The 72,089-nt window shown below is 34.9% G+C and overlaps 1 protein-coding gene and 1 non-coding gene across 2 annotated transcripts; both read right to left on the minus strand.

Moving 5' to 3' along the window:
• Positions 1–23,699: 23,699 nt before the first annotated feature.
• Positions 23,700–23,804, minus strand: LOC127117110 (small nucleolar RNA R71). Its single transcript, XR_007801870.1, has one exon. It is a non-coding gene; the product is annotated as a small nucleolar RNA R71 (small nucleolar RNA).
• Positions 23,805–30,948: 7,144 nt separating this feature from the next.
• Positions 30,949–32,099, minus strand: LOC127078087 (uncharacterized). Its single transcript, XM_051018761.1, has one exon. It carries the CDS (start codon positions 31,936–31,938, stop codon positions 31,294–31,296), a length of 645 nt encoding a protein of 214 aa, XP_050874718.1. The 5' UTR covers positions 31,939–32,099; the 3' UTR covers positions 30,949–31,293.
• Positions 32,100–72,089: the final 39,990 nt, after the last annotated feature.

The raw sequence follows: 72,089 nt of genomic DNA on the forward strand, positions 1-72,089 counted from the left end.
TAAAATTATGAGTGAATGCAGAGGTCTTCGCCTAGCGCCAGACCCATCGCCTAGCCAAATTTATGCAATAAAGTACGCTAGACGCACTGTGTGGGGCGCCTAGCGAGCCTTCTGCTATAACAATTAAAGGAGACAGGCAATTATCATCAAAATATCCAAAACATGTTGGAAGCTTGGGTGTGTTCATGTACTTTGCATAAAATGAACAACACACCCTAGTATATTGTGAATGGACATAGTTAGAAAACCTAATACATAAACAAACAACATAAACTAATATAAAATTATAGCAAGTAATGAAATTAAAATGATAAAATAGTAAAAACTTCACAATGATGTAGCAGATGTAGCACAGTCTAGTCATCACTCTCACTAGCCGAATTTTCATCATCCTCTTCTTGGTCACCTTCCTCTTCTTCTTCATCATCTTCCGTTTTCCCACTTATCTATTTCTCAACTTCCACTTGCATCATTACTTCCCCACTCAGAATAGAATGGCCTTTTAACAGGCCATTGTAGGTAGGTGATGAAATCCTCTTGAGTAGGTACTGACTCAAATGGAGCTTATGGTTATTACATCCTCAATCGCAACATGTTCAATGAATCATTAATAGATAACATATATATATATATATATATATATATATATATATATATATATATATATATATATATATATATATATATATATATATATATATATATATATATATATATATATATATATGATATGCCTTAGTAACATCCCAACAATATGAAAAGCAAGCTCTCATAGCAAGATCCATGCTATCAAAATTTGCAGCTCCATATTGGTGCTCAGTAGGTGCAAATGGGGGTTCTGGTGGTGGTAGAGGCATTCTCTCTATATACAATATTGTGTAATAAAGGTATTATCATGTTTTGACATTTTTCGAATATGATGGTTATTAGGGATGTCTACACCAAAGTGTTTGCAAAATCCCATGACCAGTCTAAGGAAGCCAATGACATGTCTTTTTGTTGAATCTACAATCTCCCAAATTTTGCTGGAGATTACCCATCTTATGTCCACTTGCTTGCCTTTTATTATATACTGAATCAGTTATGCAGTTTTCAATGTTGCATAGGAGGTATGGCTAAGAAGGGTAACATTGTGAAGAAGGAAAGTCATCCAGATTTGAGCTTCTAGAGTATGCCATATAATCCCAACTGATATATTTTCCAACTTCAAATATGTTAGCAGTTATCTCATCATAATCCCAATTTCTTTTTACTAGATTCAGTGCAAATGGATCCAACCTTCTAGAGTATGCCATATAATTTTCTTATAAATAAACATGTATGACATCTTTGTAAAATGGGACTCGTCGGCCTCACACCCAAGAAACCCTTGCCAGTGGCGCTTCCTTAGTAGGTTTGGAATTTTCATAAATATCATTTACTGTGTAAAGGTTTACCACTTCATTAGTTGTTTCCAGAACACCCCAACCCCGTGTGTTTATTTCTTGCACCATATTAAAGTATTCTTCTGGATCCTCCAACTCAAAAAAAAATTCTTGTATCAAATTTTGGCTTTCCAACTCAGTATAGAATTTCTCATGGATATAGCTTCTAAGTTTGTGTTCATCATACGGTATGGCAGATGAACCGATGTCTGAGTTTTGTCGTTTTCTTCCGATTGTTGATCTTTCTGAATCCATTTGAAACATTCATCTAATAACATATATGGAATGTACTATGTTAGATAATATGACAAAATTCATAAATTTACAAATTCTATTTATACGTTGTAACACTGAGACAGGCGAACATTTAGATGTATTGATCTCTTACCTCAATTTCATGCATATGCAATGGATATTTCTATATAATCAATAATCACATTCCATTCCTAGAGATTTCTAACATACATATACCCTTATTATTCATCCTAGAGTATCCAATTCAATTGTTCAGACAAGTAATCTTACTCTATATCATGTCAACATCATGAAATAATAAATTTGCCACAATTTATTCATAAATTAGAAAGAATACATTGTTTTTACAACAATGTTCATAATGTAGAAGAGTTAAAGCATAATAGAATAAAGGGACATACCTGAGCAATCTTTGAACTCGATTAAAAATGAAAAAATGTGATGTTTTTCTCCTTGGATGCTTTTCTCTACTGTGTGCTAAGGTTTCTCATGTGTGGGAGAGTTGGTAATAGTGCTAGAAAATGATTGGATTCGTGTTTTTAAGTATTATTATGGTTTTCTATTTTTTGTAACGGGTCTCTCGCTAAGCGAGTTGGTCCGCACTAGCCGAGAGCACATGTTTTGTCTTTTGGGCGCGCTAGGCGAGAAGTGGCATGGCCGTTTTACACCTAGCGAACCCACTTTTTATTGGCTCTGACATTTTACTTTCATCGTTGTGTTTTTAAAAGAAACAATTAAATTAAAGACTACTTAAAAAACTATAAAATGTGGTTGGGTTTCCTCCCAACAAGCGCTTGTTTAACTTCAATAGCTTGATAGTGATTAGTGTTAAGTAATACCAAATACCTTATAACATACCTCACGATCTTTGGTTCTGACCTTTATTTCACCTTTATCAATGTCCACGAGCATCCTCGCGATTTTCATGAATGGTCTTCCTAAGATGAGAGGCATCTTCGGATCTGATTTAATTTCCAATATCATGAAATCCACGGGAAATGAGAACTTATTAATTTGTACTTGTACATCTTTAATCATTCACATTGGTGTCTTGCATGTTTTGTATGCCATTTGCAATGTTGATGAACTGAGCTCTATTTGTAGATACTTGATCCTTTTTACCACTGATATTGGTATTACATTCAAACTTGTACCTAAATCAATAAGTACATTTCCAACCTTCATATTACATACGGAAACAAATAATACAACTAAACTAGGGTCAACTTCTTTCCTAGATAGATCTTGGTGATTAACTTTACAGGCTTCATCTTGCAAATCACCTTCTTCTGGTCCTCCTGCTCATTCTTTTCTGGTTTTGACAACAAATATTGCATCCATAAGAACATAACTAAAATTATATTTGCAATTATACCGAATTTATTACTCTAGAGATCTGATAACTACTTGGCTAGTTGGCCCACATTTCTTTCGAGGTTTTTAATGGAGGCTTCAATATTTTTGTGAGTAGCCATAGACACCTGCATAAATTGATTGACTGTATCCTCCAACTTTTTGGTCTTGTCATGTTTTGGAAGTGCTTATAAGTAATGATGAAAAGTTTTTCTATTGGATGGGCTAGCTTAAAATCTTCATCCTTAATTAAAATTGTTGCTCCATGGGAAGTTGTTGTTCTCATATTGCCCAGACCTTTGGTTTTGTACATAGTTTACTTCTTCATCAGTAGGGGAAAATTTGTTAGGATATTCTCGCCTGCAAAGTTTGCAAAATGAAATTGTTGTGGTACTTCATGCATTTCTTTAAGTTATTGTGGCAACTTTGTCATTTGTTTTGTCAGTTGGTCCACTGTATGGGTACTTCATTCATTTCTTTAAGTTGTTCTAGCACCACTGGTGTTTAGTTCTATGACACCATTCTTTCTTTAGGAAGGGTTTATGTTGTGATGTCCTTGATGATCAATAATTGTCATTCGCTCAATGATTTCTATTGGATTTTCCGCACTCTTGGCACGATGGTTGTCTTAGGTTCCATGAATTTTTTGTAAGGAAAGAATTTCTTTAAGAACTTTTCCTCCAATAAGTTCCAATTTATTATCGCCGATGCAGGTTAATCTAAATACCACTTTTTTGCTTTGCCAATTAGAGAGTGTGGAAAGAATCTTAGGAATACCACTTATTCCTCATCTTATGGAGCTTCTAGCATACCAAAGATTTCATAAAATATTGTGAGGTGTGTGTACGAGTCTTCATTATCTAAAACTCTAAAAGCGTTAACATACATAATTTGTAATAATCCTATTTTCATTCCACTTTGTTAGACATTTCTTTGCATTCTAGCTAGGTGAGCTAGACGTATATGACTATTATTACATGGTGTGCCACCATTGTTATTGTCGGTTGTGATAAATTCAGCCATGGTTCTTTGTTTTGAGACAAAAAACTCTTATAGATCTAGCCTCTTGGATTTGGTTTCTTTTTCCTATTCTTATTGTTATTTTTGTGTATGATTCTTTCGATTTCGAGATTAGAAAACGATTATTCTGTGGGAACCTTACCTCGCATAAACTAGTAATAACATAACTAACTCTAGATGTTAATAGGTTAGTGACTATAAACAAAATATAAAAATTCTATCAAATATACACATATATATCGCAATGTCTTTAAAAACTAGCATTACTCCTTAGCAACAACACCACTTTATTGCAAGCAGAAAAGTAAGTTTTATAATTATAGAATCCATGAAGACATATAGTTTCAAACACCGTTCAACAATTTTTAAGATGTTAAGCGAAGAATGGTTTACTAGTTGTTTTGATGCATGAAAGTAAATGACACAAAATAAATGATAAAAAGTAGGGATATATTTCATCATTACATATTTATCATACATAACCATAGGTCAGTAATATGCTCCTCTACTCAACTATTAATATTACTACATGTTGCTCTTATCTCCAATCGGTTTCAACACTGTTAGATTATTGCATTATCTAATAACCGATATGTTGGTTTATTAACCAACATAAAGCATTATGCTCCAACAGTTATAAAGCATCAAGGCTCCATATCAATCCTACTATAATGTGTGTGAATATTAAACTTAATCCAATGTTTAAGCATTAGCATCCTATAGATGATAGTATTGGGTTTATTAATGACAATGACCTTTCGAATTTTGAGTCACGCCAAGAAAACAAATTTCATGTAGCAAATTGGAAACATACATTAAGATTAAAGATTCATCCATATTAAAGCTTGAGTAAACTTACATAAAACATCATGACATATTTACCACATGAATATAATGACTACATCTAACCCCTAACAAAGAGATTTCTAGCTACACTTACTCATTGTAGTTGTATCAATAATCCTGCATAAACGAGCTTGGAAGTTTATATGCCTTGTCACTTGAGCCACACTTTTGCATTCAATCTCCCTCTTTTATTCACATGTTGTAGAACAAGGTTTACCTACTCCAATTCTATACTACCTCACTCTACTTAAATGATCTTTAAAATGAACTGAATACCTCTATAGATGTAAATCATGGCCTTCGTTAGGTGCACCACCCCTTCGACTAGAAAGCCAACTCTCTTCTAGGTTAAGTAACACTAGGTGGTCCAAGCCGTCATGCTTTGTTGGGAGAACCACCCATCCCCATCTAGTGAGCCTTCTTTCTTCTAGGTTAACCAATGTTAGATGTCTGAGAGGTGGCCCTAGCCTTGGGAGGGCTCATTTCCCCTTCGACTAGCGACGAAAACCTTTGTTCACCATGAAATATTTTAGACTAGAAGTGCCATCGAGCTTCTTAAGATTGCTCAGTGCACCTATGATCATGGCTTAGTAAGCCTTACTTTGCAAGGAATTGCTCTGGCTTGGTCTTTGAGTCCTGAATTATGGTTTTCCAGTCTTTTTTACCTACTTTTAGTTACTACTTGGTAAGAAAGTTCAAATTGGGGGTTCATATTGATTGCTTATAAAATAAGTTTATGAGTGCTTACGCATTTTACATAAATTTGGCACTTATCACTCCTTCGCCTTCTTGTCATAGAAAGGTGTTTTTCGGCCACCTTACTCGCCATACTTGTGATCCTTGCACGTATCATGTGTGTTTTGTAACAAGTTCTTCAGTGTCTCTTATTTTGGTGGCAGAACAAAGCCATTTGAAGTTGAGTCTGTGTGTTGGTGGCGGAACAAAGTTATTCGTAACAAGTTCCTTCATACGATCACGTGTTAACCTTTTCTTAAAGTGAGTTTTCTCCTTCCTTCAAATTCTTATTTTGTGCTCAGAGATTAAAAAGGGTCTTTTTCATTCTTGTGTTGAAAACTTTAAATTCCCTTTTTCATAGCTCAGAACTTATCCCTTTTTTAGACTACCAAGATGTTAAGTTATTCTTGGCTTTGTTTGTGAATTGAAATTTTATAAACCTTCGCTTTTTTGTTTTAAATCCTAACCTCCATATGCTTAAATCTGAAAATGATTATGGTACTATTAAATTTAATGCACAAATTTGTTTAAGTTCATCCTTGCACTACTTCTTACCTCAGTTGGGAGAGGGGTTTTACCTCAGCAAGGGTGTTGAGGTAACATATGGTGCTATGGAAAGTGTGTCACTTTCCTCTCGGGCCACTAATCGAGGCAAAAAAACTAGAAAGTGCGTCACTTTTCCCCTAGATTGGGAGGTTAACCAAGGGGAAATCCCTCATTTTTTATATTGCATGGATTGTGAACTAAGGTGAAATTCGTCAATTTTCCCCTCTGTTGGGACTGTTAACCAAGGGGATAAGGATTAGGGGACAACTTTTCACATCGGTTGAGACTGTTAACCGATGTGAAATCCCCTGTTTTTTAAAAATATAGTTCTTTTTAATTTTACATATTTTTGGTTATAACTTGTATTTTTGTAAAACAGAACCTAAATGACACATTTTATACTATATACAAAGTGGCTACAATGTTAAGATAAAAATTATACATATTTACATTAAAACCAAAATGACACATATTATATACCATAACAAAAATTATACATATTTATATCAGGTGTGCCAATCAAACATATCCAAAGTGACTCAGAAACTATACAAATTCATTTTTTTAAACAATATCAAACATATCAAATGGTTCAACCAACAAGGCAACAACCAACCTACCAAATCACTGTGACTCAGAAAACTCAAGGAACCAACTTTCCCAATATTAACGAACGTCATATAAGTTTTCTTTTATGAATGGTGTCTGTTCGAATCATGTTTCCCAAACTGAATTCATTTTGCAAAATGACTCTCATGATTTGAATCACATGTATACATGATTTGAATCACACATATACATTATTTGAATCATGTTTTTTGAAACATAAAAGTTTATAAGTAATCTTCAAGAATTGAATCAAACAAAACCATGATTCAAATCATGTTTCCCAGAGAAATTTTTTTGAGAAATTTTTTTATCGTGATTTGAATCAGATTACTGTATGATTCCAATCATGTTGAAAAAAATACCTTATTTGAATCATACGTTCTTTTAATTCGAGTCAACTACGTTGGCTTTGGTCAAAGGACTTTTTTATGCATGTAAAACTCATTTTAAAAAGAGGTTTATTGTGAGGGACTAAGTTGCAATATAATAGACATAAAACACAAGCAATAAAACACCCTAATTGCCCGAGGTTACTCTAGGAGAATTTCCATTGATGATTAAGAGGTGTGTGAATTTTGTTTCAAGATATGTAACGGTCGAGAATAAAAGTAGGCATTGAACTATTCGACTCTTGAGTATGTTTTGGGTATTATTTGTAATGAACACATTTTGACCTAACTCGTACACTATGCATGAAATGATAAATATTTATGGACCTTTATATTGAAGATAGGAATTCCAGTAGTGGTACTCGCAACACTAAGGAAACTTTCTAACCATTACGTGTATTGCTTTAATATTATATTGTGCATGTATTTTTGTTGATTAGTGTGCTGACATGAAGCTTAAATAATTTGTGGCTTAGTGTGTTTGCAAGTTAAGATGCACATTTACATATAATGAAAATATCTATGAAACATATGAGTGAGAATATGTTTATTTCTCTTGTATATTTTTGGAATGATATGTATTGCCTTTTGATTTTACATATGTTGTTTGGTATGTAACTTTAATATCCTCGGGAAAAACATCAAGGAACTCACACACAACAGGCATATTATCGATCCCAACTCCACTTTCTAGTCTCAAGGAAGTTAACATCATGAAAACCTGGTCATTTTGCTTCAGGGACATCTCTACTTGATTAGCGAATATAAACCTCAAATTCTTTCCTTCCTCAAACTCAGGAAACAACATGGTCTCGCTTGTGCCTGCCATTTCTTCTTGACCAACATGCTATGATACCAACTATGTAACACCCCAAACCCCAAACACATGATTTATAAATAATGCAAAATTATAAAATACGAAAGGATGCTACATTTCTCAGCATAACATTCTCAAATCATGATAGCAGCGAAAAATAACTTTCAACATAAATCCAATTGTGTCATGAATAGAAAATCACTTTACTTAACCATAAAACAGTTAATTCAATAACTCGTAGAAAAACATAATAAGGTATTCCCAACCTAATGTTACACTATTAGTGTTGCACGCAAAAACTAAACAAACGTGGAATGATAAATAATGAAGAAAGGAAATTATGCCATCCTGCAACACAAGCATCAGCTAATGTTCCTCGGTCTCTACTTAGGGATATGCATAATAGTCATATAATACAACACAGAAAATAGAAAGGGGTGAGAATACATTCACATATATAAACGGTGTATTAAACAACGAGGATAATACAATTAGCATAGTTAAACAATCATACAATTTGTTCACAATATTAATCAATCACAAATACAATTATGTATGCAATGTATTCATATCCTCCCATGCATGTGGTACCAATAATTCGGATATTCAAAGGTGTGTTATTGAAAGATCCAACTCGTCACTTGGATCGAAGTCTTACTCGTCACTGGACCGAAGTCCTACTCGTCACTGGATTGAATTCCTACTTTTTACTGGGTCGAAGTCCTTCCTATCTCAGATATACATGATGCATGAATGCTACGGAAATATATGCAATACTCGTCTACACCTCCAACTTTAATACTCGTCATTGATTCCTCTCGAACCTAAAACAAAACATCAATACTCATCACCATTCTAATAAACATAAAAGGACTCATAAGGTAGTGGGTACCAAAATCTGAATTTGTGTTTGCTGATATGCTTCTGTTAGTTCATCTTTCCTAATGTCTGGACAACAAATGAATACATCATCTTCAAGAGGAAAGCCTAGTTTCTTATCTGAACTCTGAAAGAGGAAGGATAGTTGAAGTCTGGAGAAATGAAGAATAAAAGTACTATGGTCACTAGTACTACTCCAAGGCAGAATAAAAGACTAATGCTAATCAAAAGCAGCTACATCAAAGTCTTAAACATACTCTGATTATATGTAGCCTCTGAAAACTAAGAAAAAGAATAAGGATTATTTATAACTTTTATAAAAATTCATGTGTCTGAAAATTGCTATGCTAGCTGTGAAGCTATTTAGGCAGAATCTGTAGACTTGTAATACTTTACTCCTTGGATTCTCTGTGTCCTCTCTTCCTTGTCATGTCTTACTTTTTCTTTGTACTTGTTTATCTTAATTGTTTGTTTTCCATAAGATTTTATGTGTTTTATTTTTTCAAAATCTAGTTGTCGTAAATATTTTTACTCTCTTGTTAAGCCTTTTCATTTCTATTTAAACTGATCTTTCTCAATCTAAATTTCTTATTCTTGTTTTATAACATATCCCCTCAAACCTGGTTGACACAATTGCGCAACCTTGATCTGTGTTTTTTAAAAAAACCTTCCTCCTGAATCCCTGTCCAACCTGAGATGACTTCCAGATCCAACCTTAGCCTGAGAAACTATCTGGATGACATCAATGAAAGGGTGGTCAACTTTGAAAAAATGAGTACCTCAGGATATGATCTTCAAAGTTGTGTTTCTAAACAAGGTTGGGATGGCTATTCCAAAATATTCTTTGGTCATACTTTTTCTTGCTAGGAACATTAAAACTGGCTGACCTCCCTGATTCTAGCCAAGGAAGGTCGTAAATATATGGTTGGAGTGTCTATAATGGGTACAGGTTCATGGTCACCATTGTTGGTGGTCCAAGGTTTCTTCACAGGGTTGCTTTTTTTTTCTTTCTATTATTCATCGTTTCCCCCTTCTCCATTGTTTTGGTCTTTGCTTCCCTTTTATAGTATAACTTTATCTTAATTGGTCTAATGACCATTAAACACCTTTGTAACGTCAAAACTCTTAATAATCGTAATTATTATTTAATTTATGTAAGATGTCGTAACCGACAGAGTGACTTATTGGATCCAGTAACAACCATAATCAGAAATAAGAATCCCCTACTGGCTATTTGGACCCCACTCGATCTAAAGACATAGTCTGAGATATAGTGATGGCATGCACCCGACCTTTCTTTTCGGCTAGGACCATAATATGCACCTCAGCTCTTATTGTTTTAAGAATTCTTGACATTTATGATTTCCTACCTCGGCCAGCCATATAAAATCTGGGATGTACACTAACATTTCATAACTTTTATATGATCCTTAGACTGCCCTTTTAATTGTCTTAAGGAACCCGGTCGCCCGACATCAGGGGTCAGTCTATGTGTGTCGGTCTAAGGTTCATACATGACCATCTCGACAAAGAATGGATATCTCATACAGGTATAGAAATTTCGGTTTCATACCTCGGCCGCCCAAATAATTTTTAGGATGTACAGAAGCCCCCCGGGTATGAATCCTGAAAGGGTGAAATGTCCGGACAAAAGAAGCCTGGAATATTATTCACCATTTGAAGATAAGGTGCAACTCGGCCTACTATTACCTGCTTATACTTTCTAAATCGGTACAACGATGTGAATGATCGTGGAAAATCTTGTATAACACGGGACATATCTTTTTTCCAGATTTTCTCTTTTTCTCCCGCAATAGGTTTGGATCCTATTGAGGTCCTCAGATTTATAAAAGTATTGTATTTTGATTTACTTCTACTGATCTTTGATAATTATCTTACCTTTAAGCCCAAAGCGTATTTTTGTTTTACTAAGGAGAAGGGTAAACCCTAAATGTGTCTTTGAAAGATCTATTATTTTAATGATGTCGCAGAACACTACGTCTTTAATAAAGAAACTGGAGATTCCTAGTAGACTTTTGATATGGTGTCGTCTTAGAACCCGGCGGGTTCTGGTCATAGAGAAGCCGAAGAGCCCTAGTGAGGTATCGACTTATGATCGTTGTAGATCCTGGTAAGTTCTTTATGGAGAAATCGGAGAACCCTAAGGATCCTCTACCATCTTAGTCGTCATAGAACTCGACGAGTCCCAAACATGGAGAAGCCGGAGGGCCCCATTGGGGTCTCAGTCTATTGAAGCTCTGTTTTAATCACTCCAATACTTGGTTTTGTTCTTAGATTTGTGTTACCCCATGTAGGTTTTGAGCATTGTGGTAATTCGGGCTCTATTACCGGATTCCATCACAATACTCTGATTAAATAAGATTCGGTCAATCCTAGACCATTGAAGTCAGGTTGACACACCATGACCGGGATATATGTAGGATAATGATTCTTAGTGAATCAATGATTCGTTCTTGAGCGTAAATCGAGCTCTTTGTTTTAGTTGTCACCGTGTTAATCCTTTTGGATATGTAGCCACGATACATTTTTATCTCCTTGATAACACCTTATTTGTTCTAATGGAAATCAGATAAAATGGTCGACTCCGAGTGAGTTAGCTTGAGTTTGTATCGTATAGGTTTGAAGCCCCAACGTCTAACCTAAATGATTTGAGGGGTCTTGTTTATATCAAACACAAACCAGCTAACTCCGAGTACATCATGTCAGATATTTGGTCAGTAGTAAGTTAACCAAATCGCTTTAAAGTCAGAGGTATGTTAACTTTGCATGACCAACGTTCAGAGCTCCATCGAGGGTTGGCGTTAAATGGAGGCCAGAGACTTTTATTTTGCATGACCCGACCGAAGCCGATTATGCCAGAGATTTCAAGTGCGCTTGGACTTTAGTTAGGCCAGAGGTTTCATTAAACATTACCCGACCGAAGCTGATTATGCCAGAGGCTTCAAGTGCGCTTGGACTTTAGTTAGACCAGAGATTTCATTAAACGTTACCCAGCTGAAGTCGATTATGCCAGAGGCTTCAAGTGCGCTTGAACTTTAATTTATGTTGGAGGATTGCATTGTTCTTGACTCCTGCTTTTGCTGGAATGTATGTTTTCGCCCGGTCATTGTACCCTTCATGGGTTTTAGTAGCTTTATACGTTACAGACAATGTTTATTGGTCGTTATAGGATCAAATGGACCTGCGCAAGTTTGAGAAACAATCTTGTGCGATTTAAATGAAGCTTGTATCCTCCCTCTTCGGCTGTAGCTTTCCCTTCTTGCATATTTAAGTATAAATTTGAAAGAGGAGATTCCTCTTACCCACGCAGGGGAAAGGAGCAACGCCCATTTGTTTAATGTAAGTCCTAAATTAGTTTATAAATGGGAAATAAATTATCTCACATAATCCAACAACAAAGATAATTAACTTACAACATACACTTGTATTTATACAACCTTATAATTTTATCGGCGATTTTGCTTGATAGTTTCATGATTTTTGTTAGCGTACACTTTGATACCCCCGATGTGTCATGGCACCATTCACCTTTTTGCGAGAGATATGTTATATTTTAATCTCTTTACATAATAATTCAACTATTCTTTGTGATTTTGCCAAATTATTCATAAACCTGCATAAGGATCCTGAAAGCTAATGCAATAACACAATTTACTATATAGATATTGTTCCTTATTTAGGAGAACTCAAAAAATAGCAGCATAAAATTAAGAAATTTGCAAACTCAAACATCTCAGTCAGAATAATGCGCTCATCTGTGTAAACTTGAGCCTGTGAGACAAAAAACTCCATCCATCTTGAGCAAACTGCTGCTGGACTAAACACAAAGCATTGGCTACCCTCCACAGAAAAAACCGATTCCATTAGTTGCAAAAACTACCGGACCGATATGCTGCCAACACTCAACAAAACAACCTGACTGCTGCAACCTGATTCCACTATGGACCTGGCACGGCACCCCGCTTCAAAACTAAATCTGGTCAGTCCCGCTGATAGGACAATAGAATAAGTCTTCACTTGCTGCTCAACTAAGCTCAGTCATCCTTTGCAGCGGCTCCTATGATGAGTTTAAACCTCACCTGGACTCCACTCCCGATCACCTTTTGACAGCAGCAAAACAAAGTTCAACAGGAACAGCCTTGGTTCTAAATAAATTATTGTTCATTGCTACCCAAATGCGAGCAAACATCACGACTCTGGCTCCGCTAACTGCATTTCTTCCGCTGTCAATAAAAACTTCGAATTGATATAGATGATCCACAATATCCTTTGGCAGTACCGAAAGCAAGCCAAACCTTATGACAAAATGAGACCAAATTCCTGCAAAACTGAAATAGCAGAAAAATAACTCTGGTATGCAGAATGTATAGAAGACCCGCTGCTGGTCAGCTCACAACTTCGATGATATTCCAAGACTTGCTTGATGCAAAATAAAGGGCCTCTCAAACTGCACTTTCTGGACAAACCAGACCTGCACCTGCTCCTGGTTCAGATCGAAACTCTTCCGATCTCCATAATAGCAGACTCTAAAGATCTTGCTGATATGCTTCCTTTTAGATGTGCCTACACCGATATCATAGTCGGAAAGTCTTTATCAACTTCATCAAGATTGCTATCCCAATTTGAAACAAAGCCTTAAAGCGTGGAAACTTTAAACCGGTCATAAGGATACATAGGAACACGCGTGTTACTACAACTGGAATTTGTATAACAATACTTGTTCTTACTAATAATGCTTCCACTGTCATCTAACCAAGTCGAAGCATCACACAACTCTTGACAAAGCAATCATGGAACTGAAGTCTCGAAGGTAAGTAGTTATACGAGGTTCTTTTGCAGCAGCATTAGCAATGATGGACTTAATAATATTCTGAGTTTATGGACAGGAATATTCTTAAAACGGAAATGAAGCTCCACGAAGTGACATACAACAGGCGTTCTTCCCTCAGAATGGATATATAACCCCAATCAATCTTGGTCGGCCATAGGTATTGTTATGAAATGAATCACAACAATGGTTTTATCTGTTGAATAGCTGACATAACAGTTAATCAGTCACCATCACTACACAATAATGGACACAACATGAGTTCAGTTCCTAATGTCATGTTCTTAAAGTAAACACAAAGAGTTAGAAGAATCAATTGAAAACAAAGATGAGGAACTTATCTGGACAAAGCTATGTAACCGACAATTGAGTTGTAACAAACCTAGCAGTAACCAAACAGTTTCTGAAAGTGTTCCTGTTTACATGCAACATTCACACTATCGTAGTTGGCTTAGAACAACAACGCAATCAAAAGCTGCATGGTTTTGCAACAAATGAATTAACAGAAACCATAACTAGAATTATAATTGAATTATTATTGATTGATTCTAATTCTACAGCTCATAATAACTTAATTTTGACTTCACGATTATAAAGACATATGTCGTATGCGTATCAATTTCCCAAATGATTCATTCTTCTATTAACATTATGACAATTTGCTTATCATTAACAGCAATTATACTAGGCTTAAACCGGTATTTGGAAAAGCTACTATTATAAGCAATTATTATAACATACAGCTAAGTATAGCTAACTTATCTGTGAATGACGATGCTGATGACTTCTCCTGTCAGTGTCACCATAAAACAAAACCAACTGAAGCGATCTTCAGGGCTTCTGTGGATCCCTCATTCTAGACTTTAGACGACGCTTCCGTTTATACATAAGGGGTCGACATGCCGCTGCCACAATAATCCAACTCTGTGGTTGTCGATCGAATTAACAGAATTGAAGGTACAAAGAGAAAATACATTAACGATATTATGTGTTTGGGCCATATTGGTGTCTGGCCTTGATGCGAGTATACGACGACTCTAAGATCATTGTTACGGGATTTGTGGTTATTGCGTTTTAAACCACGAAGGTGAAATTGGAAGTTGAGTGTGGACGAATAGGACACCTAGAACAGTCACTGTCACCGCTAGCCACAGTCGTTCTAGAGATTCTAAACAATTTTATGAGTGGTCCGGAAGAATTTTATCTGAGTCAAACGGTGGGTCAAATATTCTTCTTAAAAATATTAAAATTTGAAATGTCAATAATGAGTAAGACTATGTTTGAATAATTTAAAATTAATGGAGTGAAGCGGAATATAACGGAATGGAATGAATCGGAGTGCAATGGAATGGAGCATAAACTTCATTTCACTGTTTGGATATTTTACGACGGAACAGAACTAATATTTCATTGCAAAGTTTGGAAATTGGTCGGAGCGGGAAACTATTATAATTTTTTATTCTATTTATATCCTTAAACACTTAACACTTAAAATAATACATATAATGATTAAAAAAATTCATTCCACTACAATATTGATAGATCCAACATTCACACAATAAAATAATATATATAATAATAAAAATATCAACTTAACATTTAAATATATATATATATATATATATATATATATATATATATATATATATATATATATATATATATATATATATATATATATATATATATATATAATCATAAATTTTAAATATATAAACTTAATAAACAAAATACTTAACTAGTGCATAAGTTTTTCACACCATACTTAATAAACAAAATCAAGTTTTGCTAAAATCAATAATTTGTATTATTAAGAATATTTATAGCAAATCAATAATTTATATTACTAATAATTATTTTCTATACAACACAAATCCTATTTTTTATAACACTAAGAATCCAATTTTTATTGTAGGTATGTTACTGTATGCTACAGAAATGTTATAGCACTGCAAAATCAATTTTTATAGCACTACAGATATAATTTTAAAAGGTACTAACTAGCATTATAAATCATGAAAAAAAAGCAACCCATGAAATATGACATACCTTGTTAGGATATAAGAAGAAGCAGATCTGGAAAGGAGAAGAGTTTCAGTGAATAAATAGAAAAATGTCACGTGAAATGAAGAATGAAGAATAAGAACGGTTAATAAAATTGAAATTTTTGAGGACAAAATTGTAAATGTGTTATTCATTGATTCCATTCCATTGGATACACTCCAATTTGGGAGAATGAAAAATAGGTTAAAAAAGTGGTATTGGATGGAAGTGGTTCCATCACACTCCATTCCATTTCATACATTATTTTGTAAAACCAAACAATGGAATATAACTTCACTCCACTCCATTCCATTTCATTTCATCCCTTTCCATCAATCCAAACAGACCCTAAAAGTTCATGGTCATCATTGTTGGTGGTCCAAGCTTTCTTCACAGGGTTTCTCTTGTTTATGTTATTCATTGTTTTACCCTTCTCCATTGTTTTGGTTTTTGCTTCCCTTTTATAGTATAACTTTAGTTTGATTGGTCTAATGACCATTAAACACTTTTGTAACGTCCAAACTCTTAATAATTGTAACTATTCTTTAATTTATGTAGGGTGTCGTAACAGATAAAGTGACTTATTGGATCTTGTAACAACCATAATCAAAGCCCTTACCGGCTATTCGGACCACACTCGATCTAAGGACATAGCCCAGGATGTAGTGATGGCATGTGCCTGACCTTTCTTTCCGATCAAGCCCGGAATATGCACCTCGGCTCCTATTGTTTTAAGAATGCTTGACATTTTTGATTTCCTGCCTCGGCCAGCCATTTAAAATCTGGGATGTACAATATCATTTCTTAATCTTCATATGATCCTTATACCGCCCCTTTAACTGTCTTAAGGAACCCGACTGCCCGACATCAGGGGTCGGTCTATTTGTGTCGATCTGAGGTTCAAAGATGACCATATCATTAAAGAATGGATATCTTGGTTAGATATAGAAATTACGACTTCATACCTCGGTCGCCCAAATAATTTATGGGATGTACAATACTTACTCAAGGTTGATCAAAGGATTATGGAGTAAAGCTTTTGATGATAAGCTTGTCACCTCCTCCTGAACTTTTCTGATGTATCTTTCATCATCACCTCAGCCACTTTTGCTTATGCAACTGACTGTGAAGTTGATGAAGTCACTTCAGATGCTCATGTTTCGAAACAAGTTATGTGTTCTCTTAAAGATATGTTTGATCTATCAAACATATCTAATCTTTGTTCTCAAGAGGAGGTAGTTCGGAATCAACTTCTGATGTCAAACTACTCGAGAACTTAGATTCAACGGAATCGAATGAAAAAGAAATATCAAGTAAAGAGTGTTGTCTTTTGTTTTCTTTTCTGAATTCTGAACTTCTTAAATCAGTTTGCAATAAAGGAATTAACTAGTGATTAAAGAAGGGTATGCTAATTAAAAATGGAAAAGGACTTCATCGAACTAAAGGAATGATTACAAAAAGATGTTTATAACATCATCGAACTAAAATGAAAAAGATGTTTATAGCATTATCCTAAGTCTACAATCGTAGATAAAGTTTCTCCAATCTAAATCTAATTCCTCTTCATCATCTGAATTAAAATGAAACACTTCTTGGAATCTTCTCTTGGACTTCTTCTTCTAAATCTTCCTTTGTGGCTTCAGTGCCCAAGAAAGAAAGATTGAAAGAATATCTTCAGAGGGTGTGACATTCTGATCTGAAGTTGCATCAGAGACAAGAAAAGCCCCTGAAACAATGGAAGCAGAAGATTGTTTAGAAGTTGTGTTCATATTAAAATATATGTATGATTGAGTGAATAAGGATTTGTGTTCTGGCCTGAACATGTGCGTTTATTACAAAATTTCTAGAGATCAAACACCTTGTGAGTTTAAGTTTCTGATCTGTGAAAATCTAAAGGTCAAACACTAATTAAGCATGCTATATTAAATCGTAATTACTCCTTGAAAACTGAAACGGTAGTGATCTACCATAAGAAGTAGAGAATTTCTTCCAGTATCTTCAAAATAATTTTTATCAGTTTTAGAAAAAGTGTCTCTTCTGAAAAATATGTTAATTTTGTTTCTGTCTTATCTTTCAGATTCTTAAACTTGTTTTAAATCGTCTTCTGTCTCTGGAAAGATTTTAATATTTTTATTTTGGTATCAAATTCGTCTTTAATTGTTTTTGGTATCAACTTCTTTTAAAATTTTGTGTTTTTAAGCTATTTTATTTTTTCTCAGTTTTATTGTTCTTCTCTTTCTTTCGTAAATCTTTTTGATAATGACAAAGGGGGAGAAAATGCATAGAGTATTTAAGAAGAGAATAAAGCATCAGAAATTGAACAAAACAGTTTCTGCCAAAACAACTTCTGATTTATAAGCTCTATGTTATTTTTATTTTTTTGTGATTTATTCTATCGAACTTAAATGACTAATTTTAATCTAACAAATACAAGGTTTTAAGGAAAATCTTACAAACCTTACCTTAATGAACTGTCAAGACTAAAGGAAGAGCTTACAAACCTCAACCTAAGGTCTGTCAAACTCAGATGGAGCTTACAAACCACATACTCTTATGTTAGACTTTCTGAATTAAAATTATAGCATTAAATTAACATATATAAGGAGTTAAGAAGAGCTTACAAACCTCGTCTTAATGGACTATCAAACTTAAGGGAGCTTACAAACCTCACCATAATGGTCTGTCTAACTAAGGGGGAGCTTACAAACCTCAACCTCTTATGTTAGACTGTGTTAATTAAATCATTAACCATTATTCTTAAATACATTTGTTTGTCATGATCAAAAGAGGGGGGATTGTTAGAATAGGATTTGTTCAAGCTCTTAAAAGGTTTTTATGATAACAAAGTATTTAAAGAACAATAGGATTTACTAATGGTTATTCTAGTGTGCAGGATCAAAAGACATTAAACTTGATATAAATCAAGTTAATCACTAAGAAGAACCATTAAATGAAGCAAAGTTGTTATGAATCTGAAGGATCAAAACCAAGCTTCCAGACTCTGATGATTCTACTTAATTCGTTCATATGCTGAACCTAAGCATAAGTGTACTACAAAGATCAGCATAGCTATGAAGATTGGAATCGTTTGAAGCAAGCAGTCAATGTCACAAGGAATGAGAGAGAGACTATGTTTATTCAAAAAACACAAATATAAGAAACAAACACTAAATATAAAAATAACCACAAGGGTTAAGTGTGTGAGAGAAGAGCAAAAATGATCAAGGAAGATCATCAGAACATAAAGGCAAAGCAAGAGAAAATTTGTGCAAGGAGAGAAGAAGAATGACCAACTCATTCTTCCACACTTAAAAGCAAACAACTCACATTCTTCTCAAGAATTTAAACCTTTGTGTACCTATTTATCCAAGAAGCACTCAAATGAGCAGAAGGTTAATGCCAGACTCTTTTGGTTAAGAGATTTTGAAGACTCTATTCGTTGTGCTCAAAGTAAAGTCCTAACTTGATTAATTAGGAAAATAATTCTCTTTCTATGTGATTGAGAAAAACTCTTTAACATGAGCTTAAGGTAGGAAAGTCCTGAATAAGTTTTTCAGGAATTGAAGTCTCATGCTTGAGGGCAGAGAAGGAAGTCTCAAGCTGGGTGCTTGAGCATTGAAGTCTCATGCTTGTGGGAAGAGCATGAAGTCTCAGGCAGGGTGACTGAGAAGAAAATTATTAATGTGAGCTTAAGGCAAGGAAGTCCTGAACATGGTGTTTAGGCAAGGAAATTGTTTAAACTTCTCAAGATTTTGCCTAAACACCATGTTAAGGACTTCCTTACCTTAAGCTCACGTTAATAATTTTCTTCTCAGTCACCCTGACCGAGACTTCATGCTCTTCCCGCAAGCATGAGACTTAAATGCTCAAGCACCCAGCTTGAGACTTCCTGCTCTGCTCTCAAGCATGAGACTTCAATTCCTAAAAAACTTGTTCATGACTTTCCTACCTTAAGCTCATGTTAAGGAGTTTTGCTCAATCACATAGAAAGAGAATTATTTTCCTAATTAATCAGGTTAGGACTTTATTTTGAGCACAGCGAATAGAGACTTCAAAATCTCTTAACCAAAAAAGTCTGGCATTAACCTTCTGTTCATTTGAGTGCTTCTTGGATAAACCATCTCAAGATTCAAATTTCTCATCAATTGAGGAAAAGGAAGGAAAAAAATGAAAGAGGATAAGGATTCCCCTTTATCCTTCATGCTTAAACATTCATTTCATGAACAATTCCCTCTACCTCGAATTCACAGAAAAAGGTTGAAGCTTTGGCTATGGAGACTCCTCTCCTACTCTTACTCTGCCAGGGTTTTCCTCTCAACTATGTTGACACCTTGTTTCACCAAAAAATTTCCTTTTCTATTCTCTCTCTATACTTAAATAGAACCCTATTTTTATTTTATTAATTCCCTCAACTCTTACTAAATTTTATTTGCTTCCCTTAATTTTAAGTAATTTCTATTTTCCTCCAAATCACAATTTCCCACTTTCTACACTATTTTAAACAAATAAAAATATATATACTTTCTATTAAAACCCAAAAACCTCAATAATACTAATTAAATTAAATTAAATCATTCTAAAACTCAAATAAAATATTAAAATCAAAATCGGAGTGTTACGTCCACGACTTCCTTCTCAGGGTCCATCGGCTCCCTAAGAATTTGGATGCCCGAAAATAACAACTCTACCTAGTTGACAATGTTTTTGAAGGCTTCAAAAGTATATTAGATGCTGATATCAACAGTATTAAAATTCATTCCTCACTTATGTCAAGTTTTCCTCACAGGCCTTTACCTTATCCTCATTCAGGGTTTTCCTTCTCTTGAAGATATTCTTGAGGGAAGACATGTTATTTGCAAAATATATTAAAAGGTGGTCATCATAATATTATGAGAATGAAAAAATAAAACATAAAAATAGTTGATCTCCTCACCAAAGAGATTTTTCCTCTTAAGATAGGTGGTTGCCTCTAGAACTGAAAGTGTATTATTAAATTTCCTCTTCTGCTAAGTAGGTAGTATGTCTGAAGGGTCGAATCCCTCTATGTAGCCCAGTATCTCCTAGAAGGATAATAATTCTTACTTCAACGACTTTTCCTCCAGGGTCAGAGAGTTAGCTGAGTAAGCATAATTCATCAATCCCCGATTGAAATGGTTTTAGACCTAGCATCTCCAGATTCGATCCTTGCATTTCACTAGCTTTAAGCCTAAGGGGCCAGTCAAGGAAGTGTCACCCTCTGGGACTTTCCAGAATATGGAGTGAGCCTATGGGGTCATAGAGGTCGCCGATAAATAATGAAGTGAAAACAACCCCTGACATTGATCACTAGTTGTAGAGGTCCACGTCACATTGAAAATGTTGAAAAATAGATTCAAAGAATTCTCATTTTCCAAATACTCCCATTAATACTAGAACTTCTAAGACTGGGTAATTTATAGATGCTTCAGCACCCCTCCTCAAAATCATTAAAAGGAACCCTGAAATTCAACTTGGAGAAAAAGCATTCATAGAATGGAATCGAATACCCGTCGAAAGAGTTGTAGCTCCTCTTATAAGTATCAATGCGAGAGTTCGACCAGTCAAAAGGTGGATCCACATTTATGTATATGCCTTTCAAACAGTCAGCACTGTTGAAAAAGCATATTGTCCCCACTGATTCCGCCTCTATCTAATGGTATTGAGCAACATCAATAGGCACCACCAGACCATGACACTCTTATCACATCATGTGTTCCCAACTTCCATGAAAAGGATAATGTTGATCATGAACCCTAATAAATGGTCTTTGCATTGCTCTTTCTAGTAGTTTTCCTTTAGCATTTTACCGCATTTTGTGTGATTTCCTTTCATTTGTCATGTTTTATGCTTTGGTTTATGTTTTATTTTTAATTTCAAGATCTAATGAGCATCCAATCAAAGAGGGATCAAAAGCAAGAGAAACAAAGCGAAAATGACATTTTGGAGAAATCTCCGGTTGGAGGAAGTCAAAGTATATTTTTCAGCATGTTACCCATCATGATAGACATGTGGTATTTTGATCATATCTAGAGCGTCGTAACTCAGAATGACATGGAACTGACGACAAATGAAAGCTAACATTAAGGGCTACAAAGGATACTTTGAAGCCAAGAATCATGGGGCTGCAACGGGTGCCGTAGCACGTGCTACGAGCCATAGTAGATGATCCAAATCCCGCTTCTCAATTCTTCATGTTAACGCAGTGGCAGTGGCCTGCTACGGGTGCTCGTAGCAGGCAAGTGTATTTTAGGACTTTTATTTCCTTTCCTGGATCGACTTGATGCTAATTTTGTCACTCCCCACCTTCCAATTTAGCATTATCCAGTTTTTAAAGGATCTTGAAGTAGATGTTTTATTCTGTTTTTAGAATAAGCTATAAAACTAAGATTTAGTACTTAGTTGTGGGGATCCAGGATTATTTTTCAGTTTCAATTGTACGTTCTATTTGTTTCCTTTTGTACAAGTCACTATTTTCATAGAACTAGATAACTTTATATTGAAGCATTCATTTTCCTTTAATCAGGTTCTTTTCAGTATTGCTTTTTCTTTTTGTTGATTACTTGATTATGCTGTCTATCATGAAAAATGCTTTGAATAAGTTATCCCTCACCATGAGTGAGTAGTTCTCTTAGGGCTAAGGGTCATGGAACTTATTTATAGATTATATGTTTATTCGTTATGAGTCAATTACTAGAAACTTATGCATAATTATTTTAGAAGCTTGAATCTCTATTTCTAATTCTTATTATGAAAGTAAAAGAATAACTAGACGCCTAAATACAATCTGAAAGGATGTGTTTCGGTGTTCGAAAACTAGTTTTCTAACAATTAAGTTCAAAGTCACGAAAGCACTCAAACGTAATTGAGGATTGTGCCATCTTTGTGGCTACACTATAAACGACCATTCAACAAATAATCTGGACGTGCTAAAGTCGATGAATGATTTGTCGAAAGGTACGAATAATACACTGGCGAAAGCAGGTATTGTTTAAAATATGTTATTTTCCCCATAAACGCATTGAGATTCTCGTAATGGGTGTAATTCAAATCATAAGGAAACATAAAAAATAAGAACCATGACACTAAGCTCCTTTTTTATCATCATTTTCAAGAAGTTCTCATTTAAGTTATTTTTCCAAAAGTTCTTTTTAAATAAGCTATTTTCCATTTAAGTGATTTTTCACTCAAATGGTCCATTTTCTCACTTTGAGCTGCTCTAGATTTACAAAGAATAAACGGAATTTGGTAATTAACATTTTCTCCTTATGGATCGATACTTTTCATTATTCTAACATTTGTCGCATACTTGCGGCGTTTCAAGTTTTTGGTGTCGTTGTCGGGGACCAATTGTGCTTGATATTAAAATTTTGTTTAGTCATCGTAAAGACTAGAGTTTATTTTTCTGCTTAAGTGTTTCCGCTACTATTGTATGCGAAGAAAGCGTTCTGCTGAAAATTTAGTCGAACTCGTTAACGAGATCAAGTGCTTCTTACGAGAAAGGCGTTAAACTCAAAGACAACCCATAATGGTTGAATTCTTTTTTTTTATACGAAGCCTTTAAAAGATTATGCGGTTCCTACGAAAAAGGAACCACACTGCAGTATCATGCACCCGTCTATTGAGGCAAATAATTTCGAGCTTAAACCTTCATTGATAGGTATGGTCCAACAGGATCAATTTTCAGGGTTACCTTTGGAGAACCCAAACTTACACCTATCAATTTTTGTCGATAACTGTGGTATTGTTAAGTAAAATGGCGTCGACCAGAACTCTATTCACCTAAGACTATTTCCCTTTTATTTGAGATACTGAGCACAAGCTTGGCTTCAATCCTTGCCTGCCAATTTGATAGGTTCTTGGGTTCAACTAAAAGCTGCTTTCTTTGCGCGGTACTTTCCGCCAGGTAAAATGGCCTAAGTTAGAAATAAGATCAACAACTTTAGGCAAGAAGATGGAGAATCTTTGTTTGACGCATAAGAGCGTTTTAAGGACTTTTTAAGGCTCTGCCCTTTCCATGGGCTCGAAAAATGGATGATAATCCACGCCTTCTATAATAGTCTCCTTTATTCTACAAGGATGACCCTTGACGCGGCTTCTGGAGGAGCCCTTATGAATATCCCTCAAGATATATCTTACAATTTGATAGAAGAGATTTCCAAAAATCACCACTCATGGGGAAGTGTGCGATAAGTCGCCGCTAAGCCTACTCCCAAAACCAGTGGTATGTATGAGGTTAATGCATTTGATCACATGAACGCTAAGGTAGACGCTCTTTACCAAAAGATATAAAGTCTCAGTTTCGCACCTTCCACACCTACTGTTCCAACCCCTATTGCTTCGGTTTCCCCCTTCACACTCTAGTGTGAGATATGCGGAGTTAATGGACATACCGATAGAGATTGTCAAATGATCCTCACAGGAGAATCTATCCAAGAGAATGCCAGCTTTATGAGCAATAACCAACGTGACAACCCTTACTCCGATACTTACAATCCGGAGTGGTATGATAACCCAAGCTTCTCTTATAGGAACAATAACCCCCAACAAGCCTTGGGACCTTCGGGTTTCCAAAAGGCTATACAACCCGAACCTAAGAAGTCTAATCTTGAACTTATGGTCGAGAATTTTGTTTTGGCACAAACCCATCAAAATGACGAGTTTAGAAAACAAACCCTCCTCACCAATGAGACGCTTAGGAAATTGACCATTAAGATAGATAATATTGTCACTCATACCAAGATGTTGGAAACCCAAATCTCCCAAGTGGCACAACAATAATCTGCTTCTTCCGTCCCTCCCAGATCATTTCCAGGGCAGCCCGAACAAAATCCTAAGGGACATTTAAATGCAATGACAACTCGTAGTGGTAAGGAAGTGGGTAGTTCTAGTTATAAAGAGATAGAGGTTGAAGTTAGTGTGCCAATACCGCCCAAAAAGGAGGTTGTTGAAGAGGTTGATAAGGAAACAACCTATGTTGATCCTCCTCCCTACAAGCTTATTGTTCCTTTCTCACGAAGGCTTGTGAAAGCCAAGGTGGAAGCCCAATTCAAAAAGTTTATGGAACTTATCAAGAAGATCCACCTCAATGTGCCTTTCACCGACGTGTTAACCCAAATTCCCTCATATTCCAAATTCTTGAAAGAGATCCTTTCCAACAAAATAAAGCTAGAGGACCATGAAACCATGGCTATGACCCTTGATCGTAGCGTCGTGATCCAAAACATGGTTATCCCTAATCTAAAAGACCCAGGAAGTTTCTTTATCCCTTGTCACATATGTACCATGGATTTAGATAGAGCTCTTTGTGATTTAGGAGCTAGTATTAGCCTAATACCTTTGTCCGTTTGTAAGAAGTTGGACATGGGAGACTTGAAACCTACCAATGTATCTTTGCAACTAGCCGATAGATCAGTTAAGTATCCCATAGGTGTGCTAGAAGATGCCCCGGTGAGAGTGGGAGAGTATTATGTGCCGATTGACTTTATCATTATGGAAATCTATGAAGATTGTCAAATCCCTATAATATTAGGAGGACCCTTCTTAGCTACGACGGGGGCCATCATAAATGTCAAGAAACGGAAGTTGGCCTTTGAGGTAGGAGATGAGAAGATTGAATTCATTTTAGAAAAGTTGTTGAAGAATAGTTCTTTAAGGGACCCTTGTTATTTGGTTGACTTGTTAAGCGATTGGGTTCAAGAAAAACCATCGGAACCTCCTCCAATCGCTAAGTTAGAAGAGAGGTTACCTGATAATACTAAGGTTGAGAAAATTGATACCCAAGCTAAGGGTTTGGAAGGGGTCTTGAGGGAAAACTCTATTCCCACTAACCAAGGCAATAATGTGTATTTTAAGGAAGATGGTAAGTCCAAGGACAATAAGGCTCGTCTAAAGCCAAATAAGAATGAGTCTAAGGGGAAAAAGAAAGTGAAAGAGAAAGTTCTTAAAAACCTGGACCAAAAGTATGAACCTCCTCATAGGAGGAGGAGAAGAGAAGAAGGTTGTATGGCATGGATGTATAGAGTGAATTGGGTCTCTTTAATGGCTAAGGGATGTGCTAAGGATTAAAATTTGAAGGAAATATCCTCTTAAGTTGAGGGTGTATATGGTCGAGCTAAACGACCTTAAACAAAATGCTTCGTGGGAGACAACCCATGCTTTTTGCACTAATTTGTTTTCTTGTTGTTTTATTTTTTTATTTTAGTTAATAAAAAGCTATGAATGAAGAGAAAACACGACAAGGAGTAGTCTTGGATGATGTCCAAGCAATGATGCAATAACTCATGTTGTGGTTCCCACCTCCCGAGTGATGTTCTTGTGAGTTATATTTCCTATTGCTTGCGCCAAAATGTTGAGGATAATGTTTAGTTCAAGTTTGGGGGTACTTATTTATTTTCTTGCACTTTTATTCCTTGCATTTTTTTGTTCACGTTTCTTTCTTGTTTTATAGTTTTCTAGTTTGATTGATGCATTAAGACTTACTTTTCGTAGTTTTCTCAATACTAAGACCGTGATTTTTTTATGACAAAATTAAGTTGTGGGAGAGGTGAGAAAGTATATAGAGTTTGAGGGAAGAAATGCTAGGACTAGGGACATTGGAAATTTTCGAAAACTTATGTATGACCCAAACACCTTAGGTCTCCCAGAGTAAGGACGTGAGTCCAACATGTAGATTTGTGCCATAGTACTCGACTCTGAGAAGTATTTCTCGATTAGTTTATATTGACAGTCTGGCATAATTAAAAATACTTGCATGTATGTATGGTTGGTTGAGAAACAAATAATTTGGACACCAAAAATGATGAAAAAGGCAAGAAAGACAACTAGACCTTCTAAGTTAGGTAACCATCACCCGATTATTTAGACTAATGGAGGTCGAGTCTCAATTGTCGTCCCAAAGTGGACCAATAAACGCCAATGTGCGTAAAATCATCGAAAATATATATAATAAAAAGCTGCCTAGAAAAAAAAATCTTGATCGATCTTGTACATGTGAGGGAAATAATAATTGCAAATGCCTTAATACAATTCTCCGAATGAAAGAGGAAGAAAATTGAAAAAGTGACTTAAGCCCAAAGCATAGTTGGAGAAGTTCTCAAAAGGGAAACTTGGGTTATGGTTTTACTGCGGTTAGTGTTCTTGTAATACCTTAATTGACGGATGATTACCAAGAGAATTAGGCATAGTCAATCGGAACAAAGACTCGTGTATGAGTACCATTGACTTTGTTTTCATATGCTTTATCATGATGTGACCGCTTGAACCAAAAACTCATAAATGCAAGCTTTATTGCTTGAGGACAAGCAAGATATAAGTTGGGGGAGTTTGATAAGTTTTTGCATCGCCCTTTCTAGTAGTTTTCCTTTAGCATTTTACAGCATTTTGTGTGATTTCCTTTTATTTGTCATGTTTTATGCTTTAGTTTGTGTTTTATTGTGAATTACAGGGTCTAATGAGCATCCAAGCAAAGAGGGATCAAAAGCAAGAGAAACGGAGCGAAAACGAAATTTTGGAGAAATCTCCGGTTGGAGGAAGTCAAAGTATGTTTTTCAGCATGTTACATATCATGATAGACATGTGGTATTTTAATCATATCTAAAGCATCGTAACTCAGAATGGCGTGGGACCGACGACAAATGAAAGATAACGACAAGGGGTACAAAGTATATTTTGAAGCTAAGAGTCAGGGGCCTACTACGGGCTGTAGCAGCAGAGCCAAATCCCCTATTCTCACTTCTTAATGTTAGCACAGTGGCAATAGCCTGCTACAGAAGCCCGTAGCACGTGCTACGGCTCGTAGCAGGCAAACGTGTTTTGAGACTTTTATTTCCTTTCATGGATCAATTTGATGCTGAATTTGTCACTCCTCACATTCCAATTTGGTATTATTCTGTTTTTAAAGGGCCTTGAAGCATATGTTTTGTTTAGTTTTTAGAATAAGCTATAAAACTAAGAGTTGGTACTTAGTTATGGGGATCCAAGATTATTTTCAGTTTCAATTGTACATTCTATTTTTCTCCTTTTGTACAAGTCTCTATTTTCAGAGCACTGGATCAACTTTATATTGAAGCATTCCTTTGTCCTTTAGTCAGTTCTTTTCAATATTGCTTTTTCTTATTGTTGATTACTTGATTATGTTGTCTATCATGAAAATTGCTTTGAATAAGTTATCCCTCATCATGAGTGAGTCCTCTTAGGGCTAAGGGTCCTAGAACTTATTTATAGATTATCTGTTTAGTCGTTATTAGTCAATTATGAGAAACTTATGCACAATTATTTCAGAAACTTGAATCTCTATTTCTAATTCTTATTATGAAAGTAAAAGAATAACCAATCGCCTAAATACAACCTGAAAGGATGTGTTTCGGTACCTGAAAACTAGTTTTCTAACAATTAAGTTTGAAGTCACGAAAGCACTCGAACGTAATTGAGGATTGTTCCACCTTTGTAGCTGCACTATAAACGCCCCTTTGACAAATAATTTGGACGTGCGAAAGCCGACGAATTATTTGTTGAAGGATACGAATAATACGCTGGTGAAAGTAGGCGTTGTTCAAAATAAGATATTTTTCCTATAAACGCGCTGAGATTCTCGTAATGGATGTAATTTGAATCATATGGAAACATCAAAAATAAGAACTATGACCCTAAGCTCTTTTTTTATCATTATTTTCAAGAAATTCTCATTTAAGTCGTTTTTCCAAAAGTGCTTTTTAAATAAGATGTTTTCCATTTAAGTGATTTTTCACTCAAATAGTCCACTTTTCTCACTTTCGGTTGCTCTAGATTTACAAAGAATAAACAGAATTTGGTAATCAACTGTTGGTCCGTGTGGATCGATACTTTTTATTACTCTGACATTTGTCGCTCACTTACGGCCGATCAAACCCGAAAATGGATTTGGAAATCAATGTGATCCCTTGACCTTTTTATCATTGGGATCTTGTCCGTTCACCACCCAAAAGGAATTAGTAAAATAATGAGTCATTTGTTCGTTCTAGGAGACCTCAGGAGGTTCTGGATCTATAGAAGGTCGTATAGAATGGAAGAGGCTGACATTCGTACCCCTAACAATGGGACTGCCACATTTGATCCCTTTGTTTCCTTCGGAGGAATCGTTTATACTTTCAACATGATGAGAACTAAAAGATTCACTACCATCTTCAATGAAACCATCGCCAGATCCAGAGTTATTACTAAACATGATAAGGTTTGTGATAGTTTGGCTAACCTCTAAAGGGTCAATGTTTGGCATTCTTGGGTTCATTATCTCAATAGTAGAATAATCATCATCACTATTGAGGATATCTATTATATTTACAGGTGCATCTCTTATGTTGGCCATATCTAAAACAACGAAAGGGGAACAATGAGTTGTAACAGAGAGAGATATGGTACTTGAAGGATCCGAAAATGGAGGTAATAGTTAAAGAGAGATGACTCAGAGGTTACGATGAAACATGAAATGTAGGCCTCAAGAAGAAAAGAAGCTGGTAAAATGGGTGTTGTCGAAGCTCGGAGAAGAAAATCAGAGTTTGTAAAAGAGAAGAAAGTTATGGTTTGCAGAAAAAGTGAAAAGAGTGTTTGAAACACTAAATGACCCTTATATATGAGAGCAAGACAAGTTAATCAATTACTCAAAATGAAAGAGAATTGGGAGACGAAAAACAACCGTTAGATTTCGCCTTGGGAATACTATAAAGTTTGAGTGTAGTTGAGCATCCTAGGAGGAAGCACCACAACTTAGTCCAAAAACCTAGGGCCATGTGTTAGAAAGATCGTGTGAAATGGCTTAATGATGAGACTAACATTTAATGCACCGATTCCCTAAGTTATTCCCGACAACTACCAAATTTTGTCCAATTCTCCATGTAGCAACCCCAATATGAGAAACTCGACCCAATTCTCTTAAATACTTTCCGCTGCTACACCATGAGAAGTCAGGGGGGAAATGTTCTACGTTGGTCAAATGTCAAAGAGAAAGCCCAACATCTGATCTAGGCCATGGATATCTCAACCAACTTTCATATATAAGTTTCTCATGTGAAGGAAAACGTATAATTCAATTTCATTCTCACTCTCACTTTACTCTTCATTTCTCACTGACTTGAATGTTAGAGTGCTAACACTGCATGTCGGTCCCCTCTTTATCGCATCGAAACTTGCTCCACCGGTTTAAGACCTCACATCACTGTTTCACCTTTGATTTTTTATTCTTGAGCGAAACATAACTTATATCATTGTGTAATTAGATATTTGTGAATACCATAATAAAAATATTATGATTTCTCTCTCTTACACTTTTGCTTATTTTGCTTTATTTTATACACTCTCTAGTCATTATTATAAGTAATTTGACATTTTTGATACATTTGACATTAATGTATGTAGTTCATATTAATTGTCAAATGTAAAAAAAAACTATCAAATTTATTTATGATAATAGTGACTTGAGAATGTACCACATTATCAACACGAAATTCTAAGATTTCAGAAGTAATAAGCTTCAAAAGTAAGATTGTGTTTTATTTCGCTATGGTTACATTAAAGGAGATCGAACAAAACACACTTTAAAAAAAATATATTTCACTCCCGATTTTTAGAAAAATGATAATATAAACACTCAACAAATTTGTTCATGTGATAATCATATTGACCTTTTCAAAAAATCACTCTCAAATAATTTTTTTAACCAACTAATATAAATTTTTTATCTTTATTTATAATAAAAATGATATTCAATTAAAATAAAAAATTATTTTAAAAGAATATTATACTTTTTTTCTTCAGTAGATTTTCACTAAATTTCTTTAAACATATTTTAGTGGTAAACAGCTGAGGAAGAATATTATGAATAATAGATGTTAGTGTCATATATAAATAGACATATATTTAATTAAAACAATATATTAATTTAAATTTAATTCAAATATATTGATTTTATTCAACTTATTTTTAAGTATCATTCGTTAAGAAGTACTGTAAGTGTTTTTTTGTTGTTGCAAATGGTAAAGAAACTTAGTCATCTTTTTCTGCTCTGGATTCATGATCCTCATATGTATAATGTATGGAGGAGCTTTCCCTTTCATAAATTAACAAAATCTAACCTAATTATCCAAAATCACCTGAACAAACAGAAGACATAATTATACAAAATCAAAACTGAAGTGTTCTTAAACATGAGACAATGACCTTGATCATAATTCAGCAATTCAAATTACAATTTATTATCAATTATTACATGCTAATTAGCACTTGCTTGCTGCTTAATTAATAATTAGGCTCACTGGCCACTGAGTTGGACTCTAATCACCCAAGTCCAACCAACCGAATCATTGCCCATAAACCACCCTTACTAATAATAATTAATCAAATTCATTAACCAACAACCACAAGTGGAATTTGATTAATTAACCATAACATTATTAATAACAAAATAACAATAATTAACTAAAATTACAAAGAAGGCGAAGCGAGAACTATTTAATACACAAAAAAACCTGAACCGGACAATCAACCATCGAACCCGGTCTGACTCCACACAGCATCACGAACCCGGCTCAAATCACGACCTTTCAAAGTTCTACCCACACCCTCAAAAACCGACTTCGCCGCCGTCTTACGACTACGCGCTAAGTACTCGTGTGGCGGAACCATCCCCAAATCGTCATCGTCATCGAGACTATCATCGTGCAGCGACTCAACCGAGTCAACTCGGAGTATCTTACTCCAGTCCGGCACGTTCACCGGCAGCGATGTTGCCATCTGACGTCCACGCGGCGACGACGCCACACTCTCGTGCGTACGGAACTGATGCACGATCCTTGCAGTCACCGTCGCGGAGGTATGATCCGCTGGATCTTCAAACGCGAGCGACAAACCACCTAATTGGCGGCTCCCGTCGCCGTTCCGAGTAATCCGACGCCGGTCACGATAGGACGAGCCGCCGTTACTCACAACAGTGTCCGCGTTTGTCGAATCCCACTCGTCGGAGAAATTCAAGTCATGTTCACTGCTATCACCACCGCCAGTGGACCAGATATCCTCTTCTCGAAGCTCCGAAGGATCGTTGACAGTGGAGCCTTGGTTGTGAGAGTAACCGTATGTTCCTAAGAAACGCTCGCTTTGGCTGGTAGTTAATTTCCGACCTTTCGCCATCTACGGCGGCGGAAATAGGTTGTGCCGCCGCGAATTCAGAAACTATGAGATTTAATTAAAAAAATGGTAGATACAAAAATAATTATTCACAATTTTTTAATATTTCCACTACTAATGTTATGAGTCCATTGCTCTTAAGCTTGAGCTGAGGAAAAAATGGTTGCAACTTGCTCTCTATATATAATGATGGAATTTCATTTTAATTTGAATTTGAGTTTAGTGTTCATTTTATCTGAATTTACTCTTTTCTGGTGTAATATTAAAATTACTGCACTGTAAATTTCGGTTTCATTTGTACTTTAATCCTTCCATGGGAAACCGCTCCAATAATCTAGAATTCAGTTGAGAAATTAAATAAAAATAATTTTTGTAATTTAAATTCAATTTTTCAAATATATTAATTTGTCATTAAATAAAATTTATTAAACACCATAGTAAAAATTGATTTAATTTAACTAGTTACCAAATGTTACTTAATTAAATGGTGATTATTGTTGAATTTAATAAGTACTCCATTTTAATCCGATTTTTTTGTAATAATGATCGAAAAGAAATTGAAATTATTTAATATTAGAATCGAATCGAATTAGTTGGTTTAATATACTGAATATTGGTGATGGAGAAAAAACATTAGTATAATTTGTTAATAAAACAAAAGACTTTAAATTTAGGTAATGGCAATACATAAGATTTATTTAAAATTAAACGAAGCATGATAATACAAGACTTTGTCGTTAATGACACGTCATTGTGGTGGTGTGTGGGATAATAACTGGTTAATTTTGAGGCGGAAGAGAAGATAATGGAAATGAACCCAAGTGAAACATGGGAATCTTAATTGGGACTTTCCATTTTGAGACTTTCATCTCATGTCATGCCTACCATTGAAACTCATGAAAACGATTTTAATGCTTTTGTTTTTTTTGACTGTGGGTGAATATTTTGGGGGGCAAAAAGGACAAATCAGAATTATGATTTTCTAGTTCAAATGTTTTATTTATGAAGGTCTTCTATATAATTAGATAAATTTTGGAAGAAGAAATATGATGATTTTGTTGGGTAAACATGCAAATTAGTCTACAAAATTTGCTCTGACCCAATTTAATTCTTTTTAGTTACATGTAGGACGGACAAAAATAATTTAAAATTTGATTTGATAATTAATCATTTGAATTTATTTTTGTATTTATCAATAAAATAGTACAAATCCTTCTTTTGGAAATATATTGAAAGAAGTTTTTTTTTTCACTAATACGACAATATCGTTCATTTTTCTTTCTCTGCGGTACCATGTATTTATAGCTTTAGTTCTCTTATGAGGACTGATTTTTTTATCTCTTATGTATATTAGATTTGACCGATTAATGGGGGAAATGAAGTGATTTACTCCATGAATCTAGAGACTGTGACAATGATTGAGAAATTCTAATAATTTTTTTGAAATGTGTCTCAAGACATCACTACTATGTTGGACTTGTGCTCGCGCGTGTTGGGCTTGAGCTTTTTTATGTTAGGCTTGACCATTCACTAGGTTCTTCCTTAAAGACTAAGTTTTTGCCATAGGTTTGATGATAAACCTTTTGTTCCTACCTTTTCTCCTTATGGAAATGTTATGCATTAGTATATAGTTGATCGAAAATAATGGATTCACAATCTATTACGATGGTTCGCAGCTTCCAATGCAGTGGAGAAGGGACTGACCTGCAAGATTTCCATTCCAATGCCTAAGTCAGTAAGAGAGTGAAAAGTGGAATTTGAATGAGAAAAAATTGGAATACATGTGAAGTGGAACATTTTCCTTTTTAAATAAGGGAAATGGTTGATAACGACACACGTATGGAATAACGTGTGATGCAGTTAGTCGTTGGATAAATCTGAGTTGTTAGCATGACGTTCTCGTGAGGGGCTACATATGATGTGAAGGAAAAAGGGTATACATGTTCCACATTCAATAGCTTGTTACTCCTTCGTTGGGCCTATGTTTTCTGGGCCTTCCGGACAGCTCGGTACAATTTCTTCCCAAGCATTTATCTCAGCTTTGTAAGAGGGGGGTTTGTGAGACGCGTCATTACTTGGACACAGGATCTGTTGATGTGGACGCCCTAGACGAGATGTTGACGTTATCAGGAATGGACACATTAAACGCCTCTCTTGGAAGTCATAACGTGGCGTTGAAAGTGATCGACTTGCCTTCATTCTCTAACTAGCAATGATGTTTCTCCTTCTTTAGAGTACTCTAGTGTCTTCGATCTGTTTCTGAGAAGATCTCAACTATTGGCAGTGCAGTGTAGATCGTATGACCTTTAGTGCTTGAATAAAGTATAAATGATTTTTGAAATGTTACTCTGTCTTTATTTGCTGTTAGAGATCTACGAAAAGAGTGTTTTGTCTCCTATATCGTTCTTCCCTATGAGTGTTTTATTTTGACGTTGTATTGAACTCAAACCATTTTGTTATTCGACATTTGTTTGCATGCTGGACTAATTGATGACAGTCGTCATTACATGATTTTACGAGAAAATTCAGATGAAATCAGAAGATTAACGAGCAAAAGTCATGCCAAAGTGTGAAGAATTAAGCAAAAATCTATCACAATGAAGAAATAAAGACTTAGAAAAATTATTAACAAATCGAGAATAAATTGTGAAGAAACTAACATTTTTCAGGACAATTTATATCATGACTTCTATTAGGTAATTTGATCATATATGGAGTTTCGTAACTCGGATTGAGACAAAACTTTTTGCAACAAAAAATATATAAATGAGATCTAGTTCCTGGAATTATCGCACGATACTTTCTATCGTGTCATGATGCATCGCGGCGCGATACTGCTACATCGTGGCGCGATGACATGCATTTTCTAACACGCAAAATTGCTATTAAATGCCCTTTTGCTAAGTTTTGAGGGTTTTGAAACTTGGAGATAAAGTGACGGCTAGGAATACTCAAGCGATGAATTTGGTGCACATTGGAGTCATTAGAGAGCGATTATTCCATAGATTTTGATGGTGAATACTTATCAACTCATGATATTTGTTAATTTATCAATGAGTAACTAAGTTTCTCTATATCAGGTCTTTTTAAGATGAACCTTATTTTTACTTTTTTTGAACCTATGTCTATTTGAGATTTAATGAGACTTTTGTGATTATTATAATTATTTAAGTTTTTCTTAAGTTTAATGTTTTTTTGTCTCTTATGGCCGTACACTCAATCTAGATACATATGGATTTCTGACCATTAGTCTACTTATCTGATCTAAGGTAATTTATTCGAATTTGTAATTAACTATGGATAGGTAATTAGAAGTAGTTACTTTTTAATTAATGCATTTTGAACACCTAACTTTACTTTGAATTGGCCTAAAAAATTATAGAATTATCATATAAATTTGTGAGTTGCACACTAAGGAATTTGGTGCAATGGTCTTGTTAATTCGCACTGAGATGATAATGTAATTGGAACTCAATAAATACACAGTTCATCAACATGTAAAAATAAGGGGATTCAATAGAATACCTAATCGCTTTTCTTGCCATGAAGTTAATTCTTTTAGTTTTCTTGTTCTTGTTTTAGAACCAATTTTCTAACGGAAACCCCCCTCTCCATTTAACTACTTGAATTCACACATAATTATTTTGTTAAATTACATTCCTCGTGGGGATGATATTTTTAATTATTACTTCGATATTATCGGTACACTTGGCGAGAGGTCATCAAGTTTTTGGCATCATTATTTGAGATTGTTGATCTCAACAATGCAATTTTTGTGCGACGAAATTTTATTTTTGTAATTATTTTTTATTTTAGGTTTGTTAGTCAATTTTTGTTGTTATCGTAAATATTTTTCTTTTTGTTCTAGTTTCCAAATTTGTGTTCTTATTTAGTTTTATCATCAAGTTCAGTGCTACTAAGGTATTTTTCTTCTGATTATGTATGCGAGGTAAAGGAAGGCATGTATAATGGAAAAGATCTTCAACAAGTACTATTAGCACAACTGGAAACCTTATAAAGCAAATTGCGTCATCGACTCTAAATGCAACAAATGTTAATCCAGTTAGAGCATTACAATGTGATTTTTATGGGGAAGGTCACCAAAATGGCCATTATACACCGGAGAGTTACGTTGCAGAGGCGCATTATGCGATAAATTATCAAGAGTCAGACCCTTACTTCAAAACCTATCCAAGGCGGGATGATCATTAAAGTAGTAACTAGGGTAATAATCAAAGTAAAAAATTTCAACCCAAAACCTCCACAAGATCTACCACCGAGGAAGCTATCCCTTCTTGAAGAGACTATGAACCAAATCATGTTGACTCAAAGAAAGTTGGAAGTGAGAAACTTAGAAACCGAAGTATTCCGCAAGAACCTTGAAGCATCCAATAAGGAAATTGAAGCATCTAATAAGAACATTAAATCACCCATGAAGAATATTGAAAATCGCATTGGATAGTTATCTAAACAAGTGACAGCTCGATCAATTGGAGATTTTAATGGTAATATGTTGGATGGTTCTATGAGTGATGAAGTTGATAGAGAAGTCAAAGATGAATGGGAAGTCGTTGCTGAAGAAGGAGTTGCAAAATAAAAAGAAGAAGAAAAATGCATGCCATCAAATAACATTAAATCAATAATAGAAAAAGTCAAGGTGGAAAATAGATATGGGAAAAGAGAAAGAATGTTAAGTAAAGATGATCTCGTTTTGGATTCAACAATTTGTCTAAATGCAGATATCCAACAATAAAATCTTCAACAAAATAATTTCCCTACATGTTATTGTAGCAACAAGGATGATGGAAGAGAATAAATAGATGAACTATTGGATGCCATTTATGCCTTATTCATTACTATCAAGATGAAGAAAATATGGAAGTAACATCATTAGTACCTCAAGTTCATGAGAGTCCTACCAAACAAGAGGAAGAAGAAGGATGATGTTCTCTTTGTGTCATATATACCACCCTAACAGAGAAGTAATTGGTCAAGTTCATGACCTTAAATAAGCATTGTGTGGGAGGCAACCCACAGATCGATGTTATTTAGATTTATTTCAGTTTGAGTTTTTATTTTAGTTTATTTCCCTTATTATAATATGATCTAATGAAGAGTATTAGCTAGCTTTCATGAAAGCTCTTCCCTTTGTAGTTATCTTTGCTTGAAATTAATGAACTTGTTTGCTTTTGTTGTTTCTTTCAGTTTTAAAATTGCTACCTTACTAGTGCCAGCATGAAAAAGAAAAGAAAAAGTCACCAGAAAAAGAATGAATAAAAGAGATCAACAATGAAGTTCCCATGCAAATAGAAAGTCGATGAAGTAAATGGAAACTGACTACTTGTACTTAATCACTAGATACCTCAGCTATTAAGGTTTGAGCAAAATATTTTCCATTATTTACTTTTCCTTCTTATGAGAGTGTCCATACATTAGTCATTTTTTATGGAATTTCTGTTGTATCTGATTTTGAGTCTATTGGTCTGATAAATACACACTAAGGCAGTTATTTATGAAAACTCTGAGCCTTTTTAAGACACTGTGTTTTAATATGATTATATCCCTTGTTAACCACTTTGAGCCATATACATTCTTTTGGTGACATAGCAATGTTATATATCTATTTGACTTGAAATATTAAAATTTTCCACCCCCTTTGAAGTTAGGTAGAAGTTTTTAGCTTCCTTGTCTAATGTAAAAGAATAAGTTTGGGTTTGCTCTTGGAAGTTAGAAATGAATAATTTAGGGGTTAGGGTACTAGAGAAATTTGTTTGTATCGGTCAAAAAGTACAAGTTTGTGTGTTCCCCTACAAGGGTAGGGAGACTCATAGGCCTTAGTAGGTATATAACATGTTTTAGTGGTAATGGCTCACTCACGGCGGGGAGAAGCCCTGTACGGTGGTGTTTTGAGATAGTTTAAGGTACCAACTCAAGTGAGGTGAGAGGCCTTGTTGGTGGTCGGCGATGCTTGGTCGCAGACGGGCAGTTAGGTCAATTGTATGTGTTAAGACTATAATGAGTGTTGTGATTTTAAGTTGTGGATAGTGTGTATGAATTAGAGTTTATCCATTATCTTCTTGATGGAAGAGATAATTATAGAGGCCCTTTGGGCCTAGGGTTTCCTTGGAAAGGGTCACTGCCCACCCAATTAATAGTGGATCGTTGAACGCCTATTTCTAAGGGACATGTGGGTCAGTAACGACCTTGACTTAGCCTCTACCCAATAAATACCGCATCCCACGTTTCCCATGATGGTGCGATAAAAAACTCCACGGGGAGAGGCGATACCTCCCTTTTGGCGACAGTCACCTGTCACCTCCCCTTGGACGGTACAAAGGCATCACCCTAGGGGAGGTCTTTTGCAATTATAACACTACATGGTCAAAAATAAAAATAAAAAGAAAGAAAAATAAGAAGTTAAAATAACTTCTTCAAAAAAAATAAGACCAATAGTATGCAAATTATCTAGTACTAAGTGAATTATAAAAGAATGGTATGAAAGGAATTCGATAACATCGGGAAAACTAGGTACCTAACTCCAAAGGTTTAAGCCAACTATCCTAAATTATCCTATCCTGACATAAGTCACATTAAAATCTTTAAAAGGTCTCAAAAGTGTGTGTTTAAATATGACTTTAATTGATTCGATTAGAAAATTTTCCAAATTCATTGTTAAATGTTATTGTAGGTTGATTAAGTGATTACTCAGTCAAATTGAGGGCATATAATGAAATGAGAGACATGTTTAATACTTGTATGTTCGGAAGAACTTTTATGAGTTTATTGGATTGAAGCAATGGACCGAAGTGTTGGTAAGAAAAAAATAAATTTGACATTTATGGGTAAGGGTAAGCATTTTAATTCTATTGAAATGTTTAGTGTGCAGACAAGTTACTTAAGGATAACCAAAAGAGTAAGTATGGGGTTGTGATGATAGTCATTAATACATTAATTTTATGAAAAAATTCAAATGAAATCAAAAGATCAACGAGCAAAAGTCATTCCAAGGTGTATAGAAATGAGAAAAAAATCTATCACAAGAAAGAAATAAAGACTTAGAAAAATAGTGAAGAAACAAACATTTTTCATCATAATTTACATCATGATGTTTGTTCGGTAATTTGATCATATCTAGAGTTTCGTAACTCGGATTGAGACGAGAATTATTGCAAATTAAATCTGAAAAGGAGATCTAGCTTCTGGAAGCGCGATACTTTCCATAGTAGTGTGATACTGCTCCATCGCGACGCAATGGCCTTCATAATTTCTATTCAAAGGCATTTCTGATAAATTTTTTAGGGTTCTGAAACTTGAAGATTAAAGTGACGGCTAGGGATAATCAAGTGGAGAATTTGGAGTAGATTGGAGTCATTGGAGTCATTAGAGATTAATTATTCCATAGATTTTGATGGTGAATGTTTATCAACTTATGGTATTTGTTAATTTATCGATGAGTAGCTAAGTTTCTCTAGATTAGGTCTTTTTAAGATGAAACTTATTTTTAATTTGTTGGAACATATGTCTGTTTGAGATTTATTAAGACTTTTATTGTTATTATCATTATTTAAGTTGTTCTTAAGTTTAATTCTTTTTGTTGCTTATGGGGATACTAATCGATCTAGATACATAGGAATTTCTGACTGTTAGTCTACTTATCTGATCTATGGCAATTTATTCAAATTTGCAATTAACTAGGGATAGATAACTAGAAGTCGTTGCTTTGGAATTAATGAATTTAGAAAGCCTAATTTAACTTTGAATTTTTCTAATAAATTTGGGAAATATCGTATAAATTAGTGAGTTGCACACCAAAGAATTGGGTACAGTGGCAGTGTCAATTCGCAGTGAGATAATAATGTAATTGGAACTCAATAATTACACAGTTCACCAACAAGTAAAATTAAGGGATTCAATAGAATGCCTAATCGCTTTTCTTGCCTTGAAGTTAATTATTTTAGTTTTCTCGTTCGTGTTTTAGAATCGATTTTTTAACGAAAACCCCCATTTAATTACTTTAATTCGCGCATAGTTATCTTATTAAATTACAATCCTTATGGAAATGATCTTTTTAATTATTACTTCGATATTATCGACACACTTACCAAAAGGCCATCACTAATGATTCTCTTGAGCTAGTAGTTCATGTTTTCTTTTCGCTCTTGCTCCCCTTCTCTAGAGCTTCCAAAATAGTGATCACTCGAACTTACTCAACAAATCCTTTATGTTGGTCGGTTGCCTCTTCCTAGTGGTGAAATGAGTAATGAAAGCCTCACACAAGTTGGACTAAGAGTCTATGATTCCGTCGGAAAGGGAATTTTACTAGCCTACGAATGAGTTGGTTAGGGCTAGTGGAAAGAGCTTGCACTTTATAGCTATGTCAACATGATAGTAATCCAATTGGTCATCTAGTTTCTCGACGGGCTCATCTAGATATCAAGTATGTTGGTCAAGAATAATGTAATGGTCTAGAGGGGGTGGATAGATCTCTCGAATAAATTTTGACCAAATTGTAAACTAGTTTATTTTGAAAAACTTATTAGAGTTTGGAAATAGTTTGCATGGTGGAAGCAATGTGCATATAAAATTGATTATGCTTATCGGACGATATATACATAAAACACCTTAATTTATATACAAAGATGACAAACTCAATCAAACAACTTTCCAAAATTAATAAAAGTAGTGTCTTGAATTAATATTAATGTACAATTTCCTTTATAAGGGTTTTGTGCAAGTGATTAGATGTATTTGGTGAAGTCTTTTTGCATGATAGATTATAGTTTCCTTTAGAAGGGTAAATGTCATTTTATTCTAAGTTGTTCTTTTTCAAGTATAGTAGTTACCTTCTTCATTAGTGTTTCATTTTCATACAATTGTAAAGTTAGTGAGACACGGGCAAGAAATCACATAAAAGTATTCACAAGTCGCAAAAGGATACCTCATCTTCTTTGGAAGATCATGTCTACTTTTCCACTATTTTTACTTTTACTAAAGCGTGTGGTCTTGATGATACTTTTATAGAAGTTGGTATGTCTTCCTACTGAGTAATTCGAAGTCTCTCTAAGGATGAAATAATATGCGACAAATATGGCGATTGTGTCATTCCCTTTTATGAATGTGCTTTCTTCGTCATGAGCCTTCGTTTTCCCTTCACTTCCTTTAAAATAGAGATTTTGAAGTATCTGGTAATGGATCCTCAGCAACTTCGTCCTTCATGTTGGGCATACATGAAGGTATACTAGTATTGGTGTGAATACTTGAATGGAAAGCCTTTTGTGATACTTTCCTTTCATCTTTTTAAATGTTGATGCAACCAAGCAATCCCGGTGAGGGGTAGAGGATTAATCTACATGGAACTGACTATCCACGACTTTTGACCTCTTCTAGAGCCGCATCCTTTTAAGGACTAATTATTTTTGGTAACCCCCATGAGCCATAAAGCTCATGCTATAGTTTGAAATGTCGATGATAAATTGGAAGGTAGATGTGTCGACATGTTCTTAGTGTATTATACTAAGGGTTACTTTCAGCCGGGGAGCCATCTTTACATATACAAGGAATGGGATCTCCCCAATAAGGCTCGATACCAGAAGGCTCAACAGGTGAAGTTTATTAATAATTTGGGACACCTATGAGGAGGTACTCCTATAAAGGAGGTTGATAAGAGAGGCTTGCAGCACCTTATTGATGTTCAATTGTTGATAGGAACCTGCTCTCCGGAAGAGAGAAAAACATTTTTTGTAAACTCTAGAACCTTCACGAATTTTGACATTTTCAATTTGCATATCCATGATACATTCGCTTTATCCATAATTGTATGCATGCTACATAAATAATGAAATAGAACTCCGACTTCTAACGCGGGGAGTACAACTGATCATAAATGACGTTGTTGTAGAGGACTTGCCGACTTTACCAAATGTTCAAAGTCTGACTACCCTCCCTCTACTGATGGGATCTAGCTATCATTTTTATGGGGGTCGCCAACCTCCTCCTTTGGACGAGGAATGAGCTTACTTGGATAATCTTTTTAGGCATGTTTTAGAAAAAGAACTGGTTACTCTGCCTTAGTATACCTAATGTTCCGTTGCTGCTTTGGCCCTTGTTTGATTTGGTCATTGGGAGGATTTTTGTTCTGATTAGAATTAAGACGAGAAACAAAGATTGAAGGATAAAATTTGCAATCTGAAGCTTCAGCGGGACAAACACCTGCATGAAAAAGATAATTTTCTTCCTCTCTCAATGGGGTGGAGAGCGTTTTGCCTCCCTTGAAGCTTGTTGGTTCTCTTTCTAACCAGGTGACTCATCTGGTGAAGACTGCAGCAATGAAGAACTAAGATTTAATACTGCTCAGGGTAGTTTAACATCCATTCAAAAAGAATTAGAGTATGTGCGTCCTTGTAATGCTTTGTTGTCTCAATAGTTGACTGACTGTACGAGTGCCACCCTTGAGGCGGTTTCACAGTCATTTGAAAATGTTTTTCAACAAGTGGAGCACTTTCATCGCCCTCTAAAACTTTCCTGGGAGCAAATCCGACCAGATCATGTAGTCAAGGATGGGAAGGTTCTTTCTCTGAGGAATTAGACATGTCGGGGCCTTGTGGTACCTTGTTTTTTTATGTATTGTTTATATAATACCTTGTAATGGAAGAGTATGTAAGTATACTTTCTTTATGGAATAAAATTATTCTGTTACCTATTAAAGGTGTTTTTTGTAGGATCTTGAGTGCATAGCTTTAAATCTTTGTGAACTTACGAGAGTTTCCCTCAAATTTAATTGGATGTTACTAGGGCTATTCACGACCAAAGGTCGGTTTCTTTCCCCCTGCTAGATGAAAACTCAATCAGAGGTAGACGTGTGGCCAACCCATCAGGATATAAAGAGTGGCTAGTAGCCATACATGGTGGGTTTTGATTGCCTGTTTCGAATTGATTGTTGAGATTGGACATGCAAAGTGTATCTAAAAGCATCCCCTAACTTTAGGTGGGAAAATTATTTTTGTGATCGGACGTGTAAAACGTCTCCAACAACACCTTTGACTTTAGGTGGGAAATTGATTGCTTTAGTCGGATGTGGAAAGCGTCTCCAATAACACCTCTAACTTTAGGTTGGAAATTAATTTCTTTTGTTAGACATGCAAAGGTCTCCGACATCACCCCTGACTTTATCATGGTATTAGGCATCGATATCATCGATGTACCTCAGATTTCCAATTGCTATGCATAGTCATTAAGAAAAGAATATTTCAAAAGTATCAATTTTCATTTACTATTTCCGGTATATATGTACACAAGGAGATAAATGATACATGTGTAACATTTAATATGGTTAGGAAATTGGAACATAACTAGGAGGGCTACCCGCTACTTATTCTTTTCATTTTCTTTCGTTGGTTCAACCACTTCTTGGGGGATGGATGTCCATTCTGTTGAGTTTCCTGGTGAGGGAAGTTACATTCATCTCCATGTGTATGCCTTCTCCATGATATTTTTGGAAAGACTTGTATATTATCTTTCCTTCCTCTACGTCAGCGCTGATAGCGGTCGATTCTCCTTGCAAGTTGTGATATTCGAGCTTGAGGTGTACCAGCGAGGCCACAACGTCCAACGTGGATGCGATGGGTTGTCCCAAGATGCAGTTGTAAACACTCATGCAGGGAACAACAAGAAATTGAGAATTTACCTCTCGAATTTCCTTTTCTTTGCCTACGGAAATCACCGGCTCCATGTATCCCCTAGGATGGGTAGTGGTTTCGTTGAACTCCTGAAGATCAAAACCTTTGTATGTCAATAAATCACGTTGGTCCAACCCTATCTTCTTAAATGAATATGAATACATGATGTTGCAAGAGCTTCTGCCGTCAATGAGAATCTGAGACACATCAAATTTCCCAATCGTATTAGTGATTACCCAGGGAAATATCTCATTGGGAAAACCTTCGACATTCTCCCTCTGAGTCTCGGAATCCTAACATAGGTCGGTCATATACTTTTTCCGAAGTACTTCCTTATTTTTGGTGGACGACTATCATTTTCGGAATTCATTTTCTTCATAGTACCATTGGAAGGGAGGTTTGCCCGGGGTGCTTTTCCAATTATGACTCTGATGTAGAGGCATTTGCCTTTGCTTGCCTCTTTGCTCTCTCTGCTTGTTTTGACCTCTACGGTCTTCGAGGGTGACTCACCTTTAGGTGAATACTCTATATCCTTATTTCCCATTGATATATTCAATTAGTTGGCCCCTATTTGATTATTCCTTTAATGTCTTCGTTCAGTTGGATGCAATCGCTGATGTTATGGTCGTATATCTTGTGGAAGCGACGATACTTTGATTTATCCGTTTGAGATGTCTTTCTAATGGGGTAAGGAGGCCAGGTTCCTCCTTTTCGAAACTAAGTAATTTCATAGTATTGATAAATGTTTTCTCTAGAGACTGTCAGTGGGGGTGTACTTGTCGTATTTCCCCATCATACCCCAATATGAGTCATTTCGATGCCGGTAGGACAAATTCATGATGTGGCGAGTGGAGTGAGACTTGTCAGAGGTAGGGTTATCAAAGTGTGTGGTTAGCTTGTCCCTCTGGAGCCTATAAGGTTCGCCATGGTTAACATTTACAATACAAACTTTACTTTCTTCTTCCCTAATTTCTGTCTGAAGAGGTGGTCTCTCAAAAGGCCATTCCTAAATATCCATCTTGAAAACCTTCTTGGGACTCTTCCACCTCAACATAAACTTGTATGAACCAGTCTATGTAAGACTGTAAGGTTTCTTTCTTTCCTTGGATTATCTCGCTAAAAGTGCCTTCAGTCATCAAATGTTGTTTATGGGCTATGAAATACGCAGAAAACCTCTAACAGAAGTTTGCCCAAGAGTTGATGCTTCAGTCAGAAAGACCATTGAACCATAACTAGATCGGTCTGATCAAGGATAACGCAAACATTTTGTGCTTTGAGGCATCATTGGCGCTGAAGTAACTCAATCAATCATTTACGAGTTTTTCATGCTCGTCGGGATCTCATTTCTTGCCATATTCTCCCAGCTTGGACGGTGTATCCATGGACTTAGAAATCTTGCTCTCTCGAATTCTTACAAATAACTGGTGTTTCAGTTTCACCATTTCTGAGCGATTTTTTTCTTGAGCCGAGGAAGAAGCGTGATTGCCTTAGTCTCTCCTAGGACTCTCTACAGGAGTTTGAGGCTTCTTTCTCTTACCTCGACCCTTCGATTGAGGGGCCTCATCTCTCTTCTCCTCAGCTAGTTCTGGGACGGTAGCACGAGTATTTCCTGGCGCAACCTCTTGGATAATATTTATGAGGGATGGAGTGTTGTGAATGCTTTCTTCCAGGCATTGAATCTCACCTCAAGTGCGTGCGAGTTCTGTTGTCGAACGATGTTAAACATGTTATTCAACAATTCGTTAGAATATTGCACTCCGAGGTTCGCTTGTAGAACGCGTAGGTTAGAAAGGCTTTTGATTGTATAAACGGAGGTGTAACAAGAGACCCCATCAGAGTTACTTGAATAGATCTAGCCAACTACGAGGCTTGAAAAAGATTTGCATGTAGCAAAACAACCGATCCAAGATCTATGGAATTTTGCAGAGGAGGGAGATGTGGTTGATTGCTTGCTGCTAGAGCAGCGGAAGAAACTTCACGCGCAAATCAAATTTGGTAGCCTTAGATCCATCAACCACCGAGAATTATAAAAATTATAGATCTAAAAATTTTAAAATCAAATTTGAGATTATGCTTGGTTGAATCAAGATGCGATGAATCTTCGCGCTTGATTATAAATGTTTTTGCTTTGTTGATTTGAGGAGATATCGAATGATGAATTTGGAGAGCGAATGTAAATTTATGTATATCATAGGAATTAGAAGTAGATTCCCACAAACGACGTCGTTGTTTTGTTCTAGAACCAGAAATAAGTGATGAAACGACGCTGATGGAATATCATAACTTCAGATGTAGTGGAGTGAGGGGTGTCATACCCTCAAATTTATCTTACCTCCATATCATCCTCCATAACTCTAATACACGAGCAAACATCACTCATACATATGCATCTACACCCACAATGATCCACAAACTCAAGGCATGGGGTTCATCCATGAAGCTTCAAGACCTTTGATCATGTTGAGGTGTGCCCAATCCACCTTAGCCCTAATCTCCCTCCTCGAGCATCCCACAACCTTGGAGGATCATTCAAGACACCTCAATCACTTTCCAAGACCCTAATTGGATGATGAGTCCCCATTGAAGACATGTGAAGATTCATCTGGTCACCTAAGGACCTCAACCCTAGTTCTTGATCCTCGCTGGCTTGTGCAAGTCATGGTTCACATTGAGTCTTTACCATACCATTAAGGATCCCTAATATCCAAAATTTGTTCATGCCACAACCCCTTGAATCACCTCAGTACATCTTTTTCACCTCAAAACCCTAATTTGACTGACCATGGCTCTTGATGAAACTTGTGATCCAAGAAACCCTAGTTTGTGCATCTTTTGATTTTATGACTTGCCTCATTTGATCATCCCATCATACCACACTTCATTCACTTTCATTTCAAGTCATACCATTTTATAATCAAACAAACATCAATTTCACCATGGGATAATGCCTTTGTTTTGGTCTTTATTCATCATTTCAATGCTTTGGTTCACCCATGAACTTCACCTAAAATCACCCCATAAAGCTCCAAGCCTCATTTTCCATCGAGATATGATCATATGAACTTCAAACATCCATAATCATGCCTTACAAATCAAGAAATCACAAAATAGCATTTCTAGGCCATGTTGGTTGGTTACATTTTGGCAATAATGGCCTACCATTTGATCCAAAGCCCATTACTTTTTCACCTTTCAAGATTTTCAAGATCTTCTTTGTGAAAAATGTCCTAATTTAATCCCTCTTCAAATTTGTTTTAAAGTTCAACACCTAATTCATTGAGAAAGTGCCTCAAATTTTGCATTGGCCAAACTGGTCCAAATGCCTAGCCAGACCTAGAATCATGCCCAAGACCCCCACTTTACCACATTGACATTTCCAAAACACAACTCCTTTTGACCTGGTTCTTTTTTCAAATGATCAAGGACATGACAAATAATATTTGGCACAAGTTTCATGCAAAATGCACAATCCAATTTCATTTGGCCCAAGTTCAAAGTTGTTGACTTGCCATGTTGCACAAGTCAGACCACACATAATCAGAATTTACATAATCAAGCTTTAGGTCCCTAAACCAATTTTTTTCAATCCCTTCTGATCCCAAATCCATATTATATCATTTTTTGATTTTCCCCAAAATGGATAAAAGACAAAGCCATAACAGGTCATATCAAAGCCCTTTGTTGCACTTGTTTGATGCTAAGGAGCAAAACCAGATGGTTGGGAGTGAAAATTAGGTCAGAAGCAGCCAACTCTTGTCCTAAAAATTCCACCTTCAAGCCACATCCAAATTCAGATCAAATCCATCCTTTTCTCTCACCTAACACTTCCATCACCTTCCCTATAAACAGGGGAAGGTGTTCCATTAACTTCTTAAGCTTCAAAATCCAAAATCACCATGCTTCAAAACCGAGTTTCACCTTCAAAACAGAGTTGCACTTTTGAAGTTCTAAGTCATTTTAGTTCAAACCAAGCACCCATAGTCTATCCCTCAACATCATTGAAGCTTTCTGAAACACTAACTCACCTTGTAAACACCTCCCCTGAGCTATCCATAGTCATCGGAGTCCCTTTTTGAAACTGATTCCGACCAGGTAGTTCCACTCATCTCCTTCACTCAAACAAGTTATCCTATTGCTAGAAATCACTCACTGAAGCTCAACCCCATGGTCTAAACCTTGATTTCTTCGTATCAACCATTTAATTTTCCTTTTAGGTCATTTCATTTTTCTGTGTTCATGTAAAATTCTTCGCACTCAGAGCCAATCAATGGCTCGTGAGTGTGGAGATGATGACGATGAAGTGTTAGGTGGTTGAATCCATGAGTGATTCCCTATGAAAACACGAGTTTCAGAGTTTGGATTTTGATGTATTGAGGTTGAAGATGATACAATGTCTATTATCACGCGCGTTTTTCAAATTCAAACATTTATCGTGTCTTGTCCTGATTGACTCATTTGCACGCGTGTCCCATTTAGTTTTAAGCCTTAATATTTTATTTATTGAATGCGCTCCTTTAACACCAAGAGCACTTGGCTCAGTTGATAAGGGGGTTGACCCATGATGTGTCATGGGTCAAACCCCGGCGCCCCCAATTATTTTTGACTTCTTTTCTTTATTTTCCCTTTTTCTATTTTCAACCCTTTTTATTTCCATTTTCATTCTAATTTCCCCCCTTTATTTTTATTCTGATTAAACTATTTTCAAAATAAATCCTCATTATTTTTCTCCCTTTTATTTTATTACACTTTTGTTTTATTTTATTTGGGATTTTTTTATGGACTTTTCATGTTTTGTATAATGGTGGATAATGAAGTCTATTAGGTCATGGCCATGGTTGATTAGGGTTGATAATACCTTCAATGTTTCAAATCTATCAATGAATGATCAATGGATCATTCACGATACTTTGAGGAATTGATATGTTTCCTCTATTCAACCAAACTTGAGTCATTTGATGCATAGATGAAGCCATGGTTGTGATACTAACTTGCTAATCCATTTGAATTATTTTGATTCCATTGATTACTAACCCTCTAACCATTATGCTTCCATGATTACTTTGTATATGAATCATTGTATAACTTGTACATAACTTAATCAATCCTTAACTTATACATTAACCAACTTGTTAATTCATAACCATTGAGTGATATAATCTTTCTTTTGTCAAACTATTGATAGACGAACTTGGGGTTGTATAACTTTCATTGTAACAAATCTATTGTTAGTTGATCATTGATCATCTTCAATACTTTGCATCAGTGATAAGTTATCCCCTGATGCGTCATATTTTGAATCTTTTGACCTATGGATATATAATCCTCAAGTGTTCACCTTTTACATTTTAACTAACCTTTAACTATACATCACTAACTTTGTTCACCATTAATCATTATTATGATCCTATTATTATTATCTTGTGGTTTACTTTTATGTCAACATTTTTACCTTGTGACTTACTTTTATGTCATTGTATTATAATTTACATTCAAGTACTCATTATTATCATCATCATCATCATTATATATGTTTCGCATGCATATTTATTATTGTTACTTAACCATTATCATCATACAATCAAAAAACAACAAAAACATGATAAAATCATAAGACCAAAAAGACGCATTTCACTTGTAGTCAATCATTGGACTTAGAGGATTTCATCTTAGGACCTTTGCTTGGAGAACCTTGCCCTTATCTGTTGACCCTTTGTTTCAACTTTGGATTTCATCTGGAGCTTACATACTTATTATAAGAATGACATCATGACACTACCCTATGGAGACATGATTGTAAGACCATTATTCTTTGTTAGCTTAGGTCACTTTTGCACACACAAGGCTTTCTCTTGGGCTACCTTAAAATGAGACTTTTTACCTTGTTGCTTGGTTACTTTGTATACTCATATACGTCAACAATTTCATAATCAAAGCAATAAACCCTTGATCCAACATCAAGAGGCGTTTTCATAATCAAACTAAAAATAATAATAAAACTATGATTAGAATTATGCGCCACGAGCCTTAAGTGGTGGAGAATGAGTAATTCTTACTCTGATTATTTTGGACATAAGACACTTGACTTGTTTGTCTAGAATATTCGCCTCCGCCCATAGACTTTAGTGCAATCTAATCACAAACCCTTCTTCAAGGTAAAGTCAACACAATCCATCAAACTCATTTCATAAACCATTCTTCAAGGTAAAGTCAACACAATCCATCAAACTCATTTTTACGCCTTAGGATATCACACGAAAATCCTTTTCTCAAAGATAAAATCAACCAACCCACAAACATTTTTTACTCCGAACTATGGAGCCCCATTTCTTCATCATCCGATGAATGATACGTAGGCACAAAGGCCACAATCCTTGGCGAGCACAATAATAAAAAAACTCAAAATCCCATTCTTTCACACTCTTTTAAAAATAAAGCAATAGACAAGATAAATACCCACGCACACAGACAATTTAAATGGTTCCCATGGAGTACCATGGATGTGAGGGGTGCTAATACCTTCCCATTACATAACCGACTTCCGAACTCAATCTCAGTTGTGGGACTGATTCCTTATCCTTACATATTGCATTTTTCGTGTGCATTCTTTTTCTCTTGAGGGTGTTATCGACTATTTCCCATCTCCTCTCTTTTAACGAGGAAATCAAATAAAATTAGATGGCGACTCTTCTGTTTCTTTTGCAAACGGCCAGTCCCCAGTTTCATTATCGTGAAACTTCAATAGCAACATTGAGGACTTTATGTGCGAAAGAAGACTGAAATGAAGTTGGATTTGAAACTTGTTGCCTTAGTTTGACGCCTTATATATATATATATATATATATATATATATATATATATATATATATATATATATATATATATATATATATATATATATATATATATATATATATATATATATATATATATATATTTATTTATTTATTTTATTTTTTACTTTACTCTATTCATTAGTAGTTTTAAAAAAAATTAATTAATAGAGAAAAATAATTAATTATATTATTTTTAAATTAAAAAGTAACTGACATGTCTTATAAGATAAATACTTTAAATTAAATATAAGTATTTATATAGAGCATATTAAAAATGTTTGTATTCGAATGATAGTTAAAAATAATAGTAATTTATTTTAACTTTTGATTTAATAAAAGATAAGTATAATTTTTATTTAATATAAAAATATTTTATTAAAAATCATTTTAAAATTAATAACTTTAAACATACAATAAAATTTATTATATTTTGTTAATATTTTAGACCATTAAATATATCTTCTTTTAACTTATACTTGATTACGAACTAATATATCAAATATAGTGTCATCTTTAGGAGTATATATCGTTATCAGCTTTCTTCTCAAATCGATTATCTTATTAATATACAAAATAAAAAATTACAACCTGTCATTGTTTACCAACACGACGCAGATAGAGAAAGCTTACGTACATAAATAAAATGGCTCATTTGATTCAAAAAATACTTAAGTTGATACAAGTGAAGTTGTAAAAAAAAAAAAAAAAGCTAGCTTACGTCTCTAATTCATGAAATCCATTTTTTCCCATTAGCTAGCAATGAGTTTATCGAAGTTACTTTTTTTTTCTTTCCAATAGGTTGACATTTTAAGACTACTATTTTTAATACTTTGTTTTTAACTTTTCATATATATTAAAAAATACAATAATTATGATATAAAAGAAATTATAAAGTGTTTTATAAAATTGTTCTTAATAGTATTAAAAAAATAAATTGAGAGAATAATAAATATTTAAAAATATAATTAAAAAAATAATATTAATGATTCATTGATATTTTAAAACGACTTATATTATAATATAAAATATTTTTGCAAAATAATTTATAATAAAAAAAAAGATAGTAACATTTTAATTAATATTATTCAAATTAAAAAACATAAAATAATTTTTTTTGGAGACTAGACCAAAACCTAAGATAATATAAATGAGCGAAAACAACAATTGACTCTTTACAAACATTATTTAAAAAACCTTATTTAAAAAATCTAAAAGAATAAAATATTAGTGAAGGCAACAAGAGTATAGTGCAATTAATAATGAATTAGATCTAATGACAGGAAACTCATTTCTATAAAGAAAAAAAGTCATCCATAATGCAATGAGAAATAGTGTTCAAACTAATAAAATCATTATATTGAAAAGCATAATTGCTAATTTATCTACACAATTATTGTCTTTTCTATAGATGTCAAAGACTCTAACTCCTTATATGGGATTCAAACTATTTGACCATTTAGGGAGTTTTTAAGCTAACAAAAAATAAACTATAAAAGCCCTTAATAGTAACTAGTAAATTTATAATCACATTTCAATTAGAAATTAAACCAACATCTTTCATAAGCTATTCCAATAAAAAGATGTTGGTTTGCAAATTATGGACAAATCACCAACAAAAATCAATGATATAGTAATGGAAAATGTCACCATAGATATTCAAACCAGGATGGCCCTTGACTTTCATTTTAGAATTTCACTATAATAAGGCCTCTAAGAGGATGACATCTAACCTTAAAATGCTTCAAGATTTTCAATTAGTAGATAAAAGAGTCACTATAATAGAATATAGATTTCCTAACGAAATTTCACATAGGTGGAATATTTGACATATATGAAAATAAAATGCGGTAATGTATTAAAATTTTAAACAATTTGTTTTATCTATTCTCTCGGTTATTTTTAGATTCATAGAAAATTATTTTGACATTACGCGTCTTTCAATTTCCTCTCCCAAAAAATATTTTTATTTTTATTTTTAAAATGGGGTTTAGCTATTCCCCCAGTTTGAAATTAAATCGATAAGAAAATCTTAAGCTTTCACTTCAGCTGCTACATAGACCAATAGAAAATCCATTTAACAATCCATTCAGCTGCCACGTAGACCGATAGGAAAAAAGACATTGGCTATCACATTTGTTGTGACGTTGAATCGATAGAAAAACTATAACTTATCCCTTCGGTTAAACCAATTTATCGATAAGAAAACTAATTCACTTTGTAACTTCCACAAGAACCCTATTTTATTTTGAAATAAAGTGAAACGAAACACAACTCATCACCCTCAAAACAAAATTTATGTAACTAAATGCCACTACTTCGAAGCTCATTCAAAAGGAAACATAACTCGAATCAAAACTTTCTTCACTCGCCCTCGACACCATTACTACTAAGTTTATTTGAAACGTCCATACTAAAGCAAAACCTCTCGAAACGAAATATCAATGGTGAAACAACTTTTGAAATACCAACTCTTGAAACTAAACATATTTATGAGTGTTTTCATCAGTAACATATGACCAATATTGTCTTCATCTACAACATATGGACATCATCACCCATTCGTCTTCATGCATATCTTATGATTCTCTCTCACTCTCTTGTCTTTTAGATTTTGATATATTAATGACACTATTTTTTTATTTCATATATTTTCACTATTTATTATCATAGAGCATGTTGTTATTTTGTCCGGCTTTACTCTCATTGAATTTGTGTAGATTTATCTAGGTTTTTCATTTGTGTAGTTTAAATTTGAGTTTTGATTTTGTTTGTATTGAGTATATTGTTCATTTCACTATTGTATAATAATTGATGAATTTGATTCTTCTAAAATTATTAAAATATCAAGTGAGAATATCAAATGGTTTTATTTCAAATCAAAGCACATGATTTGCTATGATATACTTGCAATTTCTGCCCTTGTTTCATTGACAAATGATCTGTAATATACACTTTACTCTCTAGAGTGAGTTATAAAGAGAGTTAATCAGTCTGAAGTTGTTTAAGTAAATGATGAGCCACTCAATATTAAGTATCACTACTAGAAAATATATCTTCGGTGACATAATACTACAACGACCATTTTTCCACCATAGTCATATCATATTTTTTATGCGCATGTTTTTTTTGTTAAGAAACTTTTCATCACTGTTCCTAAAAATAATTGTGGTAATAGAATTTGGATGACAAACTTCGAACCCCAACATCAACATTTTTCCATTTTTTCAATAAAAATAAGCGTGTACCCCTTCATATTTATTGTGTTAGAACAAGATTCGGTTGTGCATCTGGCCTTTAGTTTTGATGATAACAATGCATTGTTTCTTAGAAAACAATTTTGTATACTAATGGTTTGGTTGTCTAGTGTGTAGCTTTTTCTAACATGTTCTAACTCTGAAGCAATGAGTGTGACGTCATCATATTTTGGAATCAACATAATCTGACCCTAAGGAGATACAAGTGTTTTACAAGATGCTGTCAAGTTCTAGATAGCTCTTAGACAATGGTTCTGGTAAACGTTCGTGCTAAAGCTTCTGACTGTGCTCTCTAATTGTTAGAGTATCTGAAGGTTTGTCTGCCTTCAAGATTCTGCCCTCAAGTTCTGAAGACTCTGAAGAACAAGATCTGAAGACTCTGAAGACCATGTTCTGAGGAACTGTATCAAGACTCTGAAGACCAAGGTTATGAAGATTTTTCTAACTTGTCTCTTGATCCTTCTAAGCATGCTTCAACATCATTTTATCAGAAGTCTTTGAAGATTAGAAGATAAGATCAAAAGGTCTTGCATCAGGAAAATAATACATAATACAAAATCACCTTCCCTTCACTACCCTGATTTTCTGAGCTAAGGAATGCACTATTATACCATTTTGCCGCTTGTATGCAAACTATTATGAAAGAGACAACTGCATTTCGGTATTTTAATTATATCCTTAAACGGATCTATTTCTCTGCTTATATAAAGGAGACTTGGAGATTTGAAGAGGTTGCCAATTTACGCTACTGAAAAACGCTTACGCTATTGAACATACAAAAGCTCTTAGTAAATATTATTTTATGTGTATACTCTTTGTAAACACACAAGAGTTTTTTCTCGTTACTGTGTGAGATATATTCATTGTATTAACTTGTGTTAATATTCTTTTTAGAAGCATTCTTTGTAAACACAACTTGTAAATCTTAAATCTGTTGAAGTGGTTTCCTTGAGTGACTAGGTTTTAGTCTGATAGACTCAAAAAGACAAGGACGATTTGTCTTTGTGGTGTCTGTAATCAGGTTCTGATTATAGTGAATTAAGTCCTTCTTGAGAAGGAGAAATCACCTTGGTAGGGTGGACTCGAGGTAGCTTCATTAACAGTGAACCAGTATAAAAATAACTTTGTTATTTTCTTGTTTGTGTTTTTGCTTTATTGAGTTGGTTTTGAAAAAAATAAATTGTTTTTAGAAATTAAATTCACCCCCCTCCTTTATTGTGTTTCTTGTCAACTTCAATTGGTATCCGAGCTCCAGTTCTATTCTTGATAAGATTATCAAACACCTAGCAGTGTCAGACAAAGATCCAGCGTGAAACACAATGGTTTCCCCTCCACCACTGGCTACTCAAACAAATGATAGAGCTCATTACAATGATAAACCTCATGTTTTTGATGGAGATAGATTTGACTATTGAAAAGATAGAATTGAGAGCTTCTTTCTAGGTCACGATGTTGATCTATGGGATATGGTAGTTGATGACTACATACACCCAGTAGATGCAAGTGGTAACAAAGTGTAAAGAAGAGCGATGACTGGTCAACAAAAGAAAGATTATAATAATCATACCAAAGCAAGAACCTATTGCTTAATTCTATTTCATACACTGAGTATGAGAATATCACCAACAGAGATACTACTAAATCTACTTTTGACTCTTTGAGGATGACGTATGAAGGGAATGCTCAAGTTAAAGAAACTAAGGCTCTTGCCTTGATTTAAAAATATGAAGCATTCAAGATGGAGGATGAAGAAACTGTTGAGAACATGTTCTCAAGGTTTCAGACTCTTGTTGCATGACTTAAGGTTCTAAACAAAGGGTATTCTATTGTTGACCATGTTAAAAAGATCATCAGAAGTCTACCTAAGCGTTAGAGACATATGGTAGCTGCTCTAAAGTTATCAAAGGATCTCAACAACACTTCTCTTGAAGAACTAGTTAGTTCTTTAATAAGTCATGAGATTGAGCTCGAGGAAGATGAGCCCAAGAGGAATAGCAAGTCAGTTGCTCTAAAATCTTCAAGAATATCTTAGAAGACTAAAGCTCTTCAAGCTAAAAATGATGAAGAGACTAAAGAGGAATCAGAAGAAGAAGATGAATTGTCTCTTGTGTCCAGATGCGTTAATCAACTCTAGAAGAAAAAGCAAGGAAAATTAAGAGGACAAAGAAGGACAAGTGGTCGTTCTAAGTCCACTTCTAGATCCAAGAAGGCTGAAGCTGGAAAAGATCTCACGTGCTTTAAGTGAAAGGAGCATGTCCACTTCAAGAATGAATGTCCCAAGTTAAAGAAAGAGAGGACCAAAAAGAACTTCAGAGGAAAGAAGAAGGGTATAATGCCTACATGGGACGATTAAGAGTCTTCAGAAGATGATTCTGAAGAAGAGCCAGCTAACATAGCGCTGATGGTTTGCACATAAGCTCCTGCAGAAACAATTCAATCAGAATCAGAATCTGAGTCAGATTCTGAAGAGGTGTTTTCTAAACTATCTTGTTATGAACTTGAATTTAGTTTATCTGAACTTCTGGGAAAATATCAGAATCTTTTGGACAAATACAAGGATCTGAAAAAGATTCATGTATTTGAATTAGAAGCTTACTGTAAGCTTCAGAAAGAGTTTTCAAATTTGAGTTAAGAAAATCTTACTTTGAAAAGAAAATTCGTTCTAAATCCTCTACAGTTTCTAGTGATATCATAAATAAGTATGATAAATCTTTCCATAAGTTTCTTTTTAAAAGCTTGAATATAAGCTTAATGGCTTCGATGATTTATGGCATTAGCAGGAATGAGACAATGTGTATTGGCTATAATTCTGATGATGAATATGATTCTGATAAAGATGATAACCAAATACTCTTAAGGCTCATTTTGTTCCTTCTGGGAAACAAAATGATGTTAGGCCTAAAGGTATAACTATTTCTAAACCTAAGGCTAAAACAAAACCTAGTGCCCGTTCTAATCATGCATTCATGTATAAATATCCTACATAGAAACCCAAGGTTGTTAAGAACTTTAGGAAGACTAACCCAAAAGGACCCATAAAGATATAGGTACCTAAGGACAAGATAGTTTATGTTGCAGATATCCTTAGCCGCGAAGTTGAGACACCAATCATGGTACCTGGACACTGAATGCTCGCGACACATGACGGGAAGAAGGCATATGTTCCAAATCTTGGAACTTAAGCTTGGAGGCATCATCAATTTCGGAGTTGATCAGAAACGGAAGATCATTGGCTCCGGAATAGTAGGTAATGATACTCTCCCTTCCATTACTAATGGTCTTTTAGTTGAAGGATTAATGCATAGTATTTTATCCATAATTCAATTAAGTGATAAAAGTTATGACATTATTTTCAATCAAAAGTCCTGTAAAGTTGTCAGTCAAAGGGATGGCTCAGTTCTTTTCAATGGAAAGAGGAAGAACAATATTTAGAAGATAAGACTTTCTGATTCGAAAAATCAAAATGTAAAATGTATTAAGTTTGTGAATGAAGAGCAATGGACATGGCATAGACGAATAAGTCATGAATGACCGATTTTGATATATCTAATTCCATTATGAAACCCACACATGCTTCTAACTTGGTAATTTTTTTGAGAACTTGGTAAAAGTTCATCTTGCTAACAAAGTGTTTCAGGAACAAGGTCTGTTCAGGTTCTCATCTATGTTCTAGTGAACCAAATTGAACTTTCGCTCTAAAATTAGGCTATGAAACTAGTTCTGAATTGTACATAAGTTATACTATTAGGAATCTGAAAATTTATGTAACCAGGCATATGAAAGCTCTGACAAATCATGCTCTATAACGAGGTTGATAATCAGACTTTCTGACACTCAAACAAGGACTCTGTATGAGTTAATTTTGTACCCAAGCTGATGCATTATGGGAAGCTACTTCATCCATGTTCAAAAGGCTTATGTCTTATGGGAAGATGATAATCAGATGTTAACCATATGTCTTACTTTCTGAAAGAGAGTAACTACCAGGTTTTTTTTTCTTATAGGAAGTTATTTCTTTCATGATGATTAAAATGTTTATATGTGTTAACATTTCTTTTAAGTCTTAAATTCAAGGGGAGATTGCAAACTTAAGTCTGAAATTCTAAGATGAAAAATGAATTTTTAACAATATAAAATTCAGGGAAGTTTTACAAACCTCGCTCTGATATTTTATGTGATTAAATCAAGTAAAAAAATCATCAAAATACATGGTTTTGTCATCATTAAAAAGGGAGATATTGTTAGAATAAGATTTGGTTATGCATATGGCTTTTAGTTTTGATGATAACAATGCATTATTTCTTAGAGAATAATTTCATACACTAATGGGTTTTTTTTTCTAGTATGTAGCTTTTGCTAACAGGTTCTAACTCTGAAGCAATAACGTGTGATGTCATCAGATTCTGGAATCAACACACTCTGACTCTGAGGAGATACAAGTACTTTACAAGATACTGTCAAGTTCTAGAAAGCTCTTAGACAACGAGTTTGATGAACGTCCGTGCTAAATCTTCTGACTATGACTCTGATTATTAGAGCCTCTAAAGGTTTGTGTGCCTTCAAGATTTTACGCTCAAGTTCTGAAGACTCTGAAGAACATGATTTGAAGACTCTGAAGACCAGATTCTACGGAACTGTGTCAAGACTCTAAATACCAAGGTTTTGAAGATTCTGTTAACTTGTTTCTTGATCCTTCTAAGCATACTTTAACATCATTTTATCAGAAGCCTATGAATATTAGAAGATAAGATCAAAAGGTTTTGCGTCAGGAAAATAGTACACAATACAAAATCACCTTTCCTCCACTACCCTGATTTTGTGGGCTAAGGACTGTACTATTGTACCATTTTTCCGCTTGTATGCAAACTGCTATGAAAGAGACATCTACATTTCACTATTCCAATTCTACCCTTCAACAAATTTATTTCTTTGCCTATATAAAGGAGACTTGAAGATTTGAAGAGGTTGTCAATTCACGCTACTGAAAAATGCTTACGCTTTTGAACATATACAAGCTCTTAGTAAATATTATTTTCTGTGTATATTCTTTGTAAACACACAAGAGTTTTTGCTCGTTACTATGTGAGATATATTCATTGTATTAACTTGTACTAATCTGCTTTTTAGTAGCATTCTTTATAAACACAGCTTGTAAATCTCAAATCTGTTTGAGTGGTTTCCTTGAGTGACTAGGTTTTAGTCAGATAGACTCAAGAAGACAAGGAACGTTTATCTTTGTGGTGTCTGTAATCAGGTTTTGATTATAGTGGATTAAGTCCTTCTAGATAAGGTGAAATTACTTTGGTAGGGTGGACTGGAGGTAGCTTCGTTAACAATGAACCAATATAAAAATAACTTTGTTATTTTTCTTGTTCGTGTTTTTGCTTTATTGAGTTGATTTTGAAAAAAAACATTATTTCTAGAAACCCAATTCAAACCCTCATTTCTTGTGTTTCTTGTCACCTTCGTGTTGTTATTTAAAAATTGAAAATATAACAACTACGGTTGTTTCATTCAACCGTGATTATATCTTCCATATTTCACTACAGTTGAAGCTTGCAACCATTGTGAAATTATTTTCCACAAAAATGAAACATAACAGGTACTCCATTTCATTCATAACACACAAGGGTGATCTAGCGAACAAGACGACAATGATAGAGAAATCTTCACCATGTTTATTCATTTCTGGAAACGAATATTATTTATGGAAATGAAATTGTCATCCTCTTTGAATTATGGTATATTACCATTCTCTCTCTCTGAATGCTTTTGACTGTTTATGTTCTTTACTATGATTATTTACCATTCTCTCTCTTTCTAACACTTATGAATGTTTATGTTCTTTGCTAGGGTTACTGGTTTCTTTTTTTAACAGATAAATGAAGATGGGTTTTGTTGAATTTCATGAATCAACGCTTTCGGCATTGACATTGTCATGTGTATTGTTCATGTGTTATTTTCATGTTTTATTCATATTTTATGAATATGTTTTGGTTTTTGGTGTTGGATATACATATGCATATAATCATTTTAGGATGTTATTTGTGTAGCATTAGTGTGAAATTCACATTAGTCTTTTGATATAAATTTCATAATTTTTTATAAATCGTAGTTGGATGAAAGCTGATAGATTAATCCGGTGTATGGGAAAGGAGTTCTTGAATTCTTTGAATTCACCGAAAAAAGTGTTCCCGATAATAATGGTATCTTTTATTGTCCTTCTGTCATTTGCGGGAATATTAAAAAATGGTCAAAGAAAGAAATATTACATCACCTATGTTATGATGGAATATGTCAAAAATATGCAACATGGACGTGGCATGGAGAAGTGGATAGTAATCAAAATGCAATGTCACAAATGGATGAAGACGATGAAGATATGGATGATCGACTAGAAGACATGATACATGATATTGGGGAATTGTCTTATATAAAAGTCCATATGTATGATACTTTATGTAGCGACAAAGATGCACCTTTATATAAGGGGTGCACCAATTTTACACGATTGTTTGTATTGTTAAAATTGTTTGATCTGAAGGAAAAATGTGGGTGGTCAGATAAAAGTTTCACATAATTGCTTGATTTGTTGAAACAAATGCTACCAGAAGATAACAACTTTCCTAATCGTTGTTATGAGGCTAAAAAAATGTTGTGTCCAATGGGTTTAGAGTATATCAAAATACACGCATGTCCTAATGATTTCATATTAAATAGTATGAAAATTTGGATCAATGTCTAGAATATGGTAAGCCGCGCTACAAATTGAAGAACAATAATGGTGATGACAATCACAGTGTTTGTAAGATGCGCCCTCATGCTAAATGGTAATGGTACTTGACAATAATTTCAAGGTTAAAGAGACTTTTTTTCTAATGTGAATGGCTCAAATAATATTAGATGACATGCAGATGAAAGAAAATATGATGGAAACATTCGCCATGTAGCTGATTCTTTGCAATGGAAGAAAATTGATTCATTGTTTTCAGATTTTACCCTTGAGCCAAGAAACCTTAGGATTAGGCTTGCCACAGATGGAATGAATCCCTTTGGTAATTTGAGTACTAACCATTCTCCGTGGCTTTTTCTTCTAACAATTTACAACTTATCTCATAGGTTGAGCATGAAGCGCAAGTAAATGATGTTAAGTATGATGATTTATGGACCAAGACAACCTGTAAACGACACATATGTTTATCTAAGTCCATTAATTGAGGATTTAAAACTTTTATGGGATAAAGTTGTTGATGTTAAAGATGCATACTCTAGTGAAAAGTTTAAGATGCGTGCAATATTATTTTGCACATTCAACGACTTTCATGCATATGGTAATTTGGCTAGATATTGTGTTAAAGGACATAAAGCATGTCATATATGTGAATCTAATACATGTTTTCACTAGCTTGACTTTAGAAAAAATACCGTTTACCTTGGGCATCGGAAATTTGTAAACCCCAATCATCCTTATCGTAGATTGCAAAAGGCTTTTAACGGAGAGCATGAGCTTAAAATTGCTCTTAAACCTTTAACTGGAAATTTAGTTTAATCAATGACAAGAACACCTTAATATTGTGTTTGGAAAGAATAAAAATGGTCCCGTTAAGAGAAATATTTGGAAAAAGATATCAGTGTTCTTTGATCTTCCATATTGGTCTAGACTCTATGTAAGATATTATCTTGATGTGATGCATATGGAGAAAAATGTATGTGATAGTTTTATAGGAACAATTCTAAACATTCCAGGAAATACTAAAGATAATAATAACTCCTGTTTAGATATGATGGAGATGGGTATACGACAACAATTCGCTCTAGAAGATGGAGGAAATATATCTTATTTCCTTCTGGTATGTCACACTCTATCTAAAAAGGAAAAGAAAAGTTTTTTAAAGTGTTTGCATGGTATCAAAGTTCCCCAAGGTTACTCTTCAAACATCAAGAAACTTATATCAATGAAATATCTCAAGTTAGTTGGATTAAAATCTCATGATTTTTATGTCTTGATGCAACAACTTCTTCCAGTGGCTATCCGTGACATCCTTCCAAAAAATGTAAGAGTAACTATAACCAGATTGTGCTTATTCTTCAATTCTATTTATAATAAAGTTCTTGATTTCAAAAAATTAGATGAATTAGAAGATGAGGCTGAAATCATATTGTGTCAATTGGAGATGTATTTTCCTTCATCATTTTTTAACATTATGGTTAAGTTACTTGTTCATCTAGTCAGAGAAATCAGATTTCATGGTCTAGTTTATTTAAGGTAAATGTATCCTATAGAGCGATACTTGAATATATTTAAAGGATATACGAAGAATCGTCACCAATTGGAAGCTTCGATCGTTGAAAGGTACATCATAGAAGAAACTGTTGAGTTTTGTTCAAACTATTTATTGGAAATAGAGTGTATTGGAATTCCAAAGTCTCATCATGCTGACATATTTAAAGGTAGAGGTACTCAAGGTTTAAATGTTACATCAATGAATCGGGATATAGTACTTGAAGAACATTTTTTTATATTAAATAATATTAGTGTAGTTGAACCTTACATAGCTACTAATACAATAATTATAAAGAAAAAAATAGTCCTGAAATGAATGACAAGTGGTTATTGACAAGTCATAACAAGGAATTCACAAAATGGTTTAATAAAAGGGTTTCTAATGATGATGGTGCATCCAAGACAATTAAATGATTATCGTACATGCCAAAAAAAATTGTGATAACTTGGACGGCATACACCATTTTTTAATTATTCCTTTTATGCAAAAGCAAAAGATGATCGTAGTACAATGAAAAATAGTGGGGTTATGGTTGAGGCTGAATCCATGCATGTCTCTAGTTCGAAATATAAGAATCCTATTTTGGCAACCACCGTGTTCTATGGTTTCGTTGAGTAGATTTTGGAGATTGGTTATGTTATTTTCCAAGTGCATTTATTTAAAAGCAAGTGGATTCTCAATAACAATGGTGTACAAATTGATGAGTTAGGATTCCCATTGGTTGACCTTAGCAAGACAACTTATAACAGCGAACCATTCATCATGGCTACTCAAGAAAAATAAGTTTTTTATGTGATAGACCATGCAGACTAATAGATGGGCTGGCCAATTGTTCTCAAAGGAAAACATATTCCTCATAACGATGATGAAAGTTTTGATATTCCTTCCACGCCTTCTTATGCAACATAAGTGCCTACTATAAGAACAAGATTTGGTTATGCATCTGGCCTTTAGTTTTGATGGTAACAATGAATTGTTTCTTAGATAATAATTTTATACACTAGTGGTTTTTATCTAGTGTGTAGCTTTTGCTAATAGGTTCTGACTCTGAAGCATTAACGTGTGACGTCATCGGATTCTGGAATCAACACACTCTGACTCTGAAGAGATACAACTGCTTTACAAGATGCTGTCAAGTTTTAGAAATCTCTTAGACAACGGTTCTGATGAACGTTTATGCTAAAGCTTCTGACTGTGACTCTGATTGAAGAGCCTCTGAAGGATTGTTAGCTTTCAAGATTTTGCGCTCAAGTTCTGAAGATTTTGAAGAACAAGATCTAAAGACTCTGAAGGCCAGGTTCTGAGGAACTGTGTTAAGACTCTGAAGACCGATGTTCTGGATATTTTGTCAACTAGTATCTTGATCCTTCTAATCATGCTTCAACATTATGCATAACAGTAATAAAAAGAGGAAAATATCAGCTTTGAACAAGCTTTTGGTAACAATTAACGGAACCAAATTCGACGAGTTAATATATCATTAGAATTGTAATTTTATAAAGAAAAAAAATATATACTGCAAATTGTGAAACAAGTTTCAAATTATACCAAAAAAAAGGAAAAAGTAGGCGAAAAATTCAATTAAAGAATGAGTCGGTTCGGCTAAAATATGTATCGGAACAAAAAACTAAATATATATTCATGATCAACACAAAAAATCAATTAAAATTGTATATTCACATGTTAATAATAGTTAAGAATTAAAAAAATACTATTTTTAAGTTTATGTGTTCCATGCAAAAATAAGTGATTATCTAATAAGTAAATTTAAAATAGTAGCTTAAATCAATCAATCAACGAACATTTAATAATTCATGGCAAGAGTGTGGAAGAGATAAAGGATTACCGATAGAGCGGAGATTTGCTTCGGTTAGCGTTGAAAATCAAAATGCCGAAAAGAAACCCGAAATACTTCAAGAATAAGCTCCGTTAATCCAATTAACTTCCAAGCTTTGATAATTATTATTGATGGTGAATGAATGTAGAAGATGAATCATGAATATAGAATATTGATGAATAAGCTTGAATCGATAAATCTTGGATGATGATTGTTGATAAATCTTGATAAACTTTAGATGATGATTGCTGATGATAATGTAGAAATTGTTGATGGCTAAGTTCCACCATTTTAGAACTTCAATGTGAATTTCTAAATGGTGATGAAGATGAACTTTAGTGAGGGTGAGGGAGAAGATGAATTGAGAGAGAATAGAAGAAAAATGGTGGAAAAATAATGGTTAATTGTGAATTTTCCAAGTTAGATTAGTGATGTTAGTCAAAGCCAAAATTATGATAAATAACATGTTTATATAGACTTTGTAGGTGAATGATCATCCTTGGATTGTGATCCAAGTAATTGGGTTATCAACGGTTAGGAGTTAATTTAATCCTTAGTTGCGGATCACCAATTTCAACCATAGGATTAAATGCTAAGAGTGGCTAGGATTTAGTGAAAAAAATGGAAGTTGAGATTTGTGTTTGTTTGGAAGTTTTGTGTTAGTTTGGAAGTTATGGTAGTTAAGGGTAATTAGGTAAATGGATGGCTTGTGGAGAAATAGGTAGTTAAGGGTCAATGGTGTTGAAGTTTAGCAAAAGTATCAAGTTAGGATGTAAGGCAAAGGGTCACTAGTAATTGAACTTGAATTTTGATGCATTTGCCTTAATTTTTCTCCCACTTTTGGCTTGAATTTTGAGTGGCTTAACCCATGACTTTTATTACTTTTGAGAAGTGATGTTTTACACTAAATGAATGAAATTGTCCTTTTATTCCAACTTTGTCATTTTCTTTGAATCCAAGCAAACATTTGAAATAACCATGAATCTCAAATAAAGAGATGATCTCCACCACAAGTAATACGGGAAATAAACCCAAATAATTACCAAAATAATATCCATCTCGAAAATTCATTTAAACCAATTAAATCTAGTATCATCGAACCTTTGACATCAATTTATTACCATATACAAATGTCGATGAATGCATGATCAAATAGAAACAAAGTATGCAAATGAACAAAACCATAAGCCAGACGAATTTAAAAAAAAGTAGGGAAAATTTTGGGGTATGACACATATCATCTGCTCCAAGGGAATTAGAGTCTTTGCACCTTCATAATGCTTCGTTGACTCAACAATCAGTCTATTGTAAGTTCGCTAACCTTGAGGTAGTTTAACAGTCATTTGAGAATGCTTTACAACAAATGGGACATTTCCACCATCCTTTGACTATTTATAGGGAGCAAATCTGGCTAGATCAAGTGGTTAAAGATGGAAAGATCGTTTGTGAAAGTAGACTTATCGGCCTTCCTAGAGTCTTTTCTTTTTCTTCTTCTTTTTTTTATAAATATTTTTTTATGTGTACTTCATGTAGAATATCCTATAAAGGAGGTGTGTGTGTGTGTGTATATATTGTCCTTTATGCAATGAAATTTACCTGTTTAAGATCTTTTTATAGGATCCTGAGTGTGTAGATCTAGATCTTTGCGAACTTACGAGGTCTTTTCTCAAAGTTAATTGGACATATATAGGGCCTTTCCCGGTCAAAGGTCTATTCCCCTTCTCCCACTAGATGAAAACCAATTGAGAGGTAGACGTGTGGCCAACCTACTGTGACCTCTAGAGTGGCTAGCTACCAGAGCGGGGTAGGTTGTTATTTCTTGTGGGGAATTGATTGTTGTAGTAGGATGTACAAAGTGTGTCTTGCATCACCATTGAATTTAGGTGGGGAATTGATTGGTGTAATCGGACATACAAAGCGTCTCCGGAAGCACCCCTGACTTTAGGTGGGGAATTGATTGCTATAGCCAGACGTACAAAACGTCTCCGATAGCACCCCTGACTTTACGTAGGGAATTTATTATTGTAGTCGGACGTACAAAGCTTCTCCGACAACACCCCTGACTTTTGGTGTACCGGGCCTCGAGCTCGTTGGTCGTACCCCAGACTCGTCAATATACATAAATAGAAAGAAAATAAAACTTCAAAAAATGGCATGTTTCATTTATACTCGTAAAATGTCCATATACATAAGGATGGTGATTAAACAATCATAGTATTTAATATAAGCAAGGAAAAGAAAACATAACCAGGAGGGCTACCCATCACTTATTCCTTTTGTTATCCTCTGGTTGTCTATCCACTTTTTAGAAGATAGATGTTCATCCCATTGAGTTATCTAGTGAGAGAAGCTTCATTGATCTTCATGGCCACGCCTTATCCTTGATCTTTCTAGAGGGTTTAGTAGATTCTTTTTTTTCTCTCTAGATCGACACTGATGGTGGATGGTTCTTCCTATAAATTGTGATACTTCATCTTGAGGTGCACCGACAAGGATATGGTATCTAGTGTGACTATAAAAGGCCTTCCCGATATATATATATATATTTAGATGCGCCTGTAGGGGACAACGAGGAATTATTAATTGATCGCCCATATGTCCTTCCCATCACCTACGGAGACCATCAACTCTAGATATCTCCAAGAATGGATGGTGATCTCAATGAGCACCTAGAGGTTGGAACCTTCATACAGTTATAAGTTGCCCATGTTGAGGCCTATATTCTTGAAAAAATCTAATTACATAATGTCGCAGGAGCTGCGACCATCAATGAGCATCTAGGAGACATCAAACTGAAGGAGAATGACAATCCAAAACGCAACGGAAATTAAAAATTTCTCCTTTAGTGATCCTTACAAATGGGCATGATCGGTGATAGAAATTGTTGCCTCTTGTGGCGATTGAAACCTTTGATGCAGATCTAACGAGTGATCACGAACGTTGAATGGTGACAACACCTCTACTCAGTCCACACGAATGAATTCCTTCAGTCTCAGTGCTAGTTGCTATGAATGAAGGCTTTGAGTGAGAGAGAGAGAAACAAAACTTCATCTAGTAAAATGTTTCTGCACAAGGGTTCTATTTATAGAACCACTTGTGTGGGCTGCAAGCTAAAAAGCCCACTTAAGTGTACATGACTCATATCTTATGATATACCAAAATCACTTAAGTGTGTGGTACCTTACCATATTCCGTATTCTGCTTAATTGCACCGTACCTTATGATGTTCTACAATTCACTTAAGTGTATCGTACCTTACGATATTCCTTATTTACTCTATCTCTCATCAATTCGTCCTTTTGTGTGTGACCCTGTAGGTTTTCGCGAGATTGACAATTAAATTAAATCACGTATATAACATAATAAACAGTGAGTGGTATCTAGCAACACATCACTGTTGCCAAAGACACGAAAATGTCATGTGATCTGACAAATCCTTTTGTGATAATACTTGTGAGTACAATTACCCATTTGCCCTTATGTCCATATTGAACAGAAGGCATAAACTGTGTCATCCTTGTCTAGTTCAATATTGGTCCCTTAGACATTTATCCTGTTACGCAGGATGGGCAAATTCCATATAGGTCACTCATGTTCCTCAGCATGCTTCATAGAGTACCCATCAACTTGTGTGTACAATTATCCTTTTGCCCTTATGTCTATATTGAACATAAGGCATAGACTGTGTCACCCTTGTCTAGTTCAATATTGGTCCCTTAGACGTTTATCCTGTTACGCATGATGGGAAAATTCCATCTAGGTCACTCATGTTCCTCAGCATGCTTCGTAGAGTACGCATCAACTATCTTTATGGTCATCCAGTTACGGACAGCGCTTGATCAACAATAAAGCACTCGACTATACATCTAGGATCCATAGTGGTTTCAGGTCGAAGGGTGATATACACCACTATCACCATGAGAATAACTTATGACACTTTGCATAACATTCTATGTAGTATTCTCATAGCGAGTCATTCCAGTATAAATATTACTCCTAATATTCTTACCTATGTTTAAGACTTGATAACTCTTTATCCATGATCCATGAGATGTGAACATCAGTCTATATACATAATAGTATTAAAGCTTTAATGTTATCTCACTTCACAACAAAGCTCGACTACAGACACTTTAAGAATAATGTCCTTATGTTTAATGGGACCTCATGATTAAGTCACACTTGATACATTAAAAGGACTAGTTATCCTAGGGACTTTATTAAACAAACATAATAAAGAAAAAGCCTGTTATTATTAATATATAATTTGATACAAGTACCAAAAGTATTGCCCTCTAGGGCTTACACCAACACAAACTGCCCCATTGTGGCAGTGATTACGAAGGGAAATTCTTTGTTGGGGAAACCTCTAACTTTCTCTGAGTTCTAGAACCCCAACATGGGCCGACCAGGAACCTTCACCAACGTGCTTGCATCCTTTCTATATACAAGTATCTCATCTATATTTATCTTTATCATCTCTTTGGAGGGAAGAATTTCCCTGGGCACGCCTCTTGTGATGGAGGCGGTGTATGTGTGCTTTCCTTTATTGGCCTCCCTATTTTCACCGCTAATCCCGACATATGTAGTCTTCGAGGGGGATTTACCTATACGTGATTCCTCCATATCTCTTTTTCCTACCTTATCATACTCGATCAGACGACCCTTCTTAAAAATCCATTCGATGGTATTCTTCAGCTGGATGCAATCATCTGTGTTATGGCCATGACTCCTATGGAAGCGACATTACTGTAATTTATTAGCGCGAAATGTTTCCCTAACGGGATAAGGATGTCAGAGTCATCCCTTTTAAAACTCGATGTTGGCATGATCCTGGTAGATCTTTTCCCAAAAGACTGTAAGGGGGTGTACTTATCATATTGTCTCTGTATACCTCAATCAGATTCATCTCGGTGCCGATGGGACTCCTTCCAGGCCTAGTGACTGGAGTGAGTTTCAGCCGACCCGGGATTGTCGAAACTATTTTGAACTTCTCCTCTAAGAGCATGTATGTCTCGATCATAGTTATCATCTCATGTATGTTCTTCACTTTCTTTCTCCTTATCTTCAACCTGAATGAATTGTACCTCCGAAGGCCATTCTCAAAGATCTAACACTAAAGGCCCTCCCCACCCCCTCGACCTTGACAACAACTTGCATGAATCTGTCTATCTAGGACCACAATCTTTCCTTCTCTCCCTGGACGATTCTGCTTAGAGCGACTTCAACCAAAGGTCGACTCTTCTAGGTTGTGAAGCATACAGAGAACCGCTCACAAAAATCTGTTCAGGATGTAATTATCCCATCCAGCAAACCATTGAACCACATCCTGGTCAGTTGAATGTGTCATCAATGCTGAAGTAATTTAGCCGGTCATTGACGAGATGCATGTGCTTGTCGGGGTCTCCCTTTCCATCATATTCGCCCAACTTGGGTGGCTTCTCCATGGACTTAGGAATCTTACTTTCCAAAGAAGGTGAGATAGACTATAAATAAATAAACTATGTTTCTTCTTCAAAGTTGTTTGTAGCAAAGTTATTGACACATGGAAGTATCTAGCATTGTAGAAGGAAAGTGTTGCCACATTGATATAAAAATAGAATATCATGGATCACTATATATGAGATGAATTTAGTCAATTTAACTTTACATGAAAATATTAAAAGGATATATGAAGAATCAAAGTCGATCAAAAAGTTGTATTATTGAAAGATATATAATTGAATAAGATGTTAAAATTTGTATTGAATTTCTCTCGGATGTTGAACTTATAGGACTTCTAGTGTCACACTACATTGGAAAAACAACATCGGGATGGATAGGTGCAGGTAAGTGGATGGTCATGGAAAACACTCAATGGAGTCAAACAAATTTTTACTTTCTTTACAATGTCGATAAAATTGAGCCTTATGTTAGAAAAACATATGTAATTTCTCAAGAGATTAAATCCTAGTAGAAGTGAAAATTGGATAACCAGATAACACACCATTGTAGTTTATATCATGGTTTAAAGATCACATTTTTTCTACAAATTAAAACTCAATTTCAAAAGTATTGAGATCGATAGAAATTAGACCAAATCCAAACGTTCTTTTTTTCCTTCTGGATATGTAATAAATAAGTGTACCTTTTATAAAAAAAACATGATTATCATTAGACTATAGAAAACAATTGATTCACGCTTGTAGCCCAATTTATGCACAAGACACCTATCAACAACATAAATCCATCGTTTATGTCATATTTTGGGGTTATTAAATCTACATGGGAGTTGGAGTACTAGTCATTTCAAGTACATGTGTTTGGTTTCAAGTGGGTTGAAAACAACGTGTTCACATTTATGATTACGATGAGTTCATGCAGGTGGATCTTAATAAAGTTGGATATTAAGATGAACTTTTATATTAGCATTACTAACTCACCAAATTTTTTATGACATTGATCCTGCTAACAAAAAGTGGTCACTCTATTACTGATAAACAAATTTAACGATAAAGACAATCAAGAATACGATCCTTCCATTCATATATCACTTGATATTGATGTAAACATAGACAATATTCTTTAAGTGAAAAAAAATGTAACCGCTTCATATTCAACGTATTTTTCTTCACAAGAATTCTAAAGTCACAATGAGAATGAAAATTAAGTGAATCCCTTGAAAGATATTTTATCATGGTTAGAGGAGTTGTAGGATTATGTTATGTTTCAAATAACAGTAAAAGATAAACAAAATAATTTGGGCTAAATTGTACTATATTCTCAAACAAGTATCTAGTATAATTTTTATCTTCTGGAATTTTAGAATTAGCAAATGGAAAGGAAGATACAAGAAAATCTAACAACCATGGAAAACTGCTAAATTCAGAGAGAGAAAAGACTAGGTTTTCATCCACTAAACTCCACACCCTATCATTCTCAATCCTGCCTCTATTTAACAGTCTGTGCTGTATTTTCTGTTAGGAATTCTCTCTCTTGTGCCACGTCTTGGTTCCTGATAATTTGGATCATGTGACAAGTGTCCTTTTTCCACATGTGCATTAGTGATAGGAATATTCCTCTGGCCTTCTATCATAACATTACCCCCTCCATTAAAATTAACCTTGTCCTCAAGGTTAAAGTTGGGAAAATTGCCTTGCAGCTCTTCTTGATTTTCCCATGTTGCTTCAGTGTGAGGTAAGCCTGCCCATTTAACCAAGACTTGGGACAGTTTGCGCCCTTTTTGCAGCAACACTCTGGTGTCCATGATCTCCTCCGGAACCAACAGGGGTCCAGTCTCCGAAGTCAGCAGTGGAAGTGGAAAATATTGAGTGTGATGCTCTCCTTTGCACAGTTTCAAGTTAACCACATGGAAGACAGGATGTATTTTGGCTGAGGGTGGCAGCAACACCTTATAAGCAACAGTACCTATTTTCTCAATGATAGGAAAAGGCCCAAAATAACGCATATCAAGCTTCTGATTATGATGTAAGGCGACAAAGTGTTGCCTATATGGTTGTAACTTGATCAATACCATATCACCCAATTGATACTCCACAAACTTGCGTTTGGCGTCGGCATACTTCTTCATGACTTGTTGAGCACGGCGTAAATTTGCTTTGAGGAGTTGAAGGGTGAGGTCCCTTTCAACAAGCAATGTTTGTAATGGTATAGGTGCTGATTCTGCAGTATCATACTTGACTAAGTTAGGAGGGTCTCTGCCATAAACCGCTTTGAATGGTGTCATGCCGATGCTGCACTGAAACAAAGAATTATACCAAAATTCGGCCCAGTCAAGCAACTTGGACCATTTCTGAGGTTCCTGCCCTGTGAAACACCGCAAATACAGCTCCAGACATTTGTTAATTGCCTCTGTCTGACCATCGGACTGAGGATGGTAAGTTGTGCTCATAGCCAAGGTTGTGCCACTCAATTTGAATAGCTGCTGCCAAAATGCACTTGTAAATACTTTATCTTTGTCCGATACCAAGCTACGAGGAAATCCATGTAATTTCACCACATTATGTAGGAAGGATTCAGCGACTTTGAGACTAGTAAAGTCAGCTTTCAGAGGAGCGAAATGACTGTATTTGGATAACCTGTCCACGACAACCATAATGACAGTAAACCCATTCGAATGGGGAAGACCAGTGATAAAGTCCATGGATAAATCCTCCCACACTTGAGCCGGTATGGGTAGTGGCTGCAGTAGTCCGGCAGGAGCGGAAGTAGACGACTTTGCTTGTTGACACACCAAACATTGTGAGACAAATCGTCGAATATCTTTAGTC

This window comes from Lathyrus oleraceus, chromosome 1, assembly GCF_024323335.1.
Source record: "Lathyrus oleraceus cultivar Zhongwan6 chromosome 1, CAAS_Psat_ZW6_1.0, whole genome shotgun sequence".
NCBI classification, from domain to species: domain Eukaryota; kingdom Viridiplantae; phylum Streptophyta; class Magnoliopsida; order Fabales; family Fabaceae; genus Lathyrus; species Lathyrus oleraceus.

What these genes read in the sequence shown, in the direction of transcription:
- LOC127078087 (XM_051018761.1), bottom strand. Translation starts at nt 31,938, where the DNA reads ATGGCGAAAGGTCGGAAATTAACTACCAGCCAAAGCGAGCGTTTCTTA.